Genomic DNA, 57,500 nt, shown 5'->3' with positions numbered 1-57,500 from the left:
TGCATTTTGAGTTTCGAGTCCTTTCAAGTCCTTTTAACCACAGACTAATATATTAACACAGATTGTGTATGCTTTTCAAACGCTGTATTTATTTATTAAAACAAGTGCATTTTAAATTGCAGGAAAGAAAATTGTGCTGACATTGCACTTTATAATAGCACTATTAACCAGTCATTTTAAACATGAACTCATTCCTTTACAGAACAAACACATTGAAAAATAAAGTGCAAATGTACTTATTTGTACAAAAGTGTTAACATTGAAAAAACATGACATATACGTGAACATAACAAAAAAGTTGTACTTTTTATATGTCAGGGCCCTATGCTGCATTGCATTTGCAAAAGACCAAATTAGCCAAGATGTTACGGCTCAGGCTCCTGCCAACGCCGCTCATCCGTCTGTGCGCACCTCGGGACACGCCCACGGGTGCGCACATCCAGGGACGCGCCGCGCGCGTCCCCGCCCTGCAGCAGCCACCAGCAGCAATCAATCACCGGCAATCATCACACCTGAAACTGATGAGGGCGAGCTGGTTAAAAGACCAGTGGACCCTAGGATCGGCGCGGGAACTTAGCTTTCTCATGGTGTACCGTAAGCAACAAGCTTTATGCTATATTCGTGTTTCCTCTCCGTGCCTTGATTTGTCCCTTGTCTTCTCCCGTGTCCCCGCAGTACCCTCCGTCGCCTGCGTCTCAATTTCCCCTGGATCTCCCTCTGGACTCCGACTGCTTCCTTCGTTCCTCGACCTCTTGCTCGCCCCTGGATTCTGACGCCTCGCTCTCGCCCCGGATCATCTGCCTGCCCCCTGGACTTCCGCGTATCTCGTTCAACACGTTGGTAACACTCACTTCAGTTAAATTCTACCCATAGTCTTACACCATTCCCTTTTGTATTCTAGTTCACACTCCATTTCCTTAGTTTAGTAATATTGTTTATTATTATTTATATATATATATATATATGTTGACTATATATATATAATAAATAATTGTATATACCGCCCCCTGGTGTCTGTTTTGCCGTCACCTCTCTCCGTAAACACAACATAAGAGTCTGTCAGTAATTTGTGCACGATGGGGGCGTAGTATTTATTTTACCTTTATTTTACTATTTTTGTCTTTTTTTAGGTGGCTAAAATACGCGGTGCTGCTGACCGCCGTCTAACGTTACGTGTGATATATTGACTAACGTAACCCTGCTTGAAGAAAATCACTGAACAAAAAGTATGAATAAGGTAGTGAACTGCAACAGATTCCCGTGTTTGCAATAACGTTATAACGTTAGCAGTGAGTTTACAGCCTCACTGATTTAACTACACTGCAAATAAAAGTCACGTTACTTAACCAATAAACGTTATCTTACATTCAAAACTTACCCTTCTTTGTGCAACTTCAAATGCCGGACGAAGTTGGAAGTTGTTGCCTCTCCATCAGTCATTTTCGAACCGCATGTGTTGCATACTGCAAACCGTTTTGTGTTGACCACCTCGTCATTTTTATACCCAAACAAAATTATTTTAGGTATCATTTTTTGTTCACTGGCGTGTGGTTTGGACATGTCTTCTTCGTTGGTTGTCCTGCAATTTGATTGGATGAATGCTGTGTGATGAAAACAAAGCAGATCTAATTTGATTGGCTGTTGTACTGAGAGCACACCAGCTGACACACGCAACGCTGATAGACAAGTACACGATGAAAAATACGGAGCGCTCCCGAATAACTTTTTCATCTTTGGGTTTTGGGGGAAAGTAGCAAGTCATGTCAAGTCATGTCAATTCAAAAGGCTCAAGTCCAAGTGAAGTCACAAGTCATTGATGTTAAAGTCGAAGTCGAGTTGCAAGTCTTTTTACATTTTGTCAAGTCCAGTCTAAAGTCATCAAATTCATGACTCGAGTCTGACTCGAGTCCAAGTCATGTGACTCGAGTCCACACCTCTGATATATTCGCATATATGTTAGATTTTTTTATCGCTATATCAGTCTATTTTTTACCTGCATTGTCCTTTCCATCCTTACACTTTCCATCATTGTAACTGAGCTACTGTGTGGAACAATTTCCCTTGTGGATCCTTAAAGTTTGTCTAAGTCTAAGCACAATGGAGCCGAGACTCCTCAAAAAAAGGTCGCCGGCAAAGGGGTGTTTTTGAGCCAGCATGAAGTGAAGTGAATTATATTTATATAGCGCTTTTCTCAAGTGACTCAAAGCGCTTTACATAGTGAAACCCAGGGCCGGCCCGTGGCATAGGCCGTATAGGCAAATGCTAAGGGCGCCGTCCATCAGGGGGCGCCACGCCAGTGCCACAAATGTTGGAGAAAAAAAAAAAAAAAAGTTGGTACTATTATTTCTAAATACAAAAAATAATCCCACGTTAATTAAAATGCAAAGTAAAGCCTATTTAATAGAAATATTATTTGTTACAACATTACGCCCCCCCCCTCCCCCTCCCCCCGCACGGTGCGCCCCCTCCCTTCCCGTATCATGACTCTTTTTGGACGTCACCACATCAAAAAATCAACACAAGATGTCAAAACAGCCAAAACTGTCAGGTGCCCAGAGAAGAAAAAAGAGAAAAGAAGAGGAGGAGAAACGAGAAAAGACAGAGGTAGCAGGTAGGTAACGTTAGCCTACATGAAATTATTTGTCTGTTACAGAATGTGATAGTAACCTGGCTTTTTAGCATTAAGCTAATGTTACATGATTCGGCAATTGCTAATCTAGTTCTGTTTTAACGTCGGGTTAATATTGTGGAGGGGGCTAAATTGTTATGGAAAATAATAATGTAACGTTAGGTAATTACAGTACTCCCACCTTACATTCCTCAGGGACATTTGTATTAGATCTTTTAAGCAGGTGTTTTCTGTTTACATTGTTATTGCCTTCTGGTTAGCTAATGTTTGCCCTGCAGGTAATAGTCACTTTTCCACCCCTTTATATATTAGGTATAGTTGTAAGTAAAAAAAAAAAGGTCAAAGACAAAGCTATTCGGTTTCTTGTGAGTATATACACTTCAATGCCGATGTGGGGGGGCGCCACCTAAAATCTTGCCTAGGGCGCCAGATTGGTTAGGGCCGGGCCTGCCTTTCCATCCTTACACTTTCCATCATTGTAACTGAGCTACTGTGTGGAACAATTTCCCTTGTGGATCCTTAAAGTTTGTCTAAGTCTAAATCTAAGCACAATGGAGCCGAGACTCCTCAAAAAAAGGTCGCCGGCGTGGGACGGTAAAGGAGTGTTTCCGAGTGCCACGGCAAAGCCAGCGTGAAGTGAAGTGAATTATATTTATATAGCGCTTTTCTCAAGTGACTCAAAGCAGAGGTGTGGACTCGAGTCACATGACTTGGACTCGAGTCAGACTCGAGTCATGAATTTGATGACTTTAGACTGGACTTGACAAAATGTAAAAAGACTTGCAACTCGACTTAGACTTTAACATCAATGACTTGTGACTTCACTTGGACTTGAGCCTTTTGAATTGACATGACTTGACATGACTTGCTACTTTCCCCAAAACCCAAAGATGAAAAAGTTATTCGGGAGCGCTCCGTATTTTTCATTGTGTACTTGTCTATCAGCGTTGCGTGTGTCAGCTGGTGTGGTCTCAGTACAACAGCCAATCAAATTAGATCTGCTTTGTTTTCATCACACAGCATTCATCCAATCAAATTGCAGGACAACCAACGAAGAAGACATGTCCAAACTACACGCCAGTGAACAAAAAATGATACCTAAAATAATTTTGTTTGGGTATAAAAATTACGAGGTGGTCAACACAAAACGGTTTGCAGTATGCAACACATGCGGTTCGAAAATGACTGATGGAGAGGCAACAACTTCCAACTTCGTCCGGCATTTGAAGTTGCACAAAGAACGGTAAGTTTTGAATGTAAGATAACGTTTATTGGCTAAGTAACGTGACTTTTATTTGCTGTGTAGTTAAATCAGTGAGGCTGTAAACTCACTGCTAACGTTATAACGTTATTGCAAACACGGGAATCTGTTGCAGTTCACTACCTTATTCATACTTTTTGTTCAGTGATTTTTTTCAAGCAGGGTTACGTTAGTCAATATATCACACGTAACGTTAGACGGCGGTCAGCAGCACCGCGTATTTTAGCCACCTAAAAAAAGACAAAAATAGTCAAATAAAGGTCAGTTAAAATGTATACTATATTGTGAATATGTGTACCGTTTTAGCTAGCTTTCTGACATACTGTTGGTTGTTTACCTCAGTGGTCCCCAACCACCGGGCCGCGGCCCGGTACTGGTCCGTGGATCGATTGGTATCGGGCCGCAAAAGAAATAAATTTTTTTTTTCTTCTTTTTTTAATTAAATCAACATAAAAAACACAAGATACACTTACAAGTAGTGCACCAACCCAAAACAACTCTCTCCCCCCTTTTGTTCTGGGCATTGAACATGAAGCCCATGAACCTACTCAGTGGCCTAGTGGTTAGAGTGTCCGTCCTGAGATCGGTAGGTTGGGAGTTCAAATCCCGGCCGAGTCATACCAAAGACTATAAAAAAAATGGGACCCATTACCTCCCTGCTTGGCACTCAGCATCAAGGGTTGGAATTGGGGGTTAAATCACCAAAATGATTCCCGGGCGCAGCCACCGCTGCTGCCCACTGCTCCCCTCACCTCCCAGGGGGTGATCAAGGGTGATGGGTCAAATGCAGAGAATAATCTCGCCACACCTAGTGTGTGTGTGACAATCATTGGTACTTTAACTCTAACTTTAACTTTAAGACTCTTCCTTCACTGTTCCGAGTGGCCATGAGAGTCTTGGCAGTGCCTGCCTCCAGTGCTCCAGTGGAGCGAGTTTTCAGCCATGGTGGCATCATACTACGCCCCCATCGTGCACAAATGACCGACAGACTCTTGGCTAATTTGGTCTTTTGCAAATGCAATGCAGCATAGGGCCCTGACATATAAAAAGTACAACTTTTTTGTTATGTTCACGTATATGTCATGTTTTTTTCAATGTTAACACTTTTGTACAAATAAGTACATTTGCACTTTATTTTTCAATGTGTTTGTTCTGTAAAGGAATGAGTTAATGTTTAAAATGACTGGTTAATAGTGCTATTATAAAGTGCAATGTCAGCACAATTTTCTTTTCCTGCAATATAAAATGCACTTGTTTTAATAAATAAATACAGCGTTTGAAAGGCATACACAATCTGTGTTAATATATTAGTCTGCGTTCAAAGAACTCCGGCTTATTAGTGATTCCCAGAGCCCAAAAAAAGTCTGCGGGCTATAGAGCGTTTTCTATTCGGGCTCCAGTACTATGGAATGCCCTCCCGGTAACAATTAGAGATGCTACCTCAGTAGAAGCATTTAAGTCCCATCTTAAAACTCATTTGTATACTCTAGCCTTTAAATAGCCCCCCTGTTAGACCAGTTGATCTGCCGTTTCTTTTCTTTTCTCCTCTGCTCCCCTTTTCCTTGAGGGGTGGGGGGGGTGGGGGCACAGGTCCGGTGGCCATGGATGAAGTGCTGGCTGTCCAGAGTCGGGACCCGGGGTGGACCGCTCGCCTGTGCATCGGCTGGGAACATCTCTACGCTGCTGACCCGTCTCCGCTCGGGATGGTGTCCTGCTGGCCCCACTATGGACTGGACTCTTACTCTTATGTTGGATCCACTATGGACTGGACTCTCACAATATTATGTCAGACCCACTCGACATCCATTGCTTTCGGTCTCCCCTAGAGGGGGGGGGGGGGGGGGGGTTTACCCACATATGCGGTCCTCTCCAAGGTTTCTCATAGTCATTCACATCGACGTCCCACTGGGGTGAGTTTTTCCTTGCCCGTATGTGGGCTTTGTACCGAGGATGTCGTTGTGGCTTGTGCAGCCCTTTGAGACACTTGTGATTTAGGGCTATATAAATAAAGATTGATTGATTGATTGATTAAAAGGACTTGAAAGGACTCGAAACTCAAAAATGCAGGACTTAGGACTTGACTTGAGACTTTCCAGTCTTGACTTTGGACTTGACTCGGGGCTTGCCTGTCTTGACTCGGGACTTGACTCGGACTTGAGGGCAAAGACTTGAGACTTACTTGTGACTTGCAAAACAATGACTTGGTCCCACCTCTGGTGGGTGGCACTCAGGGCCGGCCCGTGGCATAGGCCGTATAGGCAAATGGTAAGGGCGCCGTCCATAAGGGGGCGCCACGCCAGTGCCACAAATGTTGGAGAAAAAAAAGAAAAAAAAAAAAAAAAAGTTGGTACTATTATTTCTAAATACAAAAAATAATCCCACGTTAATTAAAATGCAAAGTAAAGCCTATTTAATAGAAATATTATTTGTTACAACATTACGCCCCCCCCCGCACGGTGCGCCCCCTCCCTTCCCGTATCATGACTCTTTTTGGACGTCACCACATCAAAAAAATCAACACAAGATGTCAAAACGGCCAAAACTGTCAGGTGCCCAGGGAAGAAACAAGAGAAAAGAAGAGGAGGAGAAACGAGAATAGACAGAGGTAGCAGGTAGGTAACGTTAGCCTACATGAAATTATTTGTCTGTTACAGAATGTGATAGTAACCTGGCTTTTTAGCATTAAGCTAATGTTACATGATTCGGCAATTGCTAATCTAGTTCTGTTTTAACGTCGGGTTGATATTGTGGAGGGGGCTAAATTGTTATGGAAAATAATAATGTAACGTTAGGTAATTACAGTACTCCCACCTTACATTCCTCAGGGACATTTGTATTTTATTTGTTTTTAAATGTCTAAACAACCTCGCGCCAACCTATCTCTCCGACCTCCTTCAGCCTTACTGCCCCACCCGATCCTTAAGATCAGCCGATCAGCTGCTGTTGACGGTCCCTGACACAAGGCTGAAGCTTAGAGGTGACAGAGCTTTCGCCGTTGCTGCTCCCAAGCTCTGGAACGACCTACCCCTGAGTGTTAGACAAGCCTCCTCTCTTCCTGTTTTTAAATCTCTCTTAAAAACATACTTTTATTCCATGGCTTTTAACACTGAGTGATATCCATCCTGCAATGGCGCCCCATAATACACCTGCTGTGAACCTGTTTTTATGTTTTTATTAATTCCATTTTAATTATTTATTTTTTATCGTGTTCTGTTTGTGTTGTGTTGTGTTTGCTCGGTACTCGTTTTATCTTTTAACCTGCTCATTGTACAGCACTTTGGCTACCCCTGTGGTACATTTTAAATGTGGTCTATAAATAAAGTTGATTTGATTTGATTTGATTTAGATCTTTTAAGCAGGTGTTTTTTGTTTACATTGTTATTGCCTTCTGGTTAGCTAATGTTTGCCCTGCAGGTAATAGTCACTTTTCCACCCCTTTATATATTAGGTATAGTTGTAAGTAAAAAAAAAAAAAAGGTCAAAGACAAAGCTATTCGGTTTCTTGTGAGTATAGACCAGGGGTCGGCAACCCGCGGCTCCGGAGCCGCATGCTGCTCTTTGATCACTCTGATGCGGCTCAGCAGCTTACTTGCTGAACCTCCCAATTTTCCCGTGAGACTTCCGGATTTCAGTGCCTCTCGCAGAAAACACCCGGGATTAATAATCACCGATTTTCACCCTCACGGCTGTAATAAGGGCGTGCCATGATGGTACAACATTTGGCGCCCTCTACAATCTGTATTAACAGCGTGCCAGCCCAACACTTGTTATACAATATACATCTTCTGCTTGCACACGTACGTGACAGCAAGGCATACTTGGTCAACATCATCATCGGCGGTCACTCGAACGAGTATGACGATCCTCCTGGTAGGGGTGTATCCCTTTATGGAGGATGCCTGTGTGTGACTTTGTTTAACGGGGGGAGACTGGTGCACAGACAGTCACCACACGATCCTTGACAGAAAAGGGTCAGGGTCCAGTGGCATGGAGTCCAAGACGACTGGGGACCCTTTTCTGCTGCAGCCTTCTTCCACCATCGCAGCCGTTGTGGTAGTTCTTAAATCTACCATCTTCCGCCTGCTCCGCCGTTGAGGTCTTCACCGTATCCCTGGCTAGGGGGCAACAACCACACAGGTCACACTGACGGTGGCGGTATAAAAAAAACGGTATAAAAAAAACAACCTTTAACACTCTTACTAATAATGCGCCACACTGTGGGGGGGGGGGGGGTGTATAATGTATCCCGGAAGAGTTAGGGCTGCATGGGATTCTGGGTATTTGTCCTGTTGTGTTTATGTTGTGTTACGGTGCGTGTTCTCCCGAAATTTGTTTGTCATTCTTGTTTGGTGTGGGTTCACAGTGTGGCGCATTATTAGTGAGAGTGTTAAAGTTTTGTTTTATTATACCGCCACTTTCAGTGTGACCTGTGTGGTTGTTGACCAAGTATGCCTTGCTGTTACCTACATGAGCAAGCCGCACCAGCTTTCAAATTCCACCTAAAGGTGTGGGCAACGTGTCTGAGACCCCTGGTTTATACATAGCACAAAGCAAAAAAAAAAACTTTGAATGCAGTGTTATTTCATTTAAAATTTCAAAAAATGTTTGCGGCTCCCATTGTTTTCTATAATTTGTGAAACTGGTCAAAATGGCTCTTTGACTGGTAAAGGTTGCCGACCCCTGGTATATACACTTCACTGCCGATGTGGGGGGGCGCCACCTAAAATCTTGCCTAGGGCGCCTGATTGGTTAGGGCCGGGCCTGGTGAAACCCAACATCTAAGTGACATTTAAACCAGTGTGGGTGGCACTGGGAGCAGGTGAGTAAAGTGTCTTGCCCAAGGACACAACAGCAGTGACTAGGATGGCGGAAGCGGGGATCGAACCTGGAACCCTCAAGTTGCTGGCACGGCCGCTCTACCAACCGAGCTATACCGCCCCAGCGTGCCGTGCAACAGCCGTGGAGCAGCCGTGTAGCAGGACTTACGAGCAGCTCCAGCATGTTCACTACAATGTTTTTGTATTGACGCGCCCCCGGAAAGCTCAGTGACGTCGCGGCCCAGGCGACCAATGGCAGCCCGTCTTCTATTAGGACAATGAAAAGCTCCCAGCCAATCAGAGGCGCGCCCGGCCGGGCGCCGACCAATGGCGAGCGAGCACCGTGGAGAGTAACGCTGAGAGAAGCTGGGAGTGAAGACACTGCGTATCGCCTCACTCCAGCCAGCCATTTGCCAGCATTTGACAAGCCAGCCTCGGTCTTCTGGTGAGTACAAACCCGCAACATTTCCACTGTCCACAACCACCACGATCCCTTATATCGGGCGAACAGCTCGCCTTTGATAGTTGGACGTTGTTTTTATTTTGATTTTTTGTAAAAAAAAAAAAAAAAAAAAAAATACACCGTTACTGGTGTAATAATCACGAAATAAATATTCGCCTCGACGACAAAACTCGGATTTTGGACAAAAGCGAAAAAATTTGCAATAATCCCCCGGTGCGGTGTGTACAAAATGGTGTTTAACGACCGTGTGGTTATCGCGTGAAAAATCGGCGAAATGTCTCAATGAAGACGCGAGGGGCTGCCATTGCACAGCTGTCATGTCACAACACACAAAATGTCCGCAAAGTGTGGAAAAACGGCAAAACAGCGTGAAAAGGACATAAAGACGTGTGTTTAGCGACTCTTTTAGCCCTTTTTTAATTAAAAAAAAAAAAAAAAGAAAAAAAAAAACCTCTACTGTAATGGCTGCTGTGCTGGTATAAGAAACAACAGTGATCCAACGCAGTTCGCGTGTAACTTTTTCCAAGCGGCATTTCGTGCTCGCCGAGCCCGCCACCGCTGCGCCAGACCCGGCCACAATCCAGACGAGGCCCCGGCGGTTTAATCGGTGCTTTGGGGTGGATTGAGCTTGGAGCGGTCGCGCTGTGCCCTCTAAGCCGCGCGGCGAATGGCTGACACAAAGAGAGGGAAGCCATGTTAGCTAGCGTGAAGACGGAGCGGCCATTAGTCGCCATAGAGCCGCACTAGCTCTGCTCTCCCAATGCATTGCTATACGCCGGGGCTGGGATACACGGGCGGTGCACACACACTGGCCGGGTCGGCGGTCGTGTCATCCAGCCCGGCTCGCCGGAGGTTTCGTCGGCGTCCCCGAGCTCGGCTGGCGGCGGAAGGAGACATTTGAAGGGGACTTTCTTTCATCAGGAGGCCGTTCTCACAAAATGGAAGAAGAAATATTGCCGTCGTTTTGCTGACCTCCTTTTCCACGGCACGGAGCGCCATTACTACAACTAACTTGGCGCTGCCCTTTTTTTCAACATTTTCAACCAATAAACGTTTCATTCTTTTTCATTTTTGTCTTTTTTTCTATAAAAACACAAAATATGAGGTTTTTTTGCCACACAGTGAGAGGAGCGGTTGTTGGTGTTGAATAACGGTTTTTATAATTGTAATAAATACATTTGACGTGTGGTTTTGTCTCCTTTTACTTGGTGCATTTGGTTCATTTTCAAGTGTTTTTTTTTTCTTCCCGTGGCGTCAACGTAAAGAAGTTGACGTCTTACATCACAAAGAAGACAAGTTGTGTTTATATCCACTTTTCTTTCAAGCGCCATCATGTCAACACTGGATTGGATACAAAGGGAAAATGATTTAGCACAACTTTCTAAAGACAAACTATCTCATTTTATTCGACTTTTTTTTTTTTTTAATCCACCCATTTGGAGCCTCAAGACTGCAGAGACCATTTATTAAGGAAAGGTTTAAACACCTTTTTTAATCATGTTATGAACTTTTCTTAGATTTTTATTCTATTTTATATATTGATATGAATACCATTGTAAAGGTTAAAAACACGTTCTTTACTAATCATGTTATACCTTTTTATTTATTTTATTTTTTTTAAATTTTATTTATTATTTTTTATTACTATTCTCTCAATGTTATGTTTTTTTTTTTTTTAATTAAAATTTTTAATCAGGCTTCTTACTGATCATGTTATGAACTTTTCTTATGAAATATAATGATTATTATTCTCTCAATGTTACGTTTTTTAATTTATTTAATTTATGATTATTGCTATTCTCTCAATGCTGTTTTTTAGTGGGGTTTTTTATTAACATTTTTTTATCAGGCTTTTTACTGATCATGTTATGAACTTTTCGGTTTGTTACATTTTAATTCTATTTTATTTATTGATGTTATTCTCTCAATGTTATGTTTAAAAAAAAATTAATTCAGGATTATTGCTATTCTCTCAATGTTATGTTTTTTTGTTTTTGAAAAAATTAAACATTTTATCACTTTTTTTACTGATCATGTTATGAACTTTTCTTAGGTTTTTTATATTTGTATTCTATTTTATTTATTGATATGATTACTTTTCTCTCAATGTTGTTTTGGTTTTAAAAAAAATCCGGCTTTTTACTGATCACTTTATGAACTTTTCTTAGGTTTTTAAAAATATTTTTATTCAATTTTATTTATTGATATAATTACTATTCTCTCAATGTTATGTTTTTTTTTTAAAAGGTTAAAGACACATTTTAATTAGGCCTTCTTTACTAATCATGTTATACTTTTCTTATTTTTTTGAATTTTTATTTTATTTATTGATATGATTATTACTATTTTCTCAGTTATATATACATATATATATATATATATATATATATATATATATATATATATATATATATATATATATATATATATATATATATATATATATATATATATATATATATATATATATATATATATATATATATAATTTTTTTGATTTTTTTTTTAATTACCATTTTTAGTCAGGCTTCTTACTGATCATGTTATGAACTTTTCTAATGAAATAATATGATTATTATTCTCTCAATGTTATGTTTTTTAATTTATTTAATTTATGATTATTGCTATTCTCTCAATTCTGTTTTTTAGTGTTTTTTTTTTAGTTAACATTTTTTGTCAGGCTTTTTACTGATCATGTTATGAACTTTTCTTAGGTTTGTTACATTTTAATTCTATTTTATTTATTGATATTATTCTCTCAATGTTATGTTTTTAAAATGTTTAATTCCGGATTATTGCTATTCGCTTAATGTTATGTTTTTTTGTTTTTGAAAAAATTAAAACATTTTATCACTTATGAACTTTTCTTAGGTTTTTTATATTTGTATTCTGTTTTATTTATTGATATGATTACTTTTCTCTCAATGTTTTTTTTAAAAGTTAAAGACACATTTTAATTAGGCATTCTTTACTAATCATGTTATACTTTTCTTAGTTTTTTAAATTTGTATTTTATTTATTGATATGATTATTACTATTTTCTCAATGTTATATATATATATATATATATATATATACTTTTTTTTTTTAAATTACCATTTTTAGTCAGGCTTTTTACTGATCATGTTATGAACTTTTCTTAGGTTTGTTACATTTTAATTCTATTTTATTTATTGATGTTATTCTCTCAATGTTATGTTTCTAAAAATTTTAATTCAGGATTATTGCTATTCGCTCAATGTTATGCTTTTTTTGTTTTTGAAAAAATTAAAATATTTTATCACTTTTTTTACTGATCATGTTATGAACTTTTCTTAGGTTTTTTTTATATTTGTATTCTATTTTATTGATATGATTTACTTTTCTCTCAATTTTTTTTTTTAAAGTTAAAGACACATTTTAATTAGGCATTCTTTACTAATCATGTTATACTTTTCTTAGTTTTTTAAATTTGTATTTTATTTATTGATATGATTATTCTCTCAATGTTGTTTTGGTTTTAAAAAAAAACGTCTTTTTACTGATCACTTTATGAACTTTTCTTAGGTTTTTAAAAATATTTTTATTCAATTTTATTTATTGATATAATTACTATTCTCTCAATGTTATGTTTTTTAAAAGGTTAAAGACACATTTTAATCAGGCGTTCTTTACTAATCATGTTATACTTTTCTTATTTTTTTTAATTTTTATTTTATTTATTGATATGATTATTACTATTTTCTCAATGTTATATATATATATATATATATATATATTTTTTTTTAATTACCATTTTTAGTCAGGCTTTTTACTGATCATGTTATGAACTTTTCTTAGGTTTTTTTAATATTTTTATTCTATTTTATTTATTGAAATTATTCTCTCAATGTTCTGTTTAAAAAAAAATAATTCAGGATTATTGCTATTCTCTCAATGTTATGTTTTTTTGTTTTTGAAAAAATTAAAACATTTTATCACTTTTTTTACTGATCATGTTATGAACTTTTCTTAGGTTTTTTTTATATTTGTATTCTATTTTATTTATTGATATGATTACTTTTCTCAATGTTTTTTTTAAAAAGTTAAAGACACATTTTAATTAGGCATTCTTTACTAATCATGTTATACTTTTCTTAGTTTTTTAAATTTGTATTTTATTTATTGATATGATTATTATTCTCAATGTTATTTTGGTTTAAAAAAAAATCTGTCTTTTTACTGATCACTTTATGAACTTTTCTTAGGTTTTTAAAAATATTTTTATTCAATTTTATTTATTGATATAATTACTATTCTCTCAATGTTATGTTTTTTAAAAGGTTAAAGACACATTTTAATTAGGCGTTCTTTACTAATCATGTTATACTTTTCTTTTTTTTTTTAATTTTATTTATTGATATGATTATTACTATTTTCTCAATGTTATATATAGAAATATATATATATATAATTTTTTTAATTTTTTTTTTTAAATTACCATTTTTAATCAGTTTTTTACTGATCATGTTATGAACTTTTCTTAGGTTTTTTTATATTTGTATTCTATTTTATTTATTGATATGATTACTTTTCTCTCAATGTTTTTTTTTAAGTTAAAGACACATTTTAATTTCTCTTTACTAATTTTAATCAGGCGTTCTTTACTAATCATGTTATACTTTTCTTATTTTTTTTAATTTTTATTTTATTTATTGATATGATTATTACTATTTTCTCAATGTTATATATATATATATATATATATATAATTTTTTTTTTTTTAATTACCATTTTTAGTCAGGCTTTTTACTGATCATGTTCTGAACTTTTCTTAGGTTTTTTATATTTTTATTCTATTTTATTTATTGATATGATTACTATTCTCTCAAAGGTTTTTTTAAAGGTTAAATACACATTTTAATTAGGGATTCTTTACTAATCATGTTATACTTTCCTTCGTTTTTTTAATTTTTATTCTATTTATTGATGTGATTATTATTCTCTTAATGTTATTTTATTTTGTTTAAAAAAAAAAATCTGGCTTTTTACTGATCACTTTATGAACTTTTCTTTTGTTTTAAAAAAATATATTGTTGTTCTATTTTATTTATTGATATAATTACTATTCTCTCAATGTAATGTTTTTTTTAAAGGTTAAAGACACATTTTAATTAGGCGTTCTTTACTAATCATGTTGTACTTTTCTTAGTTTTTTTTTTACATTTTTATTGTATTTATTGATATGATTTTTACTATTCTCTCAATGTTATGATATTTTTTTAAAAAGTTAACATTTTTAATTAGGCTTTTTACTAATCATGTTATACATGTTTTGTTTATTTTTATTCTTTATTGCTATTATTACTACTACTATTGTCTCAATATTATGTTTTTTTAAAGGTTAAAGACTCATTTTAATTAGGCATTGTTTACTAATCATGTTATACTTTTCTTATTTTTTTAAATTTTTATTTTATTTATTGATATGATTATTACTATTTTCTAAAAAAAATTAAAATTACCATTTTTAGTCAGGCTTTTTACTGATCATGTTATGAACTTTTTTTTTTCTTTTCTATTTTATTTATTGATATGATTACTATTCTCTCAAATGGTTTTTTTAAAGGTAAAATACATATTTTAATTAGGGATTCTTTACTAATCATGTTATACTTTCCTTAGTTTTTTTAATTTTTATTCTATTTATTGATATGATTATTATTCTCTTAATGTTATTTGATTTTGTTTAAAAAAAAAATCTGGCTTTTTACTGATCACTTTATGAACTTTTATGTTTAAAAAAAATATATTGTTCTATTTTATTGATATAATTACTATTCTCTCGATGTTATGTTTTTTTAAAGGTTAAAGACACATTTTAATTAGGCGTTATTTACTAATCATTTTATACTTTTCTTAGTTTTTTTTTAACATTTTTATTTTATTTATTTTTAACATTTTTATTTTATTTATTGATATGATTATTACTATTCTCTCAATCTTATGTTATTTTTTAAAAAAAGTTAACATTTTTAATTAGACTTTTTACTAATGTTCTATATGTTTTGTTTATTTTTATTCTTTATTGCTACTACTACTACTATTGTCTCAATGTTATGTTTTTTTAAAGGTTAAAGACTCATTTTAATTAGGCGTTCTTTACTAATCATGTCGTACTTTTCTTAGTTTTTAAAAATTGTATTCTATTTTATTTCTGGAGAAGACTGCTATTTTCTCAATGTAATGTTTTTGTGTTTTTTTAAAAAAAAGGTTAAAGACACATTTTTAATCAGGCTTTTTACTACTCATTTTTATAAATCATTAGGTTTGTTATTTATTGCTATTATTATTACTACTACTATTCTCTCAATGTTATTATTTTTTTTATAGGTTAAAGACTCATTTTAATTAGGCGTTCTTTAATAATCATGTAATACTTTTCTTATTTTAAATTTTATTTATTGATATGATTAGTACTATTGTCTTAATGTTATGTTTACATTTTTTTTTAAACATTTTTAATTAGGCTTTTTACTAATCATGTTATACATTTTTAGGTTTATTTGTATTCCTTATTGCTATTACTACTACTATTTTCTCAATGTTATGTTTTTATTCATTTAATTCAATATTTATAGTTTTGCATATATTTTAAAATATGTTTTATATTTTTATATAGTGCTGTCAAATGATGATTAGTCACACTTTTGAATTTGGACTTATTGGGATTTAATCTAAAATTTTGACATTTTGACAAAAATGCAAATTTATCACCAAAATGTCATCCTATTTTTTTATTTTTTTTATTTTTTTTTAACTTTAATGTACAACATTTATTTGAAATAATTTTGAAACAACAAAAAAAAAAAATTATACAATATTTTTTAGTGATTAATCACAATAATTTTTGACTGCACTAGTTTTATACTATTTTTAGATAGCATTATTTTATTCATTTTCCAGTGTGGATGTCTCAAAGGTGGTGTATTTCCTCAAATTAAAAAAAATAAAATAAAGTGTGTTTTTCTCTCTTACTTTTTTGTTGTTGAAAGCACTTTGTGTATGAAAAGTGCTGCATAAATAATGTTTGTTTGTTTGTTTGTTTGACCGATTCCCCCTTCAGATTTTTGCGGATTCCCCCTTCAGATTTTTGCGCATTAGGTATTTTTAACCCGGCCAGGATGAGGAAAGATCCCTCCAAACCAAGGGGCAAGATGTCCTCCTACGCCTACTTTGTGCAGACCTGCAGGGAGGAGCACAAGAAGAAGCATCCCGACGCTTCGGTCAACTTTTCCGAGTTCTCCAAGAAGTGCTCTGAGAGATGGAAGGTACGTTTTCTAGGGTTTAACTTGTGAATACTCTTTGACGACCGAGTACTACTCGCACATCCTCGCAGACCATGTCCGCCAAGGAGAAGGGCAAGTTCGAGGACTTGGCCAAGCTGGACAAGGTGCGCTACGAGCGCGAGATGGTCAACTACGCCCCCGCCGGCAGAGGCGGCAAGCAGAAGAAGTTCAAGGACCCCAACGCCCCCAAGAGGCCCCCGTAAGTCCCTCACGTCCACTAGGCCAGTGGGGCCCTAACTCAAATCGATTCTTGAGTCAAACCCATTCTTGCGGGGTATTATTTGGAATAGACCAAAAAAAAAAAGGCACCTTTATATTAGGAGTGGACATTAGTGGTGTGACTCTTTGGACACCTATAACGATTCGATTCAATCTGATTCCCATGTTCAATTCAGAATTGATTCTTGAGTCAAACCGGTTCTCGCAGTGTATTATTTGGAATAGACGGGGGAAACATTTTTTTAAGGGCGTCTTATATTAGGAGTGGAAATTAAGGGTTTGACTCTTTGGACACCTGTAACGATTTGGTAAAATTCAGATTTTCAATTGAGAATCGATTCTTGAGTCAAACCGATTCTTGCGGTGTATTATTTGGAATAGACCAAAAAAAAAATTGTTATTAAGGGTGTATTTTTAAAGACGTCTTATATTAGAGGAGTGGATATTGGTGGTGTGAACGTTTGAACACATAACGATTCGATTCCGTTGTTCTATTAGGAATTGATTCTTGAGTCAAACCGATTCTCGCAGTGTATTATTTGGAATAGACGGGGGAAAAAAGTTTTTAAGGGCGTCTTATATTAGGAGTGGAAATTAGGGGGTTGACTCTTTGGACACCTGTAACGATTCGGTAAAATTGAGATTTTCAATTGAGAATCGATTCTTGAGTCAAACCGATTCTTGCGGTGTATTATTTGGAATAGACCAAAAAAAAAAAGTTATATAGGGCGTTTTATTGACGACGTCTTATATTAGAGGAGTGGACATTAGTGGTGTGGATGTTTGGACACCTAGAATGGTTCGATTCCGTTGTTCAATTCAGAATTGATTCTTTGAGTCAAACCGATTCTCGCAGTGTATTATTTGGAATAGACAGGGAAAAAAAGTTTTTAAGGGCGTCTTATATTAGGAGTGGACATTAGGGGTTTGACTCTTTGGACACCTATAATGATTTGGTAAAATTCCGATGTTCAATTCAGAATCGATTCTTGAGTCAAACCGATTCTTGCGGTGTATTATTTGGAATAGACCAAAAAACAAAAGTTATATAGGGCGTTTTATTGAAGACGTCTTATATTAGAGGAGTGGACATTAGTGGTGTGAATGTTTGGACACCTGTAACGATTCGATTCTGTTTTTCAATTCAGAATTGATTCTTGAGTCAAACCGATTCTCGCAGTGTATTATTTGGAATAGACGGGGGAAACATTTTTTTAAGGGCGTCTTATGTTAGGTGTGGAAATTAAGGGTTTGACTCTTTGGACACCTGTAACGATTTGGTAAAATTCAGATTTTCAATTGAGAATCGATTCTTGAGTCAAACCGATTCTTGCGGTGTATTATTTGGAATAGACCAAAAAAAATAGTTATTTAGGGCGTTTTATTGAAGACGTCTTATATTAGAGGAGTGGACATTAGTGGTGTGAATGTTTGGACACCTGTAACGATTCGATTCTGTTTTTCAATTCAGAATTGATTCTTGAGTCAAACCGATTCTCGCAGTGTATTATTTGGAATAGACGGGGGAAACATTTTTTTAAGGGCGTCTTATGTTAGGTGTGGAAATTAAGGGTTTGACTCTTTGGACACCTGTAACGATTTGGTAAAATTCAGATTTTCAATTGAGAATCGATTCTTGAGTCAAACCGATTCTTGCGGTGTATTATTTGGAATAGACCAAAAAAAATAGTTAATTAGGGCGTTTTATTGAAGACGTCTTATATTAGAGGAGTGGACATTAGTGGTGTGAGTGTTTGGACACCTGTAACGATTCGATTCCGTTGTTCAATTCAGAATTGATTCTTGAGTCAAACCGATTCTAGCAGTGTATTATTTGGAATAGACGGGGGAAACATTTTTTTAAGGGCGTCTTATATTAGGAGTGGAAATTAGGGGTTTGACTCTTTGGACACCTGTAACGATTTGGTAAAATTCAGATTTTCAATTGACAATCGATTCTTGAGTCAAACCGATTCTTGCGGTTTATTATTTGGAATAGACCAAAAAAAAAAGTTATTTAGGGCGTTTTATTGAAGACGTCTTATATTAGAGGAGTGGACTTTAGTGGTGTGAATGTTTGGACACCTATAACGATTCCATTCCATTCAATTCAGAATTGATTTATGAGTCAAACCGGTTCTTGCAGTGTATTATTTGGAATAGACGGGGAAAAAAAGTTTTTAAGGGCGTCTTATATTAGGAGTGGACATTAGTGGTGTGAATGTTTGTTCACCTATAACGATTTGGTAAAATTCCGATGTTCAATTCAGAATCGATTCTTGAGTCAAACCGATTCTTGCAGTGTATTATTTGGAATAGACGGGGAAAAAACGTTTTTATGGACGTCTTATATTAGGAGTGGACATTAGTGGTGTGAATGTTTGGACACCTATAACGATTCGATTCCGTTGTTCAATTCAGAATTGATTCTTGAGTCAAACCGATTCTCGCAGTGTATTATTTGGAATAGACGGGGGGAAACATTTTTTAAGGGCGTCTTATATTAAGAGTGGAAATTAAGGGTTTGACTCTTTGGACACCTGTAACGATTTGGTAAAATTCAGATTTTCAATTGAGAATCGATTCTTGAGTCAAACCGATTCTTGCGGTGTATTATTTGGAATAGACCAAAAAAAAATAGTTAATTAGGGCGTTTTATGGAAGACGTCTTATATTAGAGGAGTGGACATTAGTGGTGTGAATGTTTGGACACCTATAACGGTTTGATTCCATTGTTTAATTCAGAATTGATTCTTTGAGTCAAACCGGTTCTCGCAGTGTATTATTTGGAATAGACGGGGGAAACATTTTTTTAAGGGTGTCTTATATTAGGAGTGGAAATTAAGGGTTTGACTCTTTGGACACCTGTAACGATTTGGTGAAATTCAGATTTTCAATTGAGAATCGATTCTTGAGTCAAACCGATTCTTGCGGTGTATTATTTGGAATAGACCAAAAAAAAATAGTAATATAGGGCGTTTTATTGAAGACGTCTTATATTAGAGGAGTGGACATTAGTGGTGTGAATGTTTGGACACCTGTAACGATTCGATTCCGTTGTTCAATTCAGAATTGATTCTTTGAGTCAAACCGATTCTCGCAGTGTATTATTTGGAATAGACAGGGGAAACTAAGGGCGTCTTATATTAGGAGTGGAAATTAAGGGTTTGACTCTTTGGACACCTGTAACGATTTGGTAAAATTCAGATTTTCAATTGAGAATCGATTCTTGAGTCAAACCGATTCTTGCGGTGTATTATTTGAAATAGACCAAAAAAAAGTGTTATTAAGAGTGTCTTTTTAAAGACGTCTTATATTAGAGGAGTGGATATTAGTGGTGTGAATGTTTGGACACCTATAACGATTCGATTCCATTCAATTCAGAATTGATTCTTGAGTCAAACCGATTCTCGCAGTGTATTATTTGGAATAGACGGGGGAAACATTTTTTTAAGGGCGTCTTATATTAGGAGTGGAAATTAAGGGTTTGACTCTTTGGACACCTGTAACGATTCGGTAAAATTCAGATTTTCAATTAAGAATCGATTCTTGAGTCAAACCGATTTTTTGCGGTGTATTATTTGGAATAGACCAAAAAAAATAGTTATTTAGGGCGTTTTATTGAAGACGTCTTATATTAGAGGAGTGGACATTAGTGGTGTGAATGTTTGGACACCTAACGATTCCGATGTTCAATTCAGAATTGATTCTTGAGTCAAACCGGTTCTCGCAGTGTATTATTTGGAATAGACGGGGGAAACATTTTTTTAAGGGCGTCTTATATTAGGAGTGGAAATTAGGGGTTTGACTCTTTGGACACCTGTAACGATTCGGTAAAATTCAGATTTTCAATTGAGAATCGATTCTTGAGTCAAACCGATTCTCGCAGTGTATTATTTGGAATAGACCAAAAAAAATAGATATTTAGGGCGTTTTATTGAAGACGTCTTATATTAGAGGAGTGGACATTAGTGGTGTGGATGTTTGGACACCTAGAATGGTTCAATTCCGTTGTTCATTTCAGAAATGATTCTTTGAGTCAAACCGATTCTCGCAGTGTATTATTTGGAATAGACGGGGAAAAAAAGTTTTTAAGGACGTCTTATATTAGGAGTGGACATTAGTGGTGTGAATGTTTGGACACTTATAACGATTCGATACGATTCACCGATTCTTGCGGTGTATTATTTGGAATAGACCAAAAAAAAAAGTTATTTAGGGCGTTTTATTGAAGACGTCTTATATTAGAGGAGTGGACATTAGTGGTGTGAGTGTTTGGACACCTGTAACGATTCGATTCCGTTGTTCAATTCAGAATTGATTCTTGAGTCAAACAGATTCTCGCAGTGTATTATTTGGAATAGACGGGGGAAAACATTTTTTTAAGGGCGTCTTATATTAGGAGTGGAAATTAAGGGTTTGACTCTTTGGACACCTGTAACGATTTGGTAAAATTCAGATTTTCAATTGAGAATCGATTCTTGAGTCAAACCGATTTTTTGCGGTGTATTATTTGGAATAGACCAAAAAAAATAGTTATTTAGGGCGTTTTATTGAAGACGTCTTATATTAGAGGAGTGGAAATTAGTGGTGTGAATGTTTGGACACCTAGAATGGTTCGATTCTGTTGTTCAATTCAGAATTGATTCTTTGAGTCAAACCGATTGTCGCAGTGTATTATTTGGAATAGACGGGGGAAACATTTTTTTAAGGACGTCTTATATTAGGAGTGGACATTAGTGGTGTGAATGTTTGGACACCTGTAACGATTCGTTTCCGTTGTTCAATTCAGAATTGATTCTTGAGTCAAACCGACTCTCGCAGTGTATTATTTGGAATAGACAGGGAAAAAAAGTTTTTAAGGACGTCTTATATTAGGAGTGGACATTAGTGGTGTGAATGTTTGGACACCTATAACGATTCGATACGATTCCAATGTTCAATTCAGAATCGGTTCTTGAGTCAAACCGATTCTTGCAGTGTATTATTTGGAATAGACCAAAAAAAAAAGTTATTAAGGGTGTCTTATTAAAGACGTCTTATATTAGAGGAGTGGACATTAGTGGTGTGAATGTTTGGACACCTATAACGATTTGATCTGATTCCAATGTTCAATTCAGAATCGGTTCTTGAGTCAAACCGATTCTTGCAGTGTATTATTTGGAATAGACCAAAAAAAATAGTTATTTAGGGCGTTTTATTGAAGACGTCTTATATTAGAGGAGTGGACATTAGTGGTGTGAATGTTTGGACACCTATAACGATTCGATACGATTCCAATGTTCAATTCAGAATCGGTTCTTGAGTCAAACCGATTCTTGCAGTGTATTATTTGGAATAGACCAAAAAAAATAGTTATTTAGGGCGTTTTATTGAAGACGTCTTATATTGGAGGAGTGGGCATTAGTGATGTGAATGTTTGGACACCTAACGATTCCGATGTTCAATTCAGAATTGATTCTTGAGTCAAACCGGTTCTTGCAGTGTATTATTTGGAATAGACCAAAAAATTATTAAGGGTGTCTTATATTCGGAGTAGACAGTAGTGTGAATGTTTGGACACCTATAACGATTTGATCCAACTTTCAATTCAGAATTGATGCTTGATCCAAACCAATTATGCAGTGTATTATTTGGAATAGACCAAAAAAAAAGTTTTTCAAGTTATTAAAGGCGTCTTATATTAGTAGTGGACATTAGTGGTGTGAATGTTTGGACACAAATAACGATTCGATCCGAATCCAGTTTTTATTTCAGAATTCTTGATTGAAACTGATTATTGCAGTATTATTATCTGGTATTATTTGGTACAGACAAACAAACAGTTATCAAAGGCGTCTTATATTAGGAGTGGACATTAATGGTGTGACTTAAAAACTGATTCTCAAAAGGAAAACTTTTCTTTTTAAAAAAAAAAAAATCAATTTTGGTAAATTAGGAATCGGGATGAATAAGAATCACGTTTCAATTCTGAATCGAAAATCTGAATTTTATCGAATCGTTATAGGTGTCCAAACATTCACACCACTAATGTCCACTCCTAATATAAGACACCCTTTAACAATTTTTTTTGGTCTATTCCAAATAATACACTGCAAGAATCTGATTGAATCAAGAATCGATTCTGAATTGAACAACGGAATCAGATCAAATCATTATAGGTGTCCAAACATTCACACCACTAATGTCCACTCCTAATATAAGACGTCCTTAGAAACATTTTTTTGGGAGAGTCTATTCCAAATAATACACTGCAAGAATCGTTTTGACTCAAGAATCGATTCTGAATTGAACATCGGAATCGGATCGAATCATTATAAGTGTCCAAACATTCACACCACTAATGTCCACTCCTAATATAAGACGTCCTTAGAAACTTCTTGTTTTTTCGTCTATTCCAAATAATACACTGCAAGAATCGGTTTGACTCAAGAATCGATTCTGAATTGAACAACAGAATCGAATCGTTATAGGTGAACAAACATTCACACCACTAATGTCCACTCCTAATATAAGACGCCCTTAATAATTTTTTTTGGTCTATTCCAAATAATACACTGCAAGAATCGGTTTGACTCAAGAATCAATTCTGAATTGAACAACGGAATCGAATCGTTATAGGTGCCCAAACATTCACACCACTAATGTCCACTCCTAATATAAGACGTCCTTAGAAACTTCTTGTTTTTTTGTCTATTCCAAATAATATACTGCAAGAATCGGTTTGACTCAAGAATCGATTCTGAATTGAATATCGGAATCGAATCGTTAAAGGTGCCCAAACATTCACACCACTAATGTCCACTCCTAATATAAGACACCCTTAATAAAAATTTTTTTGTCTATTCCAAATAATACACTGCAAGAATCGGTTTGACTCAAGAATCGATTCTGAATTGAACATTGGAGTCAGATCGAATCATTATAGGTGTCCAAACATTCACACCACTATTGTCCACTCCTAATATAAGACACCCTTAATAATTTTTTTTTGTGTATTCCAAATAATATACTGCAGAAATCGGTTTGACTCAAGAATCGATTCTGAATTGAACAACGGAATCAAATCGTTATAGGTGTCCAAACATTCACACCACTAATGTCCACTCCTAATATAAGACACCCTTTAACAATTTTTTTTGGTCTATTCCAAATAATACACTGCAAGAATCGGTTTGACTCAATCGATTCTGAATTGAACAACGGAATCGAATCGTTATAGGTGCCCAAACATTCACACCACTAATGTCCACTCCTAATATAAGACACCCTTTAACAATTTTTTTTGGTCTATTCCAAATAATACACTGCAAGAATCGGTTTGACTCAATCGATTCTGAATTGAACAACGGAATCGAATCGTTATAGGTGCCCAAACATTCACACCACTAATGTCCACTCCTAATATAAGACACCCTTAATATTTTTTTTTGTCTATTCCAAATAATATACTGCAGAAATCGGTTTGACTCAAGAATCGATTCTGAATTGAACATCGGAATCGAATCGTTATAGGTGTCCAAACATTCACACCACTAATGTCCACTCCTAATATAAGACACCCTTTAACAATTTTTTTGGGTCTATTCCAAATAATACACTGCAAGAATCGGTTTGACTCAAGAATCGATTCTGAATTGAACATCGGAGTCAGATCGAATCGTTATAGGTGTCCAAACATTCACACCACTAATGTCCACTCCTAATATAAGACGTCCTTAGAAACGTCTAGTTTTTTTGTCTATTCCAAATAATACACTGCAAGAATCGGTTTGACTCAAGAATCGATTCTGAATTGAACAACGGAATCGAATCGTTATAGGTGTCCAAACATTCACACCACTAATGTCCACTCCTAATATAAGACGTCCTTAGAAACTTTTTTTTGGAGAGTCTATTCCAAATAATACACTGCAAGAATCGTTTTGACTCAAGAATCGATTCTGAATTGAATATCGGAATCGAATCGTTATAGGTGTCCAAACATTCACACCACTAATGTCCACTCCTAATATAAGACGTCCTTAGAAACGTCTTGTTTTTTTGTCTATTCCAAATAATATACTGCAAGAATCGGTTTGACTCAAGAATCAATTCTGAATTGAACAACGGAATCGAATCGTTATAGGTGCCCAAACATTCACACCACTAATGTCCACTCCTAATATAAGACACCCTTTAACAATTTTTTTTTGGTCTATTCCAAATAATACACTGCAAGAATCGGTTTGACTCAAGAATCGATTCTGAATTGAACATCGGAGTCAGATCGAATCGTTATAGGTGTCCAAACATTCACACCACTAATGTCCACTCCTAATATAAGACGTCCTTAGAAACTTCTTGTTTTTTTGTCTATTCCAAATAATACACTGCAAGAATCGGTTTGACTCAAGAATCGATTCTGAATTGAATATCGGAATCGAATCGTTATAGGTGTCCAAACATTCACACCACTAATGTCCACTCCTAATATAAGACGTCCTTAGAAACTTCTTGTTTTTTTGTCTATTCCAAATAATATACTGCAAGAATCGGTTTGACTCAAGAATCGATTCTGAATTGAATATCGGAATCGAATCGTTAAAGGTGCCCAAACATTCACACCACTAATGTCCACTCCTAATATAAGACACCCTTTAACAATTTTTTTTTGGTCTATTCCAAATAATACACTGCAAGAATCGGTTTGACTCAAGAATCGATTCTGAATTGAACATCGGAGTCAGATCGAATCGTTATAGGTGTCCAAACATTCACACCACTAATGTCCACTCCTAATATAAGACACCCTTAATAATTTTTTTTGTGTCCATTCCAAATAATACACTGCAAGAATCGGTTTGACTCCAGAATCAATTCTGAATTGAACAACGGAATCGAATCGTTATAGGTGCCCAATAGAGATGCGCGGTTTGCGGACACAACCGCGGAGTCCGCGGATTATCCGCGGATCGGGCGGATGAAATTAAAAAAAATAAGATTTTATCCGCTCGCGGGTCGGGTCGGGCGGATTAATTATGCCACAACAGAAGAAAAAAAAAGAAAAGAGATGGACACTTTTACGGAGCTTACCTGCCGGCGTCACGCGCAGCAGGTAAGCAGCTTACCTGCCCGCCACCCCCGTGGTCGGGGGCTCGTAACAGGGGTCACTCCGCGCGCAGTGCGCTCACGAAAGGGGTGGGGCTCACCCTGGTTGATATAGACAGCAGGACGGTGGCCATGGAAGTCGGAACCCGCTAAGGAGTGTGTAACAACCCACCTGCCGAATCAACTAGCCCTGAAAATGGATGGCGCTGGAGCGTGGGCCCATACCCGGCCGTCGCCGGCAGCGAGACGCGCTTGGAGGTGCGCTCAGCGCGGCTCCCATATGATTGCGCACTGGTGTGCGTCTGGGTCGTGACAGCGTGGCACGCGCAAGTCTGTGCTGCATTGGATCAGTCTCCTTTCTTTAACAGGCAAAAGCTTTCTAACCTCACCATACCTGCCAACTTTTGAAATCAGAAAAACCTAGTAGCCAGGGTCCAAGGGCCGCAGGCCCCGGTAGGTCCAGGACAAAGTCCTGGTGGAGGGTTCAGGGCTTCGCCCCCCGACGCAAAATGATTATTAGCATTCAGACAGGTTAAAATGTTGCTAAAACCATCACTTTTCTATCAGTCACAGTGACTTTTCAAAACATCATATGGGTTGATTGACATGTTTATTCTGTAAGCTAACTTCAATAGTTTGAAATTATTTTGACAGTTAATGCCAGTTATCCTGTCAACCTTTCACAAGACTTCAATTTGTTAATTGAAAGTATAAATAGTATAAACACTTTTTACAGTATGTCGTGCTGTGAAATACAGCCGACAGGATTGCGCACCAAACACGAAGCAAGGCCAAAGCGCATGCATGGTGCAGGAGAACAAAGGACTTCTTTCATTTAAGGTTTGTGATAAACCATCAAACTCATTCGTTAAAAGGACTCTATAGTAATATAAAGCAAATTTTTCTGGACATTATCATGCAAGAAAAGTTTATTTTTGGGACCGCGATCACCGCGTGATGATTTTTAAAGGTTGCATTACATTATTAACTGTCCCATGTGATCAGCCAGTGCGATTGGAAGTCCATGCTCAATTATTGCCTCCGTAAATAAAACTTCGGCATTTATCACATCCAAAGAATCTGTTTGGGCGACGAAAAACGTTGAAAGTTTTCCACTTGTATCGCTAGCAACGGCATTAGACTTGTGTTTTTTTGTCCCAACGTGGTCTTTTACATCGCTAATTCCTCCGTGTCCGATCGAAAAATCTTGTCTGCACAAGGTGCAATTCGCGTAGTTTTCACCCTTTTTTTAAATTTTTATTAATATTAGATATATAACAACGGGTGGATGGCGGGCGGGTGCAGTTCTGATCAAACGTTACATCGGGTGGATGGCGGGTGGTTGACGACTTTCTGACGCGGTTGCGGATGAAATAAATTGCCTATCCGCGCATCTCTAGTGCCCAAACATTCACACCACTAATGTCCACTCCTAATATAAGACGCCCTTAATAACTATTTTTTTTGGGTGTGGGGGGGGTCCAGCTCGGCCTTCTTCGTCTTCTGCGCCGAGTTCCGCCCCAAGGTGAAGAGCGAGAGTCCGGGCCTGACCATCGGGGACGTGGCCAAGAAGCTGGGCGAGATGTGGAACGGCACCGCCTCCGAGGACAAGCAGCCCTACGAGAAGAAGGCGGCCAAGCTGAAGGAGAAGTACAAGAAGGTAAGCCAGGAGGAGGAGGAGGAGTCTGGTACAAGAAGGTAAGCCAGGAGAAGGAGGAGTCTGGTACAAGAAGGTAAGCCAGGAGGAGGAGTCTGGTACAAGAAGGTAAGCCAGGAGGAGGAGTCTGATACAAGAAGGTAAGCCAGGAGGAGGAGTCTGGTACAAGAAGGTAAGCCAGGAGGAGAAGAAGCCCGGACTCCTCACTCCACTCCGACCCTCGCTCTGTTCCCCCGCAGGACGTGGCGGCGTATCGCTCCAAGGGCAAGGCGGGCAGCGCTCCGGCCAAAGCGCCGGCCAAGGCGGAGAAGAAGGACGACGACGACGACGATGACGACGACGAGGAGGAGGACGAAGACGAGGACGAGGACGATGACGACGACGAGTAGCGAGGCCTCACGTCCTCGTGCACACGCCTCACCTCCTGAAGGAAGGAAGAAAGTGTCAGAGGGGTGAAGAAGGAAGGCTGTGGTGGATATCACTTGTTTTTATGCTGTACAGTTTGTTTGTAAAGTTAACACCACCCTTCATGTCCTCCACCTACCCTGCCCTAGGCCTTCATGTCCTCCACCTACCCTGCCCTAGGCCTTCATGCCCTCCACCTACCCTAACCCTTCACGTCCTCCACCTACCCTGCCCTAACCCTTCATGCCCTCCACCTACCCTAACCCTTCACGTCCTCCACCTACCCTGCCCTAACCCTTCATGCCCTCCACCTACCCTAACCCTTCATGCCCTCCACCTACCCTAACCCTTCATGCCCTCCACCTACCCTAACCCTTCATGCCCTCCACCTACCCTAACCCTTCATGCCCTCCACCTACCCTGCCCTAGGGCTTACAGTACTTAGCCTAGCTCCATGTGCACAGCGCTTAAAAACAAACAAAAACAAAAAAAACGATCTTGAGTGTTTTTTTCTTTTGTCTTTTTCATTTTCTTGTTCTCTGACAATTGACGTATCAGTTGTGCTGATCTTTATGTACCACTGTAATAGCAAAGAAGTCTGGTTTATTGTTCAAATTTAAATTGCTTCTGATGTCAATAAACATTTTTTTAATAATGCCGTTTGTTTAATGGAGGACGAGCACTTGAAAATATTGACTTAATGCTAACAATATAGCATGTTGTCACAATAATGTTATTGGAAGAAGTTGCTTACATTATATTAGAAAATAATCTAACATTTGACATTTCTTCACACCTTTTTACTGTTTTTTTAAAACATATTTTACTTGTTTAAAACATTTAAATTCTTTACATCACTTAACTTTTTTTTTTTTTTTACTATTTTTTAAATATTTTACTTGTTTATATATGAAGAAAAAAACATTTAAACTATTTGCAACACTTAACTTTTTTTTTTTTTTACTATTTTTTAAATATTTTACTTGTTTATATATGAAGAAAAAAACATTTAAACTATTTACAACACTTAACTTTTTTACTGTTTTTTAAATATTTAACTTAAGTTTTTTTCTTCATGTATAAACATTTAAACTTTCTATTTACATCACTTCAACTGTTTTTTTTTAATATTTCACTTGTTTGTATATGAAGAAAAAAACATTTAAACTATTTACATCACTTAACTTTTTTACTTTTTTTAATTTAAATTTTTTAAGGTTTTTTTTTCTTCATATATAAACATTTAAACTTTCTAGTTACATCACTTAACTTTTTTACTGTTTTAAAAAAATATTTTACTTGTTTTTATATGAACAAAAAAAACAACACATTTATACTTTCGAGTTACATCACTTAAGTTTTTTACTGTTTTTAAAAAAATATTTTATTTGTTTATATATGAAGAAAAAACATTTAAACTATTTACGTAACTTAACATTTTTTTACTGTTTTATATTTTACTTGTTTATAAATGAAGAAAAAAAACTTCAACACATTTAAACTTTCTAGTTACATCACTTACCTTTTTTACAGTTTTTTTTTTTTTTACAGTTTTTTAAAATATTTTACTTGTTTAAGTTGTTTTTTCTTCATATATAAACATTAAAACTTTTTAGTCACATCACATAACTTTTTTGCTGTTTTTTAAAAATATTTTATTTGTTTATACATGAAGAAAAAAAAGTCAACACATTTAAACTTTGTAGTTACATCACTTACCTTTTTTTACTGTTTTTAAAAATATTTTACTTGTTTATATATGAAGAAAAAAACATTTCAACTATTTACATCACTTAACCTTTTTAGCGTTTTTTAAATATTTTACTTGTTTATATATGAAGAAAAAAACTAAACTATTTACATCACTTAACTTTTTTACTGTTTTTTAAATATTTTACTCAAGTTTTTTTTCTTCATATATAAACATTTAAACTTTCTATTTACATCACTTCAACTGTTTTTTTTTAAATATTTCACTTGTTTGTATATGAAGAAAAAAACATTTAAACTATTTACATCACTTAACTTTTTTACTGTTTTAAAAAAATATTTTACTTGTTTTTATATGAACAAAAAAAACAACACGTTTATACCTTCTAGTTACATCACTTAACTTTTTTACTGTTTTTTAAAAATATTTTATATAAAGAAAAACATTTAAACTATTTACATAACTTAACTTTTTTTTATTGTTTATATTTTACTTGTTTAAATATGAAGAAAAAAAACTTCAACACATTTAAACTTTCTTGTTACATCATTTACCTTTTTTACTGGGTTTTTTTTTACAGTTTTTTTAAAATATTTTACTTGTTTAAGTTGTTTTTTCTTCATATATAAACATTTAAACTTTTTAGTTACATCACTTAACTTTTTTGCCGTTTTTTAAAAATATTTTACTTGTTTATATATGAAGAAAAAAAAGTCAACACATTTAAACTTTGTAGTTACATCACTTACCTTTTTTTTTACTGTTTTTTAAAAAAATATTTGACTTTATATATGAAGAAAAAAATATTTCCAACTATTTACATCACTTAACTTTTTTACTGTTTTTTAAATATTTTACTCAAGTTTTTTTTCTTCATATATAAACATTTAAACTTTCTATTTACATCACTTCAACTGTTTTTTAAATATTTTACTTGTTTGTATATGAAGAAAAAAACATTTAAACTATTTACATCACTTAACTTTTTTACTGTTTTTTAAATATTTTACTCAAGTTTTTTTTCTTCATATATAAACATTTAAACTTTCTATTTACATCACTTCAACTGTTTTTTAAATATTTTACTTGTTTGTATATGAAGAAAAAAACATTTAAACTATTTACATCACTTAACTTTTTTACTGTTTTAAAAAAATATTTTACTTGTTTTTATATGAACAAAAAAAACACGTTTATACCTTCTAGTTACATCACTTAACTTTTTTACTGTTTTTTAAAAATATTTTATATAAAGAAAAACATTTAAACTATTTACATAACTTAACTTTTTTTTATTGTTTATATTTTACTTGTTTAAATATGAAGAAAAAAAACTTCAACACATTTAAACTTTCTTGTTACATCATTTACCTTTTTTACTGGTTTTTTTTTTTTACAGTTTTTTAAAATATTTTACTTGTTTAAGTTGTTTTTTCTTCATATATAAACATTTAAACTTTTTAGTTACATCACTTAACTTTTTTGCCGTTTTTTAAAAATATTTTACTTGTTTATATATGAAGAAAAAAAAGTCAACACATTTAAACTTTGTAGTTACATCACTTACCTTTTTTACTGTTTTTTAAAAAAATATTTGACTTTATATATGAAGAAAAAAACATTTCAACTATTTACATCACTTAACTTTTTTTTACCGTTTTTTAAATATTTTACTTGTTTATATATGAAGAAAAAAACATTTAAACTATTTACATCACTTAAGTTTTTTTAATATTTTACTTAAGTTTTTTTTCTTCGTGTATAAACTTTTAAACTTTTTAGTTACATCACTTACCTTTTTATAGTTTTTTTAATATTGTACTTGTTTATATATGAAGAAAAAAACATTTAAACTATCACTTAACTTTTTTACTGTTTAAAAAAAAATATTTTACTTGTTTATATATGAAGAAAAAATATGTCAACACATTTAAACTTTGTAGTTACATCACTTAACTTTTTCACGGTTTTCTTTTTTAAATATTTTACTTGTTTATATAAGTAAGAAAAACATTTAAACTATTTACATCACTTAACTTTTTTTTACTGTTTTTTTTTACAAATATTTTACTTGTTTATACATGAAGAAAAAAACATTTAAACTATTTACATCACTTTTTTACTGTTTTTTTAATTACATTTTTAAAGGTTTTTTTCTTCTTCATATATATATATATATATATATATATATAAACATTTAAACTTTCGAGTTACATCACTTACCTTTTTTACTGTTTTTCAAAAATATTTTACTTGTTTATATATGAATAAAAAAAACATTTAAACTATTTACATCACTTAACTTTTTTACCGTTTTTAAAAATATTTTACTTGTTTATATATATGAAGAAAAAAACTTCAACACATTTAAACTTTCTAGTTACATCACTTAGCTTTTTTACTGTTTAAAAAAATATATATATTTTGTTTATATATGAAGAAAAAAACATTTAAACTATTTACATCACTTAACTTTTTTACTGTTTTTTAAATATTGTACTTTTTTAAATATGAAGAAAAAACTTTTAAACTATATCACTTAATTTTTTTACTGTTTTTTAAATATTTTACTTGTTTATATATGAAGAAAAAACTTCAACACATTTAAACTTTCTAGTTACATCACTTACCTTTTTTATTGTTTTAAAAAAATATTTTACTCGTTTAAGTTGTTTTTTCTTCATATATAAACATTTAAACTTTTTAGTTACATCACTTAACTTTTTTGCCGTTTTTTAAAAATATGTTACTTGTTTATATATGAAGAAAAAAAAGTCAACACATTTAAACTTTGTAGTTACATCACTTACCTTTTTTTTTTACTGTTTTAAAAAAAAATATTTGACTTTATATATGAAGAAAAAAATATTTCCAACTATTTACATCACTTAACTTTTTTACTGTTTTTAAAAATATTTTACTTGTTTATATATGAAGAAAAAAACATTTCAACTATTTACATCACTTAACCTTTTTAGCGTTTTTTAAATATTTTACTTGTTTATATATGAAGAAAAAAACTAAACTATTTACATCACTTAACTTTTTTACTGTTTTTTAAATATTTTACTCAAGTTTTTTTTCTTCATATATAAACATTTAAACTTTCTATTTACATCACTTCAACTGTTTTTTAAATATTTTACTTGTTTGTATATGAAGAAAAAAACATTTAAACTATTTACATCACTTAACTTTTTTACTGTTTTTTAAATATTTTACTTGTTTGTATATGAAGAAAAAAACAAACTATTTACATCACTTAACTTTTTTACTGTTTTAAAAAAATATTTTACTTGTTTTTATATGAACAAAAAAACCATCAACACATTTATACTTTCTAGTTACATCACTTAACTTTTTTACTGTTTTTAAAAAAATATTTTATTTGTTTATATATGAAGAAAAAACATTTAAGCTATTTACACAACTTAACATTTTTTTACTGTTTTATATTTTACTTGTTTATAAATGAAGAAAAAAAACGTCAACACATTTAAACTTTCTAGTTACATCACTTACCTTTTTTACAGTTTTTTTTTAGTTTTTTAAAATATTTTACTTGTTTAAGTTGTTTTTTCTTCATATATAAACATTTAAACTTTTTAGTTACATCACTTAACTTTTTTGCTGTTTTTTAAAAATATTTTACTTGTTTATATATGAAGAAAAAAAAAGTCAACACATTTAAACTTTGTAGTTACATCACTTACCTTTTTTACTGTTTTTAAAAACATTTTGACTTTATATATGAAGAAAAAAACATTTCAACATTTACATCACTTAACTTTTTAACTGTTTTTAAAAATATTTTACTTGTTTATATATGAAGAAAAAACATTTCAACTATTTACATCACTTACCTTTTTTAGCGTTTTTTAAATATTTTACTTGTTTATATATGAAGAAAAAAAACTTCAACACTTAAACTTTCTAGTTACATCACATCACTTACCTTTCTTTTTTTACTGTTTTTTTTTAAAAATATTTTAGTTTAAGTTTTTTTTCCCTTCATATATAAACATTTAAACTTTTTAGTTACATCACTTAACTATTTTTAATGTTTTTTATAAATATTTTACTTGTTTATATATGAAGAAAAAAAATTTCAACACATTTAAACTTTCCTGTTACATCACTTACCTTTTTTACAGTTTAAAAAAATATATATTTTACTTGTTTATATATGAAGAAAAAAACATTTAATTTACATCACTTAACTTTTTTACTGTTTTTTAAAAATATTTTACTTGTTTATATATATTAAGAAAAAACATTTAAACTATTTACTTCACATGACTGTTTTTTTTTACTGTTTTTTTTATATTTTACTTGTTTATATATGAAGAAAAAAACATTTAAACTATTTACATCACTTAATTTTTTTACTGTTTTTAAAAACATTTTACTTTTTTATATATGAAGAAAAAACATTTAAACCATTTACATCACTGTAATTTTTCAAAACATTTAAACTTTCTAGCGACATTACTTAACTTTTTTTTTTACTGTTTTTTTAAATATTTTACTTGTTTATATATGAAGAAAAGAAAACTTTAATACATTTGAACTATAACGTTACATCTAACCTTTTTACTGTTTTAAAAATATATATATATTTTGTTTTATTTATGAAAAAAAACAAACATTTAAACTATTTACATCACTTAACTTTTTTACTGTTTTTTAAATATTTTACTTGTTTATATATGAAGAAAAAACATTTAAACTATTTACATCACTTAACTTTTTTACCGTTTTTTAAATATTTAATTGTTTATATATGAGAAAAAAACTTCAACAAATATAAACTTTCTAGTTACGGTACATCACTTACCTTTCTTTTTTTACTGTTTTTTAAAGTATTTTACTTGTTTAAGTTTTTTTCCTTCATATATAAACATTTAAAGTTTTTAGTTACATCACTTAACTTTTTACTGTTTTTTATAAATATTTTATTTGTTTATATATGAAGAAATAAACGTCAACACATTTAAACTTTCTAGTTACATCACTTACCTTTTTTTACTGTTTTTATTTATTTTACTTGTTTATATATGATGAAAAAACATTCAAACTTATTACATCTCTTAACTTTTTTTTTTACTATTTTTTAAAATATTTACTTGTTTATATATGAAGAAAAAAACATTTAAACTATTTACATCACTTAATTTTTTTACTGTTTTTAAAAACATTTTACTTTTTTATATATGAAGAAAAAACATTTAAACCATTTACATCACTGTAATTTTTCAAAACATTTAAACTTTCTAGCGACATTACTTAACTTTTTTTTTTTACTGTTTTTTTAAATATTTTACTTGTTTATATATGAAGAAAAGAAAACTTTAATACATTTGAACTATAACGCTACATCTAACCTTTTTACTGTTTTAAAAATATATATATTTTGTTTTATTTATGAAAAAAAACAAACATTTAAACTATTTACATCACTTAACTTTTTTACTGTTTTTTAAATATTTTACTTGTTTATATATGAAGAAAAAACATTTAAACTATTTACATCACTTAACTTTTTTACCGTTTTTTAAATATTTAATTGTTTATATATGAGAAAAAAACTTCAACAAATATAAACTTTCTAGTTACGGTACATCACTTACCTTTCTTTTTTTACTGTTTTTTTAAATATTTTACTTGTTTAAGTTTTTTTCCTTCATATATAAACATTTAAAGTTTTTAGTTACATCACTTAACTTTTTACTGTTTTTTATAAATATTTTATTTGTTTATATATGAAGAAATAAACGTCAACACATTTAAACTTTCTAGTTACATCACTTACCTTTTTTACTGTTTTTTATTTATTTTACTTGTTTATATATGATGAAAAAACATTCAAACTTATTACATTTCTTAACTTTTTTTTTTTTTTTACTATTTTTTAAAATATTTACTTGTTTATATATGAAGAAAAAAACATTTAAACTATTTACATCACTTATTTTTTTTTACTGTTTTTAAAAACATTTTACTTGTTTATATATGAAGAAAAAAACATTTAAACCATTTACGTCACTTAACTTTTTTATTGTTTTTTAAAATATTTTACTTGTTTATATATGAAGAAAAAAACATTTTAACTATTTACATCACTTAACTTTTTTACCGTTTTTTAAATATTTTACTTGTTTATATATGAAGAAAAAAAACTTCAACACATTTAAACTTTCTAGTGACATCACTTACCTTTCCTTTTTTTTTTTTTTTACTGTTTTTTAAAATATTTTACTTATTTAAGTTTTTTTTTCCTTCATACAGTATATAAACATTTAAACTTTTTAGTTACATCACTTAACTTTTTTACTGTTTTTATAAACATTTTACTTGTTTATATATGAAGAAATAAACGTCAACACATTTAAACTTTCTAGTTATATCACTTACCTTTTTTACTGTTTTTTTTATTTTACTTGTTTATGTATGAAGAAAAAAACTAACTTTTTTTTCACTATTTTTTAAAATATTTTACTTATTTATATATGAAGAAAAAAACATGTTAACTATTTACATCACTTAATATTTTTTTTACTCTTTTTAAAAATATTTTACTTGTTTATATATGAAGAAAAAAACATTTAAACCATTTAAACATTTAAACTTTCTAGTGACATTACTTAACTTTTTTTTTTTTTACTGTTTTTTTTAAATATTTTACTTGTTTATATATGAAGAAAAGAAAACTTTAATACATCTAAATTATCCCGTTACATCTAACCTTTTTACTGTTTTTAGAAATATATATTTCACTTGTTTATAAATGAAGAAAAAAAAACTTTTAAACAAACTTTCCTGTTGCATCACTTACCTTTTTTACTGTTTTTTAAATATATTTTACTTGTTTATATATGAAGAAAAAAAATGTCAAAACATTTAAACTTTCTAGTGACATTACTTAACTTTTTTACTGTTTTATTTGTTTTAATATTTTACTTGTTTATATATGAAGAAAAATACATTTAAACTATTTTCATCACTTAACTTTTTTACTGTTTCGTAAATATTTTACTTGTTTATATATGAAGAAAAACATTTCAAAACATTTCAACTTTCTAGTGACATTACTAACTTCTTTTTTTTACTCTTTTTAAAAATATATTTTAGTTGTTTATATATGAAGAAAAAAAACTTTAAAACATTTAAACTATCTCGTTACATTTAACGTTATTACTGTTTTAAAAAAAATATTTTACTTGTTTATATATGAAGAAAAAAACCTTTAAAACATTCAAACTTTCTAGCTACATCACTTACCTTTTTTACTTTTTTTAATGTCTTAAATCTAACATTAAAACATACGCGCTACATTACGCCATTTTACTATTTTTTTGTATTTATTTTTATTCAAAGAAAAAAATCATTGCTTTTTTACAGGTTTTTTTTTGTCTTTGTTTAGATTCATACAAAGAAAACATACTTGCTTTTTTACATTTTTTGTAGTATTTTCTTTATATAAAGAAAAAAATCTAAACTTTCTGGTTACATCACACCTTTTTAACGTTTTAACGTGAAAAAAACAAAACATTTAAAGTTTCCTGTTACATCACTTAACTTTTTTACTGTTATTTTTGTATTTTTTTGTATAAAGAAAAAAATCTAACATTAAAACTTTTGCATAACACAACGCCTTTTTACTGTTTTTTTTTTTTGGTATTTTATATTTATATAAAGAAAAAAATCTAACATTTAAAAGTTCTTGTTACATAACTCTTTTTTACTGTTATTTTTTTTATTTTTTTGTATATAGAGAAAAAAAATCTAACATTTGAACTTTCTGGTTACATCATGGCTTTGAAACAAAAACGAAACGAAACGAAACGAAACGAAACGAAACGAAACGAAAACAAAACAGACAACAAAACAAAAGACAACACAACAAAACAAAAACAATATGAAACAAAAACAAATAAGACAAAATAAAATACAATTAAACAAGTCAAGACAAAACAAAACAAAATAGCATAAAACAAAACAAAACAAAAGACAAAAAAACAAAAAACAAAACATTTATACGAAGAAAAAAAAATCTGTACTTTTTTGTATTTGTTTATATTTATACAAAGAAAGCATACTTGCTTTTTTTACATATTTTTTTGTATTTGCTTTATATAATGAAAAGAATCAAACATCTAAACTTTCTGGTTTCATCACACATTTTTAACGTTTTAACGTGAAAAACTTGTTATTTTTGTATTTTTTTATATAAAGAAAAAAATCTAACATTAAAACTTTTGCGTTACACAACGCCTTTTTACTGGGTTTTTTTTGGGTATTTTATACTTGTATAAAGAAAAAAATCTAACATTTCAAAGTTTTTGTTACATAGCTCTTTTTACTGTTATTTTTTTATTTTTGTATATAGAGAAAACAAATCTAACATTTGAACTTTCTGGTTACATCATGGCTTTGAAACAAAAACAAAACGAAACGAAACGAAACGAAACGAAACGAAAACAAAACAAAACAAAACAAAACAAAACAAAACAAAACAAAAATAATATGAAACAAAAACAAATAAGACAAAATAAAATACAATTAAACAAGTCAAGACAAAACAAAACAAAATAGCATAAAACAAAACAAAACAAAAGACAAAAAAACAAAAAAACATTTATACGAAGAAAAAAAATCTGCACTTTTTTGTATTTGTTTATATTTATACAAAGAAAGCATACCTGCTTTTTTTACATATTTTTTTGTATTTGCTTTATATAATGAAAAGAATCAAACATCTAAACTTTCTGGTTTCATCACACCTTTTTAACGTTTTAACGTGAAAAACTTATTTTTGTATTTTTTTATATAAAGAAAAAAATCTAACATTAAAACTTTTGCGTTACACAACGCCTTTTTACTGGGTTTTTTTTTGGTATTTTATACTTGTATAAAGAAAAAAATCTAACATTTCAAAGTTTTTGTTACATAGCTCTTTTTACTGTTATTTTTTTATTTTTGTATATAGAGAAAAAAAATCTAACATTTGAACTTTTTGGTTACATCATGGCTTTGAAACAAAAACAAAACAAAACGAAACGAAACGAAAAAAACAAAACAAAACAAAACAAAAATAATATGAAACAAAAACAAATAAGACAAAATAAAATACAATTAAACAAGTCAAGACAAAACAAAACAAAATAGCATAAAACAAAACAAAACAAAAGACAAAAAACCAAAAAAACATTTATACGAAGAAAAGAAATCTGTACTTTTTTGTATTTGTTTATATTTATACAAAGAAAGCATACTTGCTTTTTTTAACATATTTTTTTGTATTTGCTTTATATAATGAAAAGAATCAAACATCTAAACTTTCTGGTTTCATCACACCTTTTTAACGTTTTAGCGTGAAAAACTTGTTATTTTTGTATTTTTTTATATAAAGAAAAAAATCTAACAATAAAACTTTTGCGTAACACAACGCCTTTTTACTGGTTTTTTTTTTTGGTATTTTATATTTATATAAAGAAAAAAATCTAACATTTAAAAGTTCTCCTTTTTATTGTTATTTTTTTTATTTTTTGTATATAGAGAAAAAAAATCTAACATTTGAACTTTCTGGTTACATCATGGCTTTTTGACCTTTTTACTGTTTTTTGTATTTTTTTATATATAAAAAAATTTAACATGAAAACTTTCTCGTTACATAACACCTTTTTACAGGTTTTTTTGGTACTTGTTTATATTAAGAAAATCCAACATTTAAACTTTCTCGTTACATCACGTCTTTTTAACCTTTTTTTTTGTATTTGTTTGTATTTATACAATGAACAAAAATCAAACATTAAAACTTTCTCGTCACATAACACGTTTTTACTGTTTATGTTTGTATTTGTTTATATTTATATAAATAAGAAAATGAACATTAAAACTTTCTTGTTACAAAACAGCTCTTTACCCTTTTTGAATAGTTGTATTTATATAAAGAAAAACATTTTTTTTTATGTAAAAAGGATTATATGTGCTATGTGAGCGTATCAGTGATCTTTGGCGACATCTAGTGGACAAAAGTGAGAACTGCAGCAATCTTGGGAAGGAATCCTGTAATGAGGCTTTGTGTCCACTAGATGGTAGTGTTGTAAGGCATGAGAACTGTCAGTCAGGCGTTCATGTTGGATGATGGTTTTGTCCAACCTGTGCTCACATCTTGTTTTAAGTGGGACTTGAGGAAAAAGTTTGTTTTTCTTTTTAGAGGAAACTCATTTGGGCCGCTTGTACCCGTGATCTTGTCCTTTCGGTCATAACCCAAAGCTCATGACCATAGGTGAGGATGGGAACGTAGATCGACCGGTAAATCGAGAGCTTTGCCTTCCGGCTCAGCTCCTTCTTCACCACAACGGATCGATACAGCGTCCGCATTACTGAAGACGCCGCACCGATCCAACGATCCACTCTTCCCTCACTCGTGAACAAGACTCCGAGGTACTTGAACTCCTCCACTTGGGGCAAGATCTCCTCCCCAACCCCGGAGATGGCACTCCACCCTTTCCCGGGCGAGAACCGTGGACTCGGACTTGGAGGTGCTGATTCTCATCCCGGTCGCTTCACACTCGGCTGCGAACCGATCCAGCGAGAGCTGAAGATCCTGGCCAGATGAAGCCATCAGGACCACATCATCTGCAAAAAGCAGAGACCTAATCCTGCAGCCACCAAACCGGATCCCCTCAACGCCTTGACTGCGCCTAGATTTTAAGGTTAAAGAAAACTGGCAACTAAGTCGCCAGAGTTCTACCATAAATATGACAATGGTATTGTTTGTGGACCAGCTCTATACTCTCGTCATGGTCCTGGTTTGCCTAACCAGTCTACATGTGTTCTGTGGACTTCAAGAAGGCACTGGATCGTGTCCCTTGGATGTCCTGATGGGCGTACTAAAGGAATACGAGGTATCAAACCGTCTGATTGCGGCGGTCCGCTCCCTGTATGATCGGTGGCAGAGGTCAGAACCTGGTCCGCATTGTAAGTCGGACCTGTTACCAGTGAGGGTTGGACTCTGCCATGGGCTGTCTTTTGTCAAAACTTTTCTGGACAGAATTTCTAGAGGCGCGGTCAGGGCGGTGAGGGGATCCGCTTTGGTGGCTGATCTTCAACTCTCACTGGATCGGTTCGCAGCCGAGTGTGAAGATCCAGCACCTTTGAGTCCAGAGTCTGTGGTTTTAGCCCGGTAGATTTTAAGGTTAAAGAACACTGGCAACTAAGTCGCCAGAGTTCTACCATAAATATGACAATGGTATTGTTTGTGGACCAGCTCGTCATGGTCCTGGTTTGCCTTTCCAGTCTACATGTGTTCTGTGGACTTCAAGAAGGCACTGGATCGTGTCCCTCGGATGTCCTGATGGGCGTACTATAGGACTACGAGGTATCGAACCGCCTGATTGCGGCGGTCCGCTCCCTGTATGATCGGTGGCAGAGGTCAGAACCTGGTCCGCATTGTAAGTCGGACCTGTTACCAGTGAGGGTTGGACTCTGCCACGGGCTGTTTTTTGTAACCGGTTCTGTTCAAAACTTTTCTGGACAGGATTTCTAGAGGCGCGGTCAGGGCGGTGAGGGGATCCGCTTTGGTGGCTGATCTTCAACTCTCACTGGATCGGTTCGCAGCCGAGTGTGAAGATGCAGCACCTTTGAGTCCAGAGTCTGTGGTTTTAGCCCGGTAGATTTTAAGGTTAAAGAACACTGGCAACTAAGTCGCCAGAGTTCTACCATAAATATGACAATGGTATTGTTTGTGGACCAGCTCGTCATGGTCCTGGTTTGCCTTTCCAGTCTACATGTGTTCTGTGGACTTCAAGAAGGCACTGGATCGTGTCCCTCGGATGTCCTGATGGGCGTACTACAGGAATACGAGGTATCGAACCGTCTGATTGCGGCGGTCCGCTCCCTGTATGATCGGTGGCAGAGGTCAGAACCTGGTCCGCATTGTAAGTCGGACCTGTTACCAGTGAGGGTTGGACTCTGCCATGGGCTGTCTTTTGTAACCGGTTCTGTTCAAAACTTTTCTGGACAGGATTTCTAGAGGCGCAGTCAGGGCGGTGAGGGGATCCGCTTTGGTGGCTGATCTTCAACTCTCACTGGATCGGTTCGCAGCCGAGTGTGAAGATCCAGCACCTTTGAGTCCAGAGTCTGTGGTTTTAGCCCGGTAGATTTTAAGGTTAAAGAACACTGGCAACTAAGTCGCCAGAGTTCTACCATAAATATGACAATGGTATTGTTTGTGGACCAGCTCGTCATGGTCCTGGTTTGCCTTTCCAGTCTACATGTGTTCTGTGGACTTCAAGAAGGCACTGGATCGTGTCCCTCGGATGTCCTGATGGGCGTACTATAGGACTACGAGGTATCGAACCGCCTGATTGCGGCGGTCCGCTCCCTGTATGATCGGTGGCAGAGGTCAGAACCTGGTCCGCATTGTAAGTCGGACCTGTTACCAGTGAGGGTTGGACTCTGCCACGGGCTGTTTTTTGTAACCGGTTCTGTTCAAAACTTTTCTGGACAGGATTTCTAGAGGCGCGGTCAGGGCGGTGAGGGGATCCGCTTTGGTGGCTGATCTTCAACTCTCACTGGATCGGTTCGCAGCCGAGTGTGAAGATGCAGCACCTTTGAGTCCAGAGTCTGTGGTTTTAGCCCGGTAGATTTTAAGGTTAAAGAACACTGGCAACTAAGTCGCCAGAGTTCTACCATAAATATGACAATGGTATTGTTTGTGGACCAGCTCGTCATGGTCCTGGTTTGCCTTTCCAGTCTACATGTGTTCTGTGGACTTCAAGAAGGCACTGGATCGTGTCCCTCGGATGTCCTGATGGGCGTACTACAGGAATACGAGGTATCGAACCGTCTGATTGCGGCGGTCCGCTCCCTGTATGATCGGTGGCAGAGGTCAGAACCTGGTCCGCATTGTAAGTCGGACCTGTTACCAGTGAGGGTTGGACTCTGCCATGGGCTGTCTTTTGTAACCGGTTCTGTTCAAAACTTTTCTGGACAGGATTTCTAGAGGCGCAGTCAGGGCGGTGAGGGGATCCGCTTTGGTGGCTGATCTTCAACTCTCACTGGATCGGTTCGCAGCCGAGTGTGAAGATCCAGCACCTTTGAGTCCAGAGTCTGTGGTTTTAGCCCGGTAGATTTTAAGGTTAAAGAACACTGGCAACTAAGTCGCCAGAGTTCTACCATAAATATGACAATGGTATTGTTTGTGGACCAGCTCGTCATGGTCCTGGTTTGCCTTTCCAGTCTACATGTGTTCTGTGGACTTCAAGAAGGCACTGGATCGTGTCCCTCGGATGTCCTGATGGGCGTACTATAGGACTACGAGGTATCGAACCGTCTGATTGCGGCGGTCCGCTCCCTGTATGATCGGTGGCAGAGGTCAGAACCTGGTCCGCATTGTAAGTCGGACCTGTTACCAGTGAGGGTTGGACTCTGCCATGGGCTGTCTTTTGTCACCGGTTCTGTTCAAAACTTTTCTGGACAGGATTTGTAGAGGCGCAGTCAGGGCGGTGAGGGGATCCGCTTTGGTGGCTGATCTTCAACTCTCACTGGGTCGGTTCGCAGCCGAGTGTGAAGATCCAGCACCTTTGAGTCCAGAGTCTGTGGTTTTAGCCCGGTAGATTTTAAGGTTAAAGAACACTGGCAACTAAGTCGCCAGAGTTCTACCATAAATATGACAATGGTATTGTTTGTGGACCAGCTCGTCATGGTCCTGGTTTGCCTTTCCAGTCTACATGTGTTCTGTGGACTTCAAGAAGGCACTGGATCGTGTCCCTCGGATGTCCTGATGGGCGTACTATAGGACTACGAGGTATCGAACCGTTTGATTGCGGCGGTCCGCTCCCTGTATGATCGGTGGCAGAGGTCAGAACCTGGTCCGCATTGTAAGTCGGACCTGTTACCAGTGAGGGTTGGACTCTGCCATGGGCTGTCTTTTGTCACCGGTTCTGTTCAAAACTTTTCTGGACAGGATTTGTAGAGGCGCGGTCAGGGCGGTGAGGGGATCCGCTTTGGTGGCTGATCTTCAACTCTCACTGGGTCGGTTCGCAGCCGAGTGTGAAGATCCAGCACCTTTGAGTCCAGAGTCTGTGGTTTTAGTCCGGTAGATTTTAAGGTTAAAGAACACTGGCAACTAAGTCGCCAGAGTTCTACCATAAATATGACAATGGTATTGTTTGTGGACCAGCTCGTCATGGTCCTGGTTTGCCTTTCCAGTCTACATGTGTTCTGTGGACTTCAAGAAGGCACTGGATCGTGTCCCTCGGATGTCCTGATGGGCGTACTACAGGACTACGAGGTATCAAACCGTCTGATTGCGGCGGTCCGCTCCCTGTATGATCGGTGGCAGAGGTCAGAACCTGGTCCGCATTGTAAGTCGGACCTGTTACCAGTGAGGGTTGGACTCTGCCATGGGCTGTTTTTTGTAACCGGTTCTGTTCAAAACTTTTCTGGACAGGATTTCTAGAGGCGCGGTCAGGGCGGTGAGGGGATCCGCTTTGGTGGCTGATCTTCAACTCTCACTGGATCGGTTCGCAGCCGAGTGTGAAGATCCAGCACCTTTGAGTCCAGAGTCTGTGGTTTTAGCCCGGTAGATTTTAAGGTTAAAGAACACTGGCAACTAAGTCGCCAGAGTTCTACCATAAATATGACAATGGTATTGTTCGTGGACCAGCTCGTCATGGTCCTGGTTTGCCTTTCCAGTCTACATGTGTTCTGTGGACTTCAAGAAGGCACTGGATCGTGTCCCTCGGATGTCCTGATGGGCGTACTATAGGACTACGAGGTATCGAACCGTCTGATTGCGGCGGTCCGCTCCCTGTATGATCGGTGGCAGAGGTCAGAACCTGGTCCGCATTGTAAGTCGGACCTGTTACCAGTGAGGGTTGGACTCTTTTGTCACCGGTTCTGTTCAAAACTTTTCTGGACAGGATTTCTAGAGGCGCGGTCAGGGCGGTGAGGGGATCCGCTTTGGTGGCTGATCTTCAACTCTCACTGGATCGGTTCGCAGCCGAGTGTGAAGATCCAGCACCAGTCCAGAGTCTGTGGTTTTAGCCCGGACAAGGGTGGAATGACACCCTGCTCCAAGTGGAGGAGTTCAAGTATCTTGTGGTCTTGTTCACGAGTGAGATCGACAGACGGATCGGTACGTCGTCGGCAGGGATGCGGACTCTGGACAGGTCTGGAGAAGAGGGAGCTGAGCCGGAAGGCAAAGTTCTCAATTTACCGGTGGATCTACCTTCCTATCCTCACCTATGGTCATGAGTTTTGGGTTTCGACCAAAAGGACAAGATCTCGGGTAAGGTGGTTCGGGCATCTGGTCAGGATGCCACCCGAACGTCTCCCTAGGGAGGTGTTTAGGGCACGTCTGACGACTAGGAGGTCACGAGGAAGACCCAGGACACGTTGGGAAGACTATGTCTCCCAGCTGGTCTGGGAACGACTTGGGATCTCCCGGAAAGAGCTGAGTGGAGAAGCTGTGGAGAAGGAGGAGTGGGCTGCTCTGCTTAGGCTGCTGCCCCCGCGACCACACCACGGATAGGTGGAAGAAGATGGAAAATACAAAACAAAACAACAAAGCAAAGCAAATCGAATCGAAATGAATTGAAACAAATTGAAACAAAAACAAAACAAAACAAAACAAAACCAAAGCAAAACAAAACAAAAGACAACAAAACAAAAGACAACACAACAAAACAAAAACAATATGAAACAAAAACAAATAAGACAAAATAAAATACAATTAAACAAGACAAGACAAAACAAAACAAAACACAACAAAATAACATAAAACGAAACAAAACAAAAGACAAAAAAAACCAAGAAAACAAAAAACAAAACAAAACAAAAACAAATACGATGAAATAAAATAAATGAAAACAAAACTAAACAAAAAACAAAAAACAAACAAAAACACAAACAAATAAGGCAAAGTAAAATAAAATAAATTAAGACAAAACAAAAAAACACAACAAAATAACATATGGGTTGTACTTGTATAGCGCTTTTCTACCTTCAAGGTACTCAAAGCGCTTTGACACTACTTCCACATTTACCCATTCACACACACATTCACACACTGATGGAGGGAGCTGCCATGCAATAATAAAATAAAACAAAACAAAAGACAACAAAAGACAACAAAACAAAAGACAAAAAACCAACAAAAAACCCTCCCCAAAAAACACACAAAACAAAACAAAAAACAAACACTAAATGAAAGAAAAACAAATACGATGAAATAAAATAAATGAAAACAAAACTAAACAAAAAACAAACAAAAACACAAACAAATAAGGCAAAGTAAAATAAAATAAAGACAAAACAAAAAAACACAACAAAATAACATAAAATAAAACGAAACAAAAGACAACAAAACAAAAGAAAAAAACCCCAAAAAAAACCCTCCCCAAAAAACACACAAAACAAAACAAAAAACAAACACTAAATGAAAGAAAAACAAATACGATGAAATAAAATAAATGAAAACAAAACTAAACAAAAAACAAAAAACAAACAAAAACACAAACAAATAAGGCAAAGTAAAATAAAATAAATTAAGACAAAACAAAAAAACACAACAAAATAACATAAAATAAAACGAAACAAAAGACAAAAAAAAAAAAAAAAAAAAAAAACCCTCCCCAAAAAACACACAAAACAAAACAAAAAACAAACACTAAATGAAAGAAAAACAAATACGATGAAATAAAATAAATGAAAACAAAACAAAACAAAAAACAAACAAAAACACAAACAAATAAGGCAAAGTAAAATAAAATAAATTAAGACAAAACAAAAAAACACAACAAAATAACATAAAATAAAACGAAACAAAAGACAACAAAACAAAAGACAAAAAACCAACAAAAAACCCTCCCCAAAAAACACACAAAACAAAACAAAAAACAAACACTAAATGAAAGAAAAACAAATACGATGAAATAAAATAAATGAAAACAAAACTAAACAAAAAACAAAAAACAAACAAAAACACAAACAAATAAGGCAAAGTAAAATAAAATAAATTAAGACAAAACAAAAAAACACAACAAAATAACATAAAATAAAACGAAACAAAAAACAAAAGACAACAAAACAAAAGAAAAAACAACAAAAACCCTCCCCAAAAAACACACAAAACAAAACAAAAAACAAACACTAAATGAAAGAAAAACAAATACGATGAAATAAAATAAATGAAAACAAAACTAAACAAAAAACAAAAAAGAAACAAAAACACAAACAAATAAGGCAAAGTAAAATAAAATAAATTAAGACAAAACAAAACACAACAAAATAACATAAAATAAAACGAAACAAAAGACAACAAAAGACAACAAAACAAAAGACAAAAAACCAACAAAAAACCCTCCCCAAAAAAGACACAAAACAAAACAAAAAACAAACACTAAATGAAAGAAAAACAAATAAAACAAAATAAAACTAAATAAAACTAAACTAAATAACATTAAACTAAACTAAAATAAAATAAAATAAAATAAAATTAAATTAAATTAAATTAAAAATACAATAAAATACAAAAACACAAAGTATGTCAAATTAAAGCAAAGCAAAATAAAAGGAAAAAAGAAAAGAAAAACACAGAAACTAAGCTAAACTAAACTAAACCAAACTAAACTAAACTAAACTTTATTGTTTCACGTTAGGTCAGCTGGAAACAGACTAGGCTCCGCCCCTTTTCCCTAAACTTGGTCATTTTGTAAACAGTAAGAAATAGTCATGAGTATATTTGTGCTTTAATAGTCTTCTGTTGTCAACTCCTACACATTTTCTGCGTCTTTCCAACACTTTGTGGATGACTTGCATTGTCAGGACACTAAACAAGCTGCAGTCTGTCACGTGCACACTCAACAAGTCTAGCAGGTAGGACACACACACACACACACACACACACACACACACACACACACACACACACACACACACACACACACACACACACACACACACACACACACACACACACACACACACACACACACACACACACACACACACACACACACACACACACACACACACACACACACACACACACACACACACACACTGTAGATGATGTCGCCTGCAGCCATCAACAGGAGAAGATCCACCAAAGTTGTTCTTATGTCATCACAAAACATTTTCTTTGCATGACCCTAAAGTTGTCAAAGTGGCTTCCAGTTCCCATAGCAACATTTTGGTAGCAGTATCTGTGCTTTTCAAAATAAAGGGGACCACAAGAAAATGTAATTATTGGCTTTATTTGAACATAATCTCTTATGACACATGAAACATATGTTTATTATTGCAATCAAACAACAATTCTGGCCTTAAATAAAATAGTAAACATACAAGACAATTTGTCTTTTAGTAAGCAAACTGCTTGCAAATTATTTTGTGAAACATTATGAGGGACAAGCGGTAGAAAATGTATTATTAATCTACTTGTTCATTTACTGTTAATATCTGCTTATTTTCTGTTTGAACATGTTCTATCTACACTACTGTTAAAATGTAATAATCACTAATTCTTCTCTTCTTTGATACTTGACATTACTTTTGGATGATACCACACATTTAGGTATGGATCCGATACCAAGTAGTTACAGGATCCTGATTTCCTGACTTTATAGACAATAAAAAATATCCATGTAATCTTTGTAGTATCGACTAGATACAGCTTTTGTACTTGGTATCGTTACAGTGGATGTGTGTGTAGATCCACCCATTTGTTTACATTGAGGAGCGCTAGCTTGCTGTTAGCAGTGAGCTATTGTATCCTCCTACTGTGTGTGGAGAAGAGAAAAGAAAAGAAAAGAAAAGAAAAGAATATAAAATAAAATAAAATAAAATAAAATAAAATAAATGAAAACCAAGCAAAATAAAAGGAAACAAGAAAAGAAAAGAAAACACAAAAAAACACAAGAAAATAAAAGAAAAGAAAGGAAAATAAAAGACAAATTAAGACAAAGCAAAAGAAAAGGAAACACGAAAAGAAAAGAAAACAAAGCAACATAAAAGGAAAAAGAAAAGTAAACAAAAGAAAATAAAAGAGAACAAAAGAAAAGGAAGAAAGAAAAGAATAGAAAAGAAATCAAAATAAAAGGAAAAAAATAAAATAATACAAAAGTAAAGAAAAAAAAGAAAAAAGAAAACAAAAACCCCAAAAGAAAAGAAAAGAAAACAACAGAAAACAAAAGAAAAGGAAGAAATAAAAGAAAACAAAACAAAACAAAAAAAAGAAAAGAAAAGAAAAGAAAAGAAATTAAAATAAAATAAAATAAAATAAAAGAAAAGAAAAGAAAAGAAAAGTTAAAAATAATAATAAAATAAAATAAAATAAATTAAAAGAAAACAAAACAAAACAAAACAAAATAAAAGGAAGAAAGAAAATAAAAGAAAATAAAGAAAAGAAAATAAAAGAAAGAAAAGAAAAGAAAAGAAAAGAAAAGAAAAGAAAACAACAGAAAACAACAGAAAACAAAAGAAAAAGAAGAAAGAAAAGAAAAGAAAAGAAAAAACCCCCCCAAAAAAAAGAAAAAAAAAAGAAAAGAAAAGAAAAGAAAAGAAAGGAAAAGAAAATAAATGAAAAGAAAAGAAAAGAAAAGAAAGGAAAAGAAAAGTTAAAAAAATAAAATAAAATAAAATATAACAAAATAAAATAAAATAAAATAAATTAAAAGAAAAGAAAAGAAAAGAAAAGAAAACATAATAAAAGGAAGAAAGAAAATAAAATAAAGAAAAGAAAAGAAAAGAAAAGAAAAGAAAAGAAAAGAAAAAAAGAAAAGAAAAGAAAAGAAAAGAAAAGAAAAGAAAAGAGAAGAAAAGAAAAGAAAAGAAAAGAAAAGAAAAGAAAAGAAAAGAAAAGAAAAGTAAATAAAATAAAATAATCAAAATTAAAGGAAAAAAAAGAAAATAATAGAAAAGTAAAGGAAAAAAAGAAAAGGAAAGAAAACAAAAAAACCCAAACGAAAACAAAAGAAAACAAAATAAAAGGAAGAAATAAAATAAAATAAAATAGAATAAAATAAAATGAAATAAAACAATAAAAGAAAGGAAAAGAAAAGAAAGGAAAAGTAAAGAAAAGAAAAGAAAAGAAAAGAAAAGAAAAGAAAAAAAACAAATAGAAAAGAAAAGAAAAGGAAACTTTAAAAGAAAGGAAAGGAAAAGAAAAGTAAAGAAAAGAAAGGAAAGGAAAAGAAAATGAAAGAAAATAAAGCAAAATAAAAGGAAAAAAGACAACTAAACTAAACTCAATTTAAGTGTTTCAGTAGGTCAGCTGGAAACAGGCCAGACTCCGCCCCTTTTTCACCTAAACCTGCTCATTGTGCAAACAGTCATGAGTTTATTTGTCAGTGCACTCAGCATCTATTAATGGAGATTATTTGTCAGTGCACTCATATATTAATGGAGATTATTTGTCAGTGCACTCAGCATCTATTAATGGAGATTATTTGTCAGTGCACTCACATCTATTAATGGAGATTATTTGTCAGTGCACTCACATCTATTAATGGAGATTAGTTGTCAGTGCACTCACATATATTAATGGAGATTATTTGTCAGTGCACTCACATATATTAATGGAGATTATTTGTCAGTGCACTCACGTCTATTAATGGAGATTATTTGTCAGTGCACTCATCATATATTAATGGGGATTATTTGTCAGTGCACTCACATCTATTAATGGAGATTATTTGTCAGTGCACTCACATATTTTAATGGAGATTACTTGTCAGTGCACTCACATATATTAATGGAGATTATTTGTCAGTGCACTCACATCTATTAATGGAGATTATTTGTCAGTGCACTCACATATATTAATGGAGATTATTTGTCAGTGCACTCACATGTATTAATGGAGATTATTTGTCAGTGCACTCACATTTATTAATGGAGATTATTGTCAGTGCACTCAGCATACTGTATATTAATGCAGATTATTTGTCAGTGCACTCACATCTATTAATGGAGATTATTTGATCAGAAAATAGTGTCTGCTGCGCCACGTCTCTCATGTTCCATCACGTCGCCAGCAGCTGTGAGCGTGACAATAATAAACCTGTTGTCGCCGGATTAGTAACGACAACTGCCGACTCGTCAAAAGGTCAACATTGGGGTTGAAAGAGTTAAGTGACGTGACCTTTGAACTCTCCATCGTTTATTGTCCACAGCTCTACTTTTTGAGAGGAATAAATAAATGTTTCATTTGGGGAAAAACCCACTAATGTACTTCAACTTCCTCTCACAGAGTCGTTCATGCAAGACTCGGCCACGCCCCTTCCAGAGTCACGTGATTTGCCATAAACAGGAAGTGTCCCACCCACTTTTTCTTCCTCCTTACTCTTCACTCCTCCACCCCGCACTCCTCGCACCGTGTTCGCTGCCGCCATCTTCTATACGCGGTCAAGCTGGCGACGGAACACAGAAGCAAGGATGTGGCGCAGCCTGGACTTCAAAATAAAGCAATATGGGAATTTTTTTATTTTTTATTTTTATTTAATTTAAAATTTTTTTACTAAATAATCTGAATTCCAAAGGAAAAAAGACAATTATAAATGTAACACAAGCACATATTCACAATATGCGATTTAATTTTTATTTTTTTTATTTTTTACTAAATAATCTGAATTCCAAAGGGGAAAAAACTATTATAAATGTAACACAAGCACATATTCACAATATGGGATTTTTTTTTTAATAAAACATTTTTTTTTTTACTAAATCATCTGAATTCCAAAGGCAAAAAAGACAATTATAAATGTAACACAAGCACATATTCACAATATGGGAATTTTATTATTATTATTATTATTATTATTTTTACTAAATAATCTGAATTCCAAAGGAAAAAAAGACAATTATAAATGTAACACAAGCACATATTCACAATATGGGATTGGATTTTATTGTATTGTATTTATTTTTTTTAAATTTAATAATCTGAATTCCAAAGGAAAAAAAAGACAACTATAAATGTAACACAAGCACATATTCACAATATGGGATTTATTTATTTATTTTAACTAAATAATCTGAATTACAAAGGGCAAAAAACAATTATAAATGTAACACAAGCACATATTCACAATATGGGATTTTTTTTTAAATTAATTTTTTTTTTTTTTTAATAAATCATCTGAATTCCAAAGGCAAAAAAGACTATTATAAATGTAACACAAGCACATATTCACAATATGGGATTTTTTTTTTTTTTTACTTAATAATCTGATCTCCAAAGGAAAAAATGACAATTATAAATGTAACACAAGCACATATTCACAATATGGGATTTATTTATTTATTTAAATTTTTTTTTTTTACTAAATAGTCAGAATTCCAAAGGAAAAAAGGACAATTATAAATGTAACACAAGCACATATTCACAATATGGGATTTAAATTTATTTATATATTTTTTTACTACTACTACTACTAATAATAATAATTGATTAGATTTTATATAAATAATCTGAATTCCAAAGGAAATAAAGACAATTATAAATGCAACACAAGCACATATTCACAATATTGGATTTTATTTCATTTTTTTAATTTTTATTTTATTTTAATTTTTTACTAAATAATCAGAATTCCAAAAGAAATAAAGACAAGTATAAATGTAACACAAGCACATATTCACAATATGGGATTTATTTATTTATTTTACTTTTTTTTTTTTTTACTAAATAGTCAGAATTCCAAAGGAAAAAAAGACAATTATAAATGTAACATAAGCACATATTCACAATATGAGATTTTTTAATTTATTTTTTAATTTATTTTTTAATTTATTTTTTATTTTTTACTAAATAATCTGAATTCCAAAGAAAAAAAGGACAATTATAAATGTAACACAAGCACATATTCACAATATGGGATTTAAATTTTTTATTTTTTTTTACTAAATAATCTGATCTCCAAAGGAAAAAAAGACAATTATAAATGTAACACAAGCACATATTCACAATATAGAATTAAAAAAAAATTATTATAATATTTTTTTTACTAAATAATCTGAATTCCAAAGGAAAAAATGACAATTATAAATGTAACACAAGCACATATTCACAATATGGGATTTACATGTATGTATATATTTGTTTACTACTACTACTACTCATAATAATAATAATTGATTAGATTTTATATAAATAATCTGAATTCCAAAGGAAATAAAGACAATTATAAATGCAACACAAGCACATATTCACAATATTGGATTTTATTTCATTTTTTAATTTTTTTTTAATTTTAATTTTTTACTAAATAATCAGAATTCCAAAAGAAATAAAGACAAGTATAAATGTAACACAAGCACATATTCACAATATGGGATTTATTTATTTATTTATTTTTTTTTTTTTTTTACTAAATAGTCAGAATTCCAAAGGAAAAAAAGACAATTATAAATGTAACATAAGCACATATTCACAATATGGGATTTTTTAATTTATTTATTTATTTATTTATTTTTTATTTTTTACTAAATAATCTGAATTCCAAAGAAAAAAAGGACAATTATAAATGTAACACAAGCACATATTCACAATATGGGATTTATTTATTTATTTTTGTTTTATTTTTATTTTTTTTTACTACTACTACTACTAATAATAATAATAATGGATTAGATTTTATATAAATAATCGGAATTCCAAAGGACAAAAAGACAAGTATAAATGTAACACAAGCACATATTCACAATATGGGATTTTATTTCATTTTTTATTTTTTTTTACTAAATAATCAGAATTCCAAAGGAAATAAAGACAAGTACATATTCACAATATGGGATTTTATTTCCATCCTTTTTAATTAATTTTTTAAAATTTAATAATCTGAATTCCAAAGGAAAAAAAGACAATTATAAATGCAACACAAGCACATATTCACAATATGGGATTTTTATTTTATTTTTTATTTTTTACGAAATAATCTGAATTCCAAAGGAAAAAAAGACAATTATAAATGTAACACAAGCACATATTCACAATATGGGATTTTTATTTTATTTTTTATTTTTTACGAAATAATCTGAATTCCAAAGGAAAAAAAGACAATTATAAATGTAACACAAGCACATATTCACAATATGGATTTTTTTTTAAATTACTTTTTTTTTTTTTTTACTAAATAATCAGAATTCCAAAGGAAAAAAAGACAATTATAAATGTAACACAAGCACATATTCACAATATGGGATTTTTTAGAATTTTATTTTAATATATATATTTTTTTACTAAATAATCTGAATTCCAAAGGAAAAAAAGACACTTATAAATGTAACACAAGCACATATTCACAATATGGGATTTAAAAAAAAATTATTATTAATTTTTTTTTACTAAATAATCTGAATTCCAAAGGAAAAAATGACAATTATAAATGTAACACAAGCACATATTCACAATATGGGATTTATTTATTTATTTTTGTAATTTTTTTTTTACTAAATAGTCAGAATTCCAAAGGAAAAAAAGACAATTATAAATGTAACACAAGCACATATTCACAATATGGGATGTAACATTTATTATTATTATTTTTTTTTTACTACTACTACTACTAATAATAATGGATTAGATTTTATATAAATAATCTGAATTCCAAAGGAAAAAATGACAATTATAAATGTAACACAAGCACATATTCACAATATGGGATTTATTTATTTATTTTTGTAATTTTTTTTTTTACTAAATAATCTGAATTCCAAAGGAAAAAAAGACAATTATAAATGTAACACAAGCACATATTCACAATATGGGATGTAACATTTTTTTTATTTTTTTTATTTTTTTACTACTACTACTACTAATAATAATGGATTAGATTTTATATAAATAATCTGAATTCCAAAGGAAAAAATGACAATTATAAATGTAACACAAGCACATATTCACAATATGGGATTTATTTATTTATTTTTGTAATTTTTTTTTACTAAATAGTCAGAATTCCAAAGGAAAAAAAGACTATTATAAATGTAACACAAGCACATATTCACAATATGGGATGTAAAAAATGTTTGTTTTTTTTGTTTTTGTTTTTTTACTACTACTACTACTAATAATAATGGATTAGATTTTATATAAATAATCTGAATTCCAAAGGAAAAAATGACAATTATAAATGTAACACAAGCACATATTCACAATATGGGATTTATTTATTTATTTTTGTAATTTTTTTTTTACTAAATAATCTGAATTCCAAAGGAAAAAAAGACAATTATAAATGTAACACAAGCACATATTCACAATATGGGATTTATTTATTTATTTTTGTAATTTTTTTTTTACTAAATAGTCAGAATTCCAAAGGAAAAAAAGACAATTATAAATGTAACACAAGCACATATTCACAATATGGGATGTAACATTTTTTTTTTTTTTTTTTTTTTTTTTTTTACTACTACTGCTACTAATAATAATGGATTAGATTTTATATAAATAATCTGAATTCCAAAGGAAAAAATGACAATTATAAATGTAACACAAGCACATATTCACAATATGGGATTTATTTATTTATTTTTGTAATTTTTTTTTTTACTAAATAGTCAGAATTCCAAAGGAAAAAAAGACTATTATAAATGTAACACAAGCACATATTCACAATATGGGATGTAAAAAATGTTTTTTTTTTTTGTTTTTTTTTTTACTACTACTACTACTAATAATAATGGATTAGATTTTATATAAATAATCTGAATTCCAAAGGACAAAAAGACAAGTATAAATGTAACAAGCACATATTCACACTATGGGATTTTATTTCCATCCTTCAATCAATCAATCAATGTTTATTTATATAGCCCTAAATCACAAGCCACAACGACATCCTCGGTACAGAGCCCACATAAGGGCAAGGAAAAACTCACCCCAGTGGGACGTCGATGTGAATGACTCTGAGAAACCTTGGAGAGGACCGCATATGTGGGTAACCCCCCCCCAGGGGAGACCGAATGCGATGTCGATCCTTTTTAATTTTTTTTTTTTTAACTAAATGATCAGAATTCCAAAGGAAATAAAGACAATTATAAATGTAACACAAGCACATATTCACAATATGGGATATTATTTCATTTTTTAATTTAATTTTTATTTTTTTTACTAAATAATCAGAATTCCAAAGGAAATAAAGACAAGTATAAATGTAACACAAGCACATATTCACAATATGGGATTTACTTTTTTTTTTTTTTTTTTTTTTTACTAAATAATCTGAATTCCAAAGGGGAAAAAACAATTATAAATGTAACACAAGCACATATTCTCAATATGGGATTTTTTTCTTTAAATTTTTTTTTTTTTTTTTTTTTTAACTAAATCATCTGAATTCCAAAGGCAAAAAAGACAATTATAAATGTAACACAAGCACATATTCACAATATGGGATTTTTTTGTTTTTTTGTTTTTTACTAAATAATATGAATTCCAAAGGAAAAAACGACAATTATAAATGTAACACAAGCACATATTCACAATATGGGATTTTTTTGTTTTTTTGTTTTTTACTAAATAATATGAATTCCAAAGGAAAAAACGACAATTATAAATGTAACACAAGCACATATTCACAATATGGGATTTATTTATTTAATTTTTTTTTACTAAATAGTCAGAATTCCAAAGGAAAAAAAGACAATTATAAATGTAACACAAGCACATATTCACAATATGGGATTTTTTCTATTTTTTTAATTTTTTTTACTAAATAGTCAGAATTCCAAAGGAAAAAAAGACAATTATAAATGTAACACAAGCACATATTCACAATATGGGATTTTTTCTATTTTTTAATTTTTTTTTACTAAATAATCTGAATTCCAAAGGCAAAAAGGACAATTATAAATGTAACCCAAGCACATATTCACAATATGGGATTTATTTATTTATTTTTGTAAATTTTTTTTTACTAAATAGTCAGAATTCCAAAGGAAAAAAAGACTATTATAAATGTAACAAGCACATATTCACAATATGGGATTTAAATTTTTTTAATAATAATAATAATGGATTAGATTTTATATAAATAATCTGAATTCAAAGGAAAAAAAGACAAGTATAAATGTAACACAAGCACATATTCACAATATGGAATTTCATTTAATTTTTTATCTTATTTATTTATTCATTTTTACTAAATAATCAGAATTCCAAAGGAAATAAAGACAATTGTAAATGTAATACAAGCACATATTCACAATTGTCATGACTTGGTCCTGAGTGTTTGCTTTTCCGAGATGCAACGGAAAGTTGGCTCGGGCGAGACGGGAATGAGAGTACATTTTTTATTTAAAGACTATAAATACAAAACAAGGAAGTAAACAAAAGGCGCGCACAATGGCGGAGAACAAACTATGAAACCAAACACTTGCACAAGGGCAAAAACTATGAACAACAAAAAACACTAACTGTGGCAATAATAAACAAAACTTACTTGGCATGGACAAAAACGGCATGAAAAAGCGCAGCAAGGGTCATAAGTGTGTGGAGAGTATAAATGCGAGGATGTCGTCAGAACGACAAACTGAAAACACTGAACTTAAATACTACATACATGATTAACGAAAACAGGTGCGTGACTCAAAACGTGAAACAGGTGCGTGACGTGACAGGTGAAAACTAATGGGTTGCTATGGTGACAATCAAGAGTGCACAATGAGTCCAAACGTGGAACAGGTGAAACTAATGGGGTAATCATGGAAACAAGACAAGGGAGTGAAAAGACAGAAACTAAAGAGTCCAATAACTAAACAAAACATGATTACACAGACATGACACATATTCACAATATGGGATTTACATTTTTATTTATTTATTTATTTTTTTACTACTACTACTACTAATAATAATAATGGATTAGATTTTATATAAATAATCTGAATTCCAAAGGACAAAAAAACAATTATAAATGTAA

At 32.7% G+C, this 57,500-nt stretch overlaps 1 protein-coding gene across 3 annotated transcripts; it reads left to right on the top strand.

Annotated features, from left to right (window-relative positions):
* The first annotated feature begins 9,018 nt into the window (after positions 1 to 9,018).
* hmgb1a (high mobility group box 1a) lies at positions 9,019 to 28,503 on the top strand. 3 transcript variants are annotated; one of them, XM_072912611.1, is made up of 5 exons: positions 9,019 to 9,152; positions 16,255 to 16,459; positions 16,528 to 16,676; positions 27,272 to 27,446; positions 27,683 to 28,503. In XM_072912611.1, exons 2-5 carry the CDS (start codon positions 16,313 to 16,315, stop codon positions 27,830 to 27,832), a joined length of 621 nt encoding a protein of 206 aa, XP_072768712.1. In that variant the 5' UTR covers positions 9,019 to 9,152; positions 16,255 to 16,312; the 3' UTR covers positions 27,833 to 28,503. The 3 variants fall into 3 exon arrangements, with proteins under 3 accessions (XP_072768712.1, XP_072768714.1, XP_072768713.1); XM_072912613.1 differs by lacking the exon at positions 27,683 to 28,503 and adding an exon at positions 27,552 to 27,570 and having other exon boundaries at positions 27,272 to 27,484; XM_072912612.1 differs by having other exon boundaries at positions 9,068 to 9,152; positions 16,278 to 16,459.
* The last annotated feature ends 28,997 nt before the right edge of the window (positions 28,504 to 57,500 follow it).

Source organism: Nerophis lumbriciformis, linkage group LG37 (assembly GCF_033978685.3).
Source record: "Nerophis lumbriciformis linkage group LG37, RoL_Nlum_v2.1, whole genome shotgun sequence".
NCBI classification, from domain to species: Eukaryota; Metazoa; Chordata; class Actinopteri; order Syngnathiformes; family Syngnathidae; genus Nerophis; species Nerophis lumbriciformis.
This window is presented reverse-complemented; position numbering and strand designations above follow the sequence as displayed.

Excerpts from the sequence above, each read along its gene's own strand:
- hmgb1a (XM_072912611.1), top strand. The coding sequence starts at position 16,313 with ATGAGGAAAGATCCCTCCAAACCAAGGGGCAAGATGTCCTCCTACGCC. Across the intron at positions 16,460-16,527 it reads AGTGCTCTGAGAGATGGAAG|ACCATGTCCGCCAAGGAGAA; the intron begins GTACGTTTTCTA and ends ACATCCTCGCAG. Across the intron at positions 27,447-27,682 it reads TGAAGGAGAAGTACAAGAAG|GACGTGGCGGCGTATCGCTC; the intron begins GTAAGCCAGGAG and ends GTTCCCCCGCAG.